The following is a 72,089-nucleotide window of genomic DNA, read 5'->3' on the forward strand; positions in this document are numbered from 1 at the left end:
ATAAGGAAATGCAGATCTAAAGCTAAAAACGGAAACTAAAATATAAATGGGAGGAGGAAGAAGGAATACAAGCTTCCTTCTTCCTCCTCTAAACGAATCTAAAAAGTGAAAGTGTCAGTAGTAGTAGTAGCGGAAATGACCGGATCTGAAATAAAGAGAAGAGAGGAAACAAAGAAAAGAGAGGAAAAAGTGACTCTGTTTTTCTAATAAAATAAAATATTAACTAATTTTTACTTTACTGTATAATTTAATTAATAAAAAATATTATTTTCAATACAATTACTATACATATATTAAATTTGTCGTTAACTATTCAAATAAAACATTATAAAAAGTTATTTTTTTTAAATAATATTTTTTGCAAATAATATATAATTAAAAAAATATTCAAATGTTAGATCTATTTCTCTTTTTCAGATCTGTCTTCTCTCTCTCAGATCTGTTGTCATGGTGAAGAATTTTTATGAAGATTGAGAGTTTTGAGATCTATCTCTTCTCTTTTAGATCTTTCTCTCTCTTTTAGATCTATCTTCTCTTTTTCAGATCTGTCTTCTCTCTCTCAGATCTGTTGTCATGGTGAAGAATTTTTATGAAGATGGAGAATTTTGAGATCTATTTCTCTCTTTTAGATCTTTTTTCTCTCTTTTAGATCTATCTTCTCTCTTTTAGATCTTTTTCTCTCTTTTAGATCTTTTTCTCTCTTTTAGATCTATCTCCTCTCTCTATCTCTCTCTCTCTCTCGGCTAGGGTTCATGGTAAAGCGTGTTAGGGATAGATCTAGGGAGAGGGGGGCTGTGGCCGGCAAGGGGGGTCGGATCTGGAGGGGATTTGCGGCAAGGAAGGGGGCGGCGGCCTGGTGGTTTGGGGCGAGAAGGGTGAGGCAGGTTTTGTTGGTGGCGAGCGTGCGCCTAGTGTGGATCGGGGCGGGGCACTTGGCGGGGTGGAGGCAGGGGAATCCAGGGACGTCGGTAGGGATCTCGTGGGCATGGATGGTGCGTCGTCAGGGTTCTCGCGGGCACCGCCCGTGCAACTGGGGACGGATCTTTGCGATCCACAGGCGGCAGATTCGGCAAGGATGTCACGGCTGGGTGCGGATCAATGGGAGATACGGGCGACTGGGTTTTCTGATGCCGGGGGTAAGGCTCCCCCAATCTCGGGGGGAGAAGTGGGGCGGGGGGTGCCTGGCGTAGGGCTATCCGCCGATAGTGTCGGGCACTGCCCAGGCGCTGCCGGCTCCTCGGCCGGGCAGTGGGCTGGGGCTGTCGGCGCAGTGCCTTGCGCGGGATCCTCTCCTCCGGGCTGTGAGGGGCAGGCAGGAGCTACGATGGGGAGGCAGGCTGCCTCGGGTCTGGATGTTTCTAATAATTCGGGAAGGGTGGGTGTTGTAGGAGTAGCTCATGGGAAGACGGTCTCCCCCAGACCTAGGGTTCAGATGAGCGAGATTGGTAAAAACTCTTGGAAGGACACGGTCATGGGGGTGGCTGAGGAAGAGCCGGTTTTAGAGGAAGTTTTAATGGTGGGAGATTCTGATGATATGTTCTCGGATTCTGATGAGGAAGATAATGGCCAGGAGGATCCTCTCTGTCCGATCATTAGACTTTCCGCTGCAGAGAAGCGTGAGCTTAGAGAGAAGTGGAAGGTGTCTTTGATTGTTACTGTCCTGGGTAAGCAAATTAGTTTTAACTATTTTGCCCAAAGAATACAAGCGCAGTGGGCAAGGAAAGGTAAAGTCAGTATTACTGACCTGGAAAATGACTACTATGTCATTAAATTTACCAGGGTTGAGGATTATAATTCGGTTATCAAGGGAGGCCCATATATCATTTCCAATCATGTTTTGGCCTTAAGGCCTTGGGTTCCTAATTTTAATCCTCACGACTGTTCGGTTAACAGAATCTTGACTTGGGTAAGATTCCCGGGCCTTCCCATTGAGTACTACAGTGAAAACTTTCTAAGTAAAATAGGAGGTTTGGTTGGTAAGGTCCACCATGTGGACAAGACTACAATTGGGGCCATTAGGGGTAAGTTTGCTAGGGTATGTATAGATGTTGATCTGGCTAAACCTTTACTTTCAAAGTTCTGTGTTCAGGATAAAGTGTTCTTTATTGAGTATGAAGGTTTACATAACATCTGTTATGATTGTGGCATGTATGGTCATTCTCAGGAGGGTTGCCCTAAAAGGGAGAGGGTTGTTATAGAGAGGGTTGAGAGTAGTGTGCGGATTACTGGAGGGAACCATGGGTATGAAGGGAACTTTGGTCCCTGGATGGTGGCAAAGAAGCCCGCTAGACGTAGGAATCAACCTGCAGTGGTTCACAATCGTCCTCCTGATATCAACACAAATTCTAAGTCCCTTTCTCCTAAAGCTACTATTATTCCAAATGTCAAGGAGAAGCTTGTCCTCAAAGCTAGAAAGGAGGCTGGGGTTTCTTCAGTAGCCTTGCCTGGGTCCAGATTTGGGGCCCTGATGATTGAGGAAGTTCAAGAGTCGGACTAAGATGAGAATCATATGGATCAGAGTATTCCAGGATTGGAGTCTGTAGATCCAGTCGAGAAGGTGGTTGAATCTGTGAACCCACTTTTTGTCTCTAAGGATGAAGCCCAGGGGGGGACCCTGACCCTTGCAGCTAGAAGGATGAAGAAATCAAATGAGGTTAGTATTCCTGTTCCTGGTATTGATCCTGGGATTGGGAAATCTATGGGAGTTAACAAAACTAATATGAAAAAGCTTAAAGGAAAACAAAAAAGTGGCCTTAACACTTTGGCGTTTCCAGATAAGAGGGGGCCTGGGGGTACCTCGGTAAGGCTCTCAGGAGCCCCTAGTAAATACCTGGCTTAGGGTAGGGGTGTGGTCAGTTGTCCTCCTTTCTATGGATTTGTTATTTTGGAATGTTAGGGGTGCGACTAGCAAGGCTACCCGTATCCATATTAATGATCTTATTAAGCAGTTTAATCCATCTTGTTTTACTCTTTTGGAAACTAAGATTAGTGGTGAGAAAGCAGATGAGGTGGTTAAGAAGTTTAAGAACTGGCACTGTGTTAAATCGGAGGCAACTGGCCGGACTGGGGGGATTTGGCTTTTTTGGAGGCCAGATCGGATTCATTTTGATATTCTTAGCATGGATAAGCATTTCATTCATTGTAAAGTGAGTATTTCCGGCAATACTCCCTTTTTTATTACCCTTGTGTATGCTGACCCTATCTTGTCTAATCGAAAACGGCTCTGGGAGGTTCTCTATTCTATGAGTGTCAGCATTTCGGAGCCCTGGTTTGTGGCGGGTGACTTTAATGATATCGCCTTTATGAGTGATCAGAGAGGGGGATCCAATCATTATGTTAATCGCTGTCTGCATCACAATAATAGTATGGATTTATGTGGGCTTTTCGATCTGGGGGCTTCTGGTCATAAATTCACTTGGAAGCGTAATAATACTTTTGTTCGATTAGACAAAGTCTACGCTAATGTTTTAGCTCTAACTTCCTTCCCCGAGTGCTCTGTGTTGAACCTCCCGTTCCGTCATTCGGATCATTGTCCTATTTTGTTTAGACTTTTGAGAGGTAAGCATCCTAGGAATAAGAGACCGTTCCGGTATCAGTTGGCTTGGGAGTCCCATCCTAAGTTTAAAGAGTTCGTTCATGAGAGTTGGAGACCTCATTCGTATGTACTGCAAGCTGCTGAAGGGTTCAGGAATAAGGTGCAGGGGTGGAATAGGAATGTGTTTGGGCATATTATCAAAAGGAAGAACAAGTTATTAAAGAGGATGGAGGGCATTCAACGCAGGTTGGAGGGGAGGTTTGATCATAGCCTTGAGGGCCTCCTCAGAACCCTTCAGAAGGAGCTGGAGGCTGTGCTTAGGCAGGAGGAGTTCCTTTGGTTCCAGAAGTCTCGGAAGTCCTGGATTAGAGATGGGGATCGTAATACCAAATACTTCCATCTCTCTACCCTGATCAGAAGGCATAGAAATAGAATTGAGGCCATTAAGGATTCTAATGGTGATTGGGTTTATGAAGATGAGGTTATTCGGAACTTAGCCCTGGATTTCTACAGAGAGCTGTTCAAAGAGGAACCTGTTTTTTTGGAGAGGGCTCACTCTATTGCTACATTTCCTTTAATCAGTGAGGATTGTAGTCAGGAGGCCTTTCAACCTATTTCCCAAAAAGAGATTGACCAAGCTATCTTCAGCATTGGGGCTTCTAAAGCTCCTGGGATTGATGGTCTTCCGGCGGGCTTTTACCATAAGCGTTGGGATGTCGTGAAGGAAGGCATCTATAATTTTGTCTTGGGGGTGTTCAGTGGTTCGAAGGATATTGAGCTGGTTAATAGAACCCTCCTGGTTCTGATTCCTAAGATTGATAAGCCTTCTTCCTTTTTGCATATGAGACCTATCAGTCTTTGTAATGTTCTTTACAAAACTGTTACAAAGATTGTGGCTAATAGAATCTGTGGCATTCTTCCTGCGATCATTTGTCAGAATCAGGGTAGCTTTGTGCCTGGTAGACAAATGATGGATAATGTGGTGATCGCCCAAGAGATGGTCCACACGATGAAGATTAGGAAGGGGAGGAAAGGCATTGTGGCTCTGAAGCTGGATTTAGAGAAGGCCTATGATCGAATTAATTGGGATTTCTTGATGGAGAGCCTTGAGAGAGCTAGAATCCCGGACAGCTGGAGAAGTTTAATTAAGGTATGTATTTCTTCTCCTGTGTTTCAAGTTATGGTCAATGGGGATATGTCGGAGGAATTTTCCCCGGACAGAGGAATCCGTCAGGGGGATCCTATGAGCCCTTTCCTTTTTGTTATTGCTATGGAGAGACTCTCTCACCTGATTCAGGATGCGATTGATAATGGGAGTTTCCACCCTGTGGCGATCAACAGCTTCTGTCCCCAAGTGACTCACTTATTCTTTGCAGATGATGTCCTTATCTTTCTTGAGGGTAATGAGGAGCAGTTGAGAGTCATTATGGATATTCTGGATTGTTTTTGTTCGGCCTCTGGGCAGAAGCTTAATATCCAGAAATCTAGGATGATGTGCTCTAAGAATATGAATCAGAGAGTCTGTAAGAGATTAAGTGATCTCTCAAGTATTCCTCTTACTGATTATCTTGGGAAGTATCTGGGCGTTCCCCTCCACAGTGAGCGTGTGTCTAAAGGCTCCTTCAAAGAGACTTTGGATAAAGCTAATTCGAAGTGTGCCACTTGGAAAGCCAAGACTTTGTCTCTCGCTGGCCGCCTCACGTTAATTCAATCTGTTAATTGTGCTGCTCCCAATCACATCATGCAGGCTTGTAAGCTTCCGGATCCTGTGCTTAATGATCTTGACAAGATTAACCGTAGGTTCCTGTGGGGGGAAGCTGCGGAAGGCAGGAAGATCCATCTTGTGCCTTGGAGTGAGGTTTGCCAGCCTAAAGATTCTGGGGGTCTGGGTATTAGGAAAGCAAAGGACAATAATAAAGTTTTATTAATGAAACTCCTTTGGCGTATGTGGCAAAACCCCTCCTCTCTTTGGGTTCGCCTCCTTTGTGGTAAGTATCGAAAAGACAAAATCTTCGGGGGCCCGAAAGAGAGAGTTGCTAATTGTTCCTTCCTCTGGAAAGGACTTAGTGCTGTGTTTGATGAGTTCTGCTCGGGAGTTGGCCTGGAGGTGGGGAATGGTAAGTCCATTAGTTTCTGGTTTGATAACTGGATTGGGGATAAATCGTTAATTGAGGTGTGTTCTTCCCCCCCGCCTAGTGATATACGCAACTGGAGGATTGCCGATGTGGTTGACTCGGAAGGGGACTGGATCTGGTCAAAGTTTGATACTTTCTTTAGCCTTGAGACTCTTCTTAGAATGCGGGGAGTGAAGGTGAGTAATCAAGAGGAAGACTTGGATAGGCACTGCTGGGCGCTGACTAACAATGGAGTTTATTCTTGCAAATCGGCCTTTGAAGCCTTCTCTCTCTTTAGATCTGATCCTCCCTCGGATCTGTGGAAGTCGATTTGGACCCTTAAAGTTCCTTTCCGTATTAGGAGTTTCCTGTGGCTGGGCGTTAAGGACAGGCTTCTTACTAATTCGGATAGGCACAGAAGGCACTTGGCTGATTCTGGAGCTTGCAGTAGATGCAGAGGCCATGTTGAGACTTTGTGCCATGCTCTTAGAGATTGCTCTAATAGTAAAGAGGTTTGGAGGAAAATTCTCCCACACCATATTTTCTCTTCCTTCATGGCACATTCTGAGGTCGACTGGTTCTCTGATGGTGTTAGAGGAAAGTTGCTTCCATACATGGAGCATGGTGACATTTTCTTTGCTATTATCTGTCACCAAGTTTGGAAATGGAGAAACGAGGAGATTTTTGGAGATAAAACTTTTTTTTATGACAAACTTAGCTGATTTCTTCTCGAAAAAACTTTTCTCTATTATCGATAGTTTCAAAGGAGAGTCCCTTGCCAGAGCCTCTCAGTGTTGTGATGTCCATCTCGTGGGATGGAGCAGGCCAAGAGAGGGGGTTGTGAAGCTGAATACTGATGGTTCCTGCCTCAGTAACGGTAAGATTGCGGCTGGAGGTGTGCTTAGAGATCCAGGGGGCGCCTGACTTTCTGGGTTCTCCCAGAATTTAGGGTTGGGTTCTTCCTTTTCTGCGGAGCTCTGTGCTATTCTTACTGGAATCAATCTTGCTAAAAGGCTGGGTGTTAAGAGGCTCTCTGTGGAGTCTGATAATTTGGAAGCAATCAAAATGATTTCTGAGAATCATTCTATAACGTAAAATTCATTAATATTTATATCACGAAATGAAATTTAGATATCATAATATTATTAAATATAATTTAGGAATCATGGATATATGTTACCCTGTATATTTGTACGAAACGATTAATAATTGAGAAAAGTTAAAAAAAAATGATTTCATTAATTTGCAAGTAGATAAATATGGGTTTTTTTTAAGAGATGACGTTCCATTATTTCACATTATCAAAGTCAATATATTAACATGTCATTTTAATCAAGTTAATATGACACATCATCAACACATAACACTACACGTTAGTGAGATTATATTTTTACTATGTAAAGATTTTTTGGCAAAAAAAAAAAAAACACATACTTTTATTTGCCAAATTTGCAAAATGCAAATAGATGAAATTATAAAGAGTAAATTACACCTATGGCCACTGAACTTTATCATTTTAACGTTATAGATACTGAACTTCAATTCTTAATATTATGGTCCCTGATTTTACATTTTTTTAACAGTGATGACCACTGTAACTGATGACCAGCATTTCTTACATTTGACTCCTTTTTATACATGTTCTCTCTCCTTTTCCTCCATCTTATGTTTATATATATTTTACCCTTGAGTTGCACTATATATACTCTCTTCATCCAGCATTACATATACCCATTTCTCTCTTCATCTCTTTCTTTCACTCTCTCTTTCTTTCTATTTATTTATCCTTTATTTTCTTATGGAAAAAATATCTAAAAATATTAGAAATTGAAATTTTTCTAAAAAATATATTTTCAATATTTATAAGAAAATTCAATTTAAATTATTTTAATTATAAAGTTAAAAGGATCATCTTTTTATTTTTTTATTTAATAAGACATAAATATTAAAAATATTGGGTTCTCGCATCCTCTCCTCTTCTACAGCCAACGCTGGCCAGATCCTCTCCTTTTCTAAAGCCAACACCGGCCAGTAGTCTTCCTGGTTAGCATCAGCTTCTTCCGCTAGAGCTTTCTCTTCTTCTCCCTCTACTATTACAGCCACTCTCTTTTTCGGCGATGGTATTGGTCCTGAGATCGTTGAGTCTGGCAAACAGATCTCTATTCTTCCTCCTTTATTTAAATTCCAATTGAATCTGTGTTATTCTAATTTTATATCCTTTTTGCTCTTGATTTGAACTTTTTTGTTTATAGTGGAGATAAAGCGATAGCGAGTGAAAGTGTAACGATCTGGTCCGGAGTGGGTGGCGTCGGGATAGAAGGCCTGAGTAAGGAGCGAATCTAAGGGATGATGATGGGGGCAGGAATGAACTGAATCTCACATTGGAAATGGAGATGGAGTGATTGAGGCTTATTAGTAAGATGAGAATCTAGTACAAGCAGACGCGTTTAAAGCCGTGAGACCCAAGGTGTTGGATTTGGGGCAAAGCGGACAATATCTACATGGTATTGGACCAGGGTGTTACAATTGGTATCAGAGCCAGGTTCTCCATGTACGATGTGTGGTTCGGGGACGAACCAGATGGAAGCTGGTGGGTCTGTAACGACCAGGTCCGGAGTGGGTGCCGCCGGGGTAGAAGGCCTGAGCAAGGAGCGGCCCTAAAGGATGACGATGGGGGCAGGAATAAACTGAATCCCCACATCGGAAATGGAGAGGGAGTGATTGAGGCTTATTAGTAGGATGGGAATTCAATACATGCAGACACATTTTAAAGCCATGAGGCCTAAGGTGTTGGATTTGGGCCAAAGCGGACAATATGTACATGGTATTAGACCAGGATGTTACAAACCAAATTGATAGGGTGATGGTTGTGGTACATCAATTAAATGATCTAGTTTTATATCCTTCTGTTTCTCCCTTCATTGTATCACAGAAAAGGCTTTGTTCGAGCTAGGATAAAGATCAGAGAAAAGGATTTAATTGCACACATGTTCATGCTCATCATTGATTCCTAATAAATACTGTAATAGTTGGTTTTCATCAAAAAACTTATGTATTACACCTTTAGCTCTTCCACACTCGAAAGAAGGAACATACCTAAGTGATAACATTTCATCCCACACAAGTTCGAGCTTGGTGAAATAGAACGTAATTGAAAAATGATCCTTGCGCAGTCGCACTTAATTCCCTATTGTCATGAAAAAAACATAACTATGTTATGCTCATCCAAATGTTGCTGAATTTATTTCCAAAGCTCTCTTGATGAAGAAACATATTGAAATCCTTTAGCGTGTTCCTTAGGTACGAAATTGATGTTGGGATATCTCCTCAAATACCACATTAGTTAAAAATGTTGTAAAGGGATGTGTGAATCCCACATTGCTTAAAAATAAGGAAGTCAAGGGGGGAGTTCCCTTATAAATAGGCTTTAGGCCTTTAGTTGATGTATTCCACATTCTTAAGGCTAGTTAACTAGGAGGTGTAACTTAGGCTTTGAGTTTGTGTGAGAGAGCGAGGGTTTTTTGTTACAGCTTTGTCCGTCCAAAAATTGTAATCCTTTGATTGTGGAGATTTAAGAGGCCTACGGGTCCCTTGGTTTTTTATCTCTTGTTGAAGAGGTTTCCACGCTAAAATTGGTGTGTGCCTTTATTGCTTTTCTCTATTATTTCTTTGTGTGGGCATGTGTTTGTTAGTTTGGCACCAACAAAGTGGTATCAGAGCCGAGGTTCGGCCTAGGGAGGGTATATAATAGAGGAAGAGCATAAGCCGAGTTGTAGAGAAGATGTCGTCTACAACGTTCAAGTATGAGATTCTACTCTTTGATGGAAAGAGTAATTTCACGTTGTGGCAAAGTACGATTCAAGACTATTTGGTGCAGTATGGTCTTGACATCGCGTTAGAGAAGAAGCCCGATAGTATGAAAGATACTGAATGGAATACGATTCTGAGGAAGGCTGTCAGCACTATCAGGTTAGCCCTTGCTCCCCAAATTAAGATGACTGTGTTGACGGAGACATCTCCGAAAGAGTTATGGAAGAAGTTGGAGAGCACTTATTTGTCAAAGTCATTAGCTAGCCGGTTATGCCTGAAGATGGATCTGTACACACTCAGAATGGAACATTGATGCGCCTCACAGCAATCGCACCGCAAGGCTCACTAAGGGATAAGTGTACCCCGTCGTTATCAAGTAATAAAATCTGGACAAGTTCAGGTATCGAATCCACAGGATTTATTCCTGCAAGTATCGAGCTACTTGGTCTTAGGTGTTATCTAGGCTATGGGTGGTTTGAATTGGTTTTGATTAAATTAACCTACTCCTAATTAAGTTACTTCTACTCCTATCTAAGTTATTCTACTCCTAGGTGATCTTTTACCAATGTAATTACCCAAAGGGACATGAGGTGATACGATAATAATGAAAATAGATTATTTAGACAACGGAATTAAAACCTAATCTAAGTCACTTGTGTCCGAGGCGATTAACCCTACCTATCCTCCTGAGGTACCTAGTTCGTGATTCCCTTGTAAGGCCGAAACTAGCTCTAAGGCTCAGCAATTTGGGCTTAATAGTAAAGAGGTTTGGAGGAAAATTCTCCCACACCATATTTTCTCTTCCTTCATGGCACATTCTGAGGTCGACTGGTTCTCTGATGGTGTTAGAGGAAAGTTGCTTCCATACATGGAGCATGGTGACATTTTCTTTGCTATTATCTGTCACCAAGTTTGGAAATGGAGAAACGAGGAGATTTTTGGAGATAAAACTTTTTTTTATGACAAACTTAGCTGATTTCTTCTCGAAAAAACTTTTCTCTATTATCGATAGTTTCAAAGGAGAGTCCCTTGCCAGAGCCTCTCAGTGTTGTGATGTCCATCTCGTGGGATGGAGCAGGCCAAGAGAGGGGGTTGTGAAGCTGAATACTGATGGTTCCTGCCTCAGTAATGGTAAGATTGCGGCTGGAGGTGTGCTTAGAGATCCAGGGGGCGCCTGACTTTCTGGGTTCTCCCAGAATTTAGGGTTGGGTTCTTCCTTTTCTGCGGAGCTCTGGGCTATTCTTACTGGAATCAATCTTGCTAAAAGGCTGGGTGTTAAGAGGCTCTCTGTGGAGTCTGATAATTTGGAAGCAATCAAAATGATTTCTGAGAATCATTCTATGGGTCTTAACAGTCGCAACCTCATCAAAGCTATTAAAAGGCTTTGCTCCTCCTTTGAGTTCGTAGAGTTCAGACACATTTTTAGAGAGAAGAATCGTGTTGCTGATCGCTTGGCGGCGGCAGGCCATGAAGGGACGTTAGGCGTTACTACCCTTCCTGTTTCCCCTAGTTTCATCTCTCCTCTTCTCTTAGAAGATAGAATTGGGGTTAGCTTCCCTAGGGACGTTAGACGTTAGGCGTTACTACCCTTCCTGTTTCCCCTAGTTTCATCTCTCCTCTTCTCTTAGAAGATAGAAATGGGTAGTTTGTTGTTGTTCGTTTTTCTTTTCCTTTTCTACCAAAAAAAAAATGTATATAAAAATTTAATCGATCCGCTTACTAGTTAAATTTAAAACACTTGTGTTTCAAAACAACACATAAAAATTTCAAACAAAATGCGTTTTCATAATTTCCTCAATTTATTTCCAGGATAAATTACACTCATGGCCATTGAACTTTACCCATTTTCACATTATGATCGTTAAACTTTACACTTTTTAATACCAGTGGCCACTTAACATCTCAAAACGACTATTGACAGCTAAAAATAAAAAATCCAAAGCCTTAATGATATTTTAAGGAACTTTAATTCTTGAAAATTTTCGTTTTGAGGTCATTCAAGTGTTGTTTGGTTAGGAGAGAGAAATTGAATTTTTAGAAAGAGAAAGCTCCAAAAAATGTGATTTTCAAAAATAAAAAATGTAGTTTTATGGTAAATATCGCTCTGAATAACTTTAATTATTGAATATTTTCATTTTGAGGTCGTTAACGATCATTAACGGTCATTTTGAGAAGTTAGTTAAAATTGAATGACCACCGATGTTAAAAAATGTAAAGTTCAGTAACCATACCAGAAAGAAATGAAGTATGTAGCCGTAATGTGAAAATGGGTAAAGTTTAGTGGCCATGGGTGTAATTTACCCTTTATTTCCTTTATTCTGCATAAAGATTGTCGAGAGACGGAAGAACAAAACCCTAATCATCCTGTTTTAAATTTTCAAGTACCTCCTTTGCTAAGGACTCAACAAAACACCCAAGAAAAATCATGGGGAAGAGGAGACAGAAACAAAGACAGAAACAAAACCCTAATGTTGCTGAAGCTACTCGTATTCGAATTTCTCAAATACTTCAGCATTTTCGTGATGCTGATGATCAAGGTATTCTTTTCCAATTTTCAATTTTTCTTGGATCGGTTTGGTTACTTCTCTTCCCTTTCAATTGATTGGGGCATTTTCCTTCGTGGGACTTGTTATTCAAAGAGCAAGAATGACTAAACAGTTCGTAAATAGCTCTTTAGATTGATTATCAGTTGTGCTAAATGTTATTGCATTATGTCAGGTAGGTTTGGGTCCGTTCTTATTTCCTTCCCTTTTAGCTAACTAAGAACAGCACAATAACAACTAGATACTAGCAAAATAGAAAGTTTTATTTCAAGTTTTATATTTCCTTATGTTAGGCTACCGGGTGATTGAATTGTATAAATTGGTGATATTATTGAAGTGTAGTAGATATATCAGGAGTGGTAATGAATGTAAAATGAAGGATGCTTATTTGTTTCTTATGCTTGGTCATAATTTTACTTTCTTCTGAACAATCACTTATTAATGTTTGAGGGCTTCATGCAGCTTATACGTTTGAAGCTAACATGTCAAACCACGAACGGGCTGTGGTACATGAAGTTTGCCGTAAAATGGGTATGACATCCAAAAGCTCTGGGTGAGTGCTGAGGTGTCTATATTTTTATTTTTAATTAAGAAGTGAGATTATCGAATGAGTAAGTAATTAATTGAACTTTCCAAAAAGAGTGAGATGTTTGAAATGATAGTTCCTTTGATGCACACACTTACAGGCCTTTTTTTTAATATATATATACATATATATTTATGATTACGAACTTCTATGTAGCCGTGGGAATGAGAGACGGGTATCTGTTTACAAGAGTAAAAAGAAAGCAGACAATATGAAGGCACATGATAGGGTTACATATTTGACATTTTCAGAAGAAGCAAGAATAGTGTTACAAGATTTATTTGCAAACTACCCACCTGAAGATGGAGAGCTTGGTGAAAAAATGTCGGGAATTCATAATGGAAGGAATAGTAAAAGACAAGGGAAAAGAGATGATATGTTTAGTATGCCTTCAATGACCAAAGAAGATATAGCAAAAAAAGTGGAAGCACTAAATTCTAGAATTGAGAAGACTGCAAAATTTAGACAGGTTCTACAACATCTCTGAATCTCTGTTATTTTCCTTGGGATAAATAATTTATTAGTCCCCACATTCTTCGGTAATACACTGTTTCGTCTCCTATTTTGGAAAACACATTATAAGGTCCCTATCTTTTGTCACCGTTAACCCGTTGGTCATTTTTTCTATTTTTTTTAGATTTTTAACCAAACATAACTTAGCTTAGTGAGAAACAAACTGACCATGTTACTCTGCTATTTTATGTCTGCTTGTTTATATTTTTTTTTTGGTAGGAAATGAAAGAAAAACAAACAAACAAAGAATGTCTGCTTGTTTATATTGAATATAACAGTTAAAAATCTAAAAAAAAATAGACAGAAGGACCCAAAGGTTAACCTTATAACGTGTTTTTCAAAATAGGCAGACGAAACAGTGTGTTAGGTAAAAAGGAGAGGACTAATAAATTATTTACCCTTTTCCTTGTTAGATATCATAGCATAAATTCATTTCAGTCCTTTTGCTATGAGAGTTTACACTAAGAACCTATGCATTTCAGTGCTGGCCATTGGGAAAGCTCTGTTCTGTCCATCTCCTTGGAAAGATCTTGTAGTTTCTGCAAGTAAGTAGTCTGATTGTGAGACATTATTGAGATTTTATTACTTGTGCAGATTGTTGAAGATAGATCTAAGCTCCCTATTGCATCCTTTAGGGATGTCATTACATCCACTATTGATTCTCACCAGGTAACACGGTAGTTTCTTCCTCAAATGAGATAATTTAGATTTGAGAATTGGTTGCTTGGTGTACGTAAAGCGTTATCAGATTACACCTATATTCAATTTTGATAATTCGTTATGTTAGTTTTATGTATACATATTCTCATTTAGTTAGAAAGCTTTCTTCTATTATCTTTTTTATCATGCACAATTCGCCAGACTGAGCTGCAATTGGATTGGAGTATCTGGTTGATATTATGAAACTTATCTTTCAATCAATGTCTTCAGGTTGTTCTTATATCTGGTGAGACAGGCTGTGGAAAGACTACACAGGTACCATTTTTATTCATCATTTCATGTCTCAAGAACTAAATTCAATAAAGCCTTTTCTTCTTCGGGAAACCTTTTGATTTTTCAACTTATAGAATATGGTAAATTCAAAATACATGATATGCAGTACACCTTTTATATAATGCGCATTGCGTTAATCAATAGTTATTAAGTTGTAGACATTGATGGCCTCACTAGTTTGTGTATATATGCCAACTAGTTTTTGGCCCGTGTGATGCACGGATTCATCTTGACATATAAGTATTAAAAAAATTTGTAATTTAATAATTAAAATTAATGACATAAAGGTGTTATCTAAATTAAATTTTATTATTTTATTTTTGTAATTACTTTAAATAACTATAGATAAATATAATAATATAATTAATATTATATATTATAGGGTAAATAATTATAAGGTCCCTGTGTTTTTACCTAATACACTAGTCAGTCCCTCTGTTTATACAAATAATTATATAGTCCCCCAGTTTTTATTTTCGCCAACTCCTTAGTCCTTGTGTTTGAGTCAATGGTCAAACTATACAACAACAACAACAAACAACAACAACAAAGCCTTAGTTTCGAAATGATTCGGGGTCGGCTAACATGAACCATCATATAAAACCGTGAAATCAAGTCGTGTCAGCGACACAAATTCGCTCCCTCCACTCCGTCCTATCCACTACCATATTTTCCTCAATTCCCAGTAAACTCATATCACTCTCGATCACCCTCCTCCAAGTTTGCTTAGGTCTTCCCCTACCCCTCACCACTACATCCCTTTGCCACTCTTCGGTTCTCCTAACCGGCGCATCAAGCGCTCTACGTCTCAATGGTCAAACTATACTAAAAAAAATTTAAAATACCAAAATTACCCTTTAATCTATGTTTTAATAATAAACATATTATATTTTTCCTATTTTATGTTCTTTTTCTCTTTTTTCTACATAATCATAATCTCTCCCATATTAAGTAATTAATTTATTAAGTTTTAATATAATTATAGAACTTTAATTTAATAACGTAAAATTTATTGACTAAAAAAATAAATGAAAAATATTTCAAAAATTATTAAAGTAGAAGTAAAACTATACAAAATTATAAAAAGTAATCTTTATTTATCTCTAATAAATTTTATGAATCAATTTGGGTGTATATATTTCAAAAACATTATTAAAACTATTTAGATTAAATTTAAAACTAAAAGATAAGTTTTTTTTATATATATAACTAGGGACAATTTTGTACTTTCATCTAAAAAACAAATAGAAGGACTAAAGAGTTGATTAAAACAACACTTAGGGACCTTATAATAATATGATGGACTTACTAGTTTGTTATGTAAAAATACGAGGACTTTATAATTATTTACCCTATATTATATTATATTTTTTATCATTAAAAAAGGAGGAAGTGACATCTCAGCTCTATTGTTACTGTTTTATATTATATAGATATGCAGAGAATTAGAGAGATTTTAGGATAGAATTTATGGATTAATTTAAATTCTGTAGAACTCTTAGATATAATACGAATAAAATAATCTTTTTATAGATAAATATAATAATTTAATTAAAATTAATATATTATATTATATTTTTTTATCAGTGACACCTCAGCTCCATCGTTACTGGTTTATATTATATATAGGTTCTCACTTCTTGGTTGGCTAGGTTGTTCGGTTGCTTTTCCTCTGTACCTAATAAAGCTGATGCTGTAGCTTCTGCACTTCTTTCTCTATCTTTGTATGAGTACAGGGTAGAAGCTTTTCTGTGCTTGTTTTTCTTCATGGCTTTGCCTCTTCCTAAATTTTTGGGTTGATGATCATCTGTGCCAAAGAGTCTCAATTCTAAGTGTCTCCCGATAGAGTACATTATTTTCAATTTCCTCAAACTTCCTAAATCTGTTAGACATCCTAATATAACCTAAATCAGGAAAAAAACATCAAGCTATGCTATTCATGAACTTTTACGCCCCTTTCTCTAAAAGGCAATGTCTATGCACAGAAAGCCATTTTCTCCTTCAAGCAGTGCTGTCTTGGAAGTCCATAGGCACTGAAGGTGATTTGCGTCTAACCTTTTGCTTAGGCTGGAGCCTTCTCTCATTTGACTTTGCTGGAATGAATCCGGATCGAATAAAAAATGATGAACTTCATATTAAGTTATTAACAAACAAATTTAAATTCTTTTACTTCACATGATAAATTTAATAATTTATATTCACTAGAATTTCTTTTAACTAATGCTTTATGAATTACATATGATAGTTGTTAATTAAATCATTTAAACATTATGATATTTTAATGTTACCCAGTTGCTAGATTAAAGTCAATCATGTTTTATTATATTCAGGAAAAAATATGTGAACCATGCTATGTGAAATAAATAAATAAATAACAACATAAATCATTTTCTTTGTATTATCATTTGATGTTAATCCAAATTAGAAATCCAAATATGTAAGTCGTTTGAGAAGTGTAACCACACAAGGGTTATTTGAAAGTGTATTTTCTTATTATGGCTAAAGGTATTACAAGTATATATATATATATACAAACAACCATAAATACCCAACTACTTACTTCCCAACTACTTACTTAAATGCCAGCTACTAACTATATCTACTTAATATTGTAACACTCCCCCTCAAGCTGGAGCATAGATATTTATCATGCCCAGCTTGTTACAAATATAATTGACTCGAGTTCCTGGTAAAGCCTTGGTGAACACATCTGCTAATTGACTTCCGGTTCTGACATGTGGAGTTGTGATTGTACCATCCTCCAACTTCTCTCGAGTAAAATGACAGTCAACTTCTATATGCTTTGTTCTTTCATTAAACACACAGTTCTTTGCAATATAGATAGCTGCTTTATTGTCACAATATAACTTCATTGGTTTTATCTGGTCAAACCCACGTAACCACACAAGTTCACACGTAGTTTGTGCCATAGCTCGGTATTCAGATTCGGCACTGGATCTAGAAACTACACTTTGCTTCTTACTCTTCCATGAAACTAGATTTCCCCCAACAAATACACAGTACCCAGTAGTAGAGCGTCTGTCTGACAAATCTCCAGCATAGTCTGCATCGGTGAAGCCTTCTGCGATGTGATGTCCATGATTTTGATATAACAAGCCTCGTCCAGGAGCTCCCTTTAGATACCTCAGGATGCGAGTAACAGCATCCCAATGCGTTGTCCTAGGTGAGGACATGAATTGACTTACCACACTCACAGGAAATGAAATGTCAGGACGAGTAATTGTGAGATAATTCAGTTTGCCTACAATTCTCCTGTATTTCTCAGGTTCTTTGATTAAGTCACCATCATCAGACTTCAACTTCACATTGGGCACCATCGGAGCATCACAAGTCTTTCCCTCAATTAGACCTGCATCTTTCAACATATCTAAACAGTATTTTCTCTGATTTAAACAAATTCCTTTCCTACTGTGAGATACCTCTATTCCCAAGAAGTATTTCAAAGGACCAAGATCCTTTGTCTGGAAGCAAGTACCAAGGAACTTCTTCAACTCCTTAATCCGATCAACAACACTTCCTGTAATTATGATATCATCAACATACACAACCAATAGAATGCATCCAGAGCTAGAACTGAAATAGAAAACAGAGGGATCATATGCACTTCTGTGTAAGCCGAATTCTATTACAGCGGCACTGAATTTACCAAACCATGCACGAGGAGATTGCTTCAAACCATACAGAGACTTTCTTAATCTGCACACCTTTCCAGACTCCCCCCCTGAGCAACAAAGCCAGGAGGTTGCTCCATATAAACCTCTTCATTCAGGTCACCGTGCAAGAAAGCATTTTTAACGTCCAGTTGATGAAGCTCCCAATTGTAAGTGGCAGCTAAAGAAATGAACAGACGGACAGACGTGATTTTGGCAACAGGAGAGAAAGTATCGAAATAATCAAGACCATAAGTCTGAGCATAGCCTTTAGCAACCAGGCGAGCTTTCACTCGAGCAACAGTACCATCAGGATTCATTTTAACAGTCCAAATCCACCGACTACCAATTTTCTTCCGATCTTTTGGTAAGTCCACAAGGTCCCAAGTGTGATTTTGTTCGAGTGCCTTCAGTTCTTCTTTCATTGCCTCTAGCCAATCATGATGATCCATAGCCTCTGAAATGGATTTTGGAACTGCAATGGAATCTAAGGTAGCTACAAAACACTTGGAAGGGGGTGATAAGGCATTATAAGAAACAAAGGAGGAGATAGGGTAAGTGCAAGACCTTGTACCTTTCCGAAGAGCAATAGGGAGATCAAGACTGGGTTCAGATGAAGGTGTAGGATCTGGAGCCGAAACAGATGAGGTATCATTGGTGACTAGTCCTGGAGCAGGTGTCGTAACCGCAGGCTGCACACGCCTAGAATAAACGTGACGAATAGGAGGACGGGGGACAACCTGTTCACTTACAGTATAGATCAAAAAATCATCATCAGATGGGAAAAGAGGGTGAAGGGGAAGATGGACGAAAGAAAGATGTATTCTCAAAGAACGTGACATCGGCCGACACAAGATAGCGCCCCAAGGATGGAGAGTAACAACGGTACCCTTTTTGACTTCGAGAATATCCCAAAAAGACACACTTGAGAGATTTGGGGTCAAGTTTGGAGACTTGAGGACGAATATCGTGTACAAAACAAGTACACCCAAAAATACGAGGGGCAAGAGAAGATAAAGATTGAGAAGGAACCAGCATACGATTGATGAGGTAACAGGCAGTGGAAACAGCATCTGCCCAAAACACTTTCGGGACTTGCATTTGGAACATGATCGCCCGAGTGACTTCAAGTAAATGGCGATTCTTCCTTTCAACTACACCATTCTGTTGTGGTGTAACAACACATGACGTTTGATGAATAATACCATGTTGTAGAAGGTATGACTGAAAAGTACTGGATACATATTCTTTGGCATTGTCACTTCGCAAAATACAAATATTTTTATTAAATTGAGTTTTAATCTCAGCATGAAAAGCACAAAAAACAGTAAATAAATCAGAACGGTGCTTCAAATGATAAAGCCATGTAACTCGAGAAAAATCATCCACAAAAGTCACAAAATAACGATAACCAAGTTTAGAAACAATAGGACAAGGGCCCCATACATCAGTGTGAACTAAATCAAAGACAGACTCAACACGTTTATTTATTCGAGGAGAATACGGGACTCGATGGTGCTTAGCAAACTGACATGCTTCACACTCCAAAATAGAGTTCCTTGGAAGACTCGGACACATTTTCTGCAAGACAGGAAGAGATGGATGACCAAACTGACAATGAAGCTGCAACAAAGAGGAGCTTGTACAAGCAATTGGTCTTGGCACCGCTTCAGTGGAGTCAAGAACATACAACCCATTCACCAGTTTCCCTCTACCAATATTCTGTTTCGTCCCAAGATCCTGAAAAAGGCAATAATTTGGGAAGAAAACAACACAACAATTAAGGGTTTTAGTGAGTTGACTAACAGATAACAGATTAAAAGGAAATTGAGGAAGACATAAAACAGAGGATAAAGAGATTTTTGAGGTAGGCTGAGCAGTTCCATGACCATTTACAGGAGCGGTGGCTCCATTAGCTAAAGTAACATATGGCAGATTGGCATTAGAATCAAAAGAAGAAAGAATACGTGTGTTACCAGTCATGTGATTGGTAGCACCAGAATCAATAACCCAACTACGGGATGAGGTGGAGAGACAAGCAGCCCGATTACCTGTATCAGCCAAAGCAGTAGTAGTGGACTGGGAGGCACCATGATCAAGAGACAGCTGCTGAAGTCGAGCATATTCATCAACAGAGATAGTGACAGTAGGAGTAGAAGATGAAGATTGAGGGGATGGTAGGATACCATCACCAGCAGCAATGTGAGCAAACTTCCGATTGTTACTTTTCTGAGGCCGACCATGAAGCTTCCAACAATTCTTCTTAATGTGTCCTTCTTTGCCGCAATGATGGCATACTTGAGAACCACTTTGAGAGATACGGTGAGTAGTGGAATTCTGACCACTTTGAACTCCATGAGTCGCATTGCTCACCAGAGCCATTGTCTCTTGAGACACCACATCAGACGTCTTTTCAATATCCCTACACACGGGAAGAAGTCGGCCATAGAGGTCAGCAAAGGAGGGAAGTGTCCCACTGGTTAATATCTGGCTGTGTGCTATCTCAAATTCAGGACCAAGACCCTCCAGAAATCCAAGAACAAATATACGATCATCATCCTCTTGCATCTGCTTAACATCGGCTGTCATAGGAAAACGAGTTCGCTTCTCCTCACAAATCTGCTTACATTCATTATAATACTGAAAGAAGGTGCGACCCTTTCTCTGAGGACGATAATATGAAGACAGCAAGTTATGAATATGAGTCAAGTCTTGTTTACTAGCATACATAGACTCTAAGTATTCCCACATTTCTTTGACAATATCACAATGAGTCACAATGTCATCAATAGTAGAGTCCAAAGTATTCTGAATTAGATTAAAAAGTTTATAGTCTACCATCATCCATTTCTTCCTACTTCCCTGCTCATCTCTAAGTGGAGGATTATTACTCAAATGATCCCCCAAATCGACACTATTAATGTACCGAGTAATAGTACGTTTCCACTGAGTGTAATCCTTAACTCCAGTCAATTTTCTCCGTAATTCGAGTGGTACCAACAGTAATTTCAGTTATGACTTTCTTATTATTTTCCTCAGTCATTGTCAATCCAAGCAAATGACAATTACCACAAAAATTCAATTAACAGTAAATGCACTACTGATATTTTAACCAAAAACCAAGGTAAAGATAAAATAGCCCAAAGGGAATCAGAATATTGTCAACTTCAATTGAAAAGACAAACCAAATCAGAAAAATAGGTCAAACCGAACACAAGCCGGAGTAACCACAAAGAAGAAGGCTGACCGGAATTATCACCAAGGGAAACCGACCACACAGAAGGGCCGGAAAAGAAGAGGCGAGACCGGCAGAAGAAGAACGACGCCGAACGGAGCTTCCACGCGTTCTCACGCGTCGGCGAGTGGGTGGCGCGTCGGGTAAGGCGGTGGCGCGTGGGGCCAACTCGCGGCGATTCAGGCGACCGGAAACACGCGACCTGATAGATCGGCGGCAGAGGAGTCCGATGGAGGGGGCGGTGAGATGAACGGAGGAGTTGAAAAAATCGACTTCCAACCCGGGACCGCCGTTAACAGTTCAAACTCCGAGAACTAATTTCCTAGACCAAAAATGTTTGGCTCTGATACCATGTAACCACACAAGGGTTATTTGAAAGTGTATTTTCTTATTATGGCTAAAGGTATTACAAGTATATATATATATACAAACAACCATAAATACCCAACTACTTACTTCCCAACTACTTACTTAAATGCCAGCTACTAACTATATCTACTTAATATTGTAACAAGAAGTAACTTTCAGAAAAAATTATGATAGTATATTGATAGAAATTTTGCAATTGGTTTTAATATTAAAAATCCCATTAACCATGAAAATTTAAATTTACCTTTTTTATCCATACTTTAATTTTTGTTTTAGAAATTCAAAATCTTTGGTGTCTATGGTGGCTAAGTTATATCATAAATTTAAACTTAAAAAGAGTTGAAAGGAGAAAAAAGAAAAGGAAAAAGAGTTGAAATCTGTGCTAAGTAACAGATTAGGACTGTTGGTTTCATTTTAAAAAACCTTAACATTGAAAATAATAATAATAATAATAGAAAAAGTCACTATCCGGACTGAAGTGTAAAAATGTACTAACTTTTAGAAGTTAAAAAATCATTGTCAGTTTTGTTTACTATGTGTATGAAGCACCATTCACAAGCTAATTAAGCATTTTAATACATTGATCTTACATTGTGCGAATTGGGATGGACAATGATATAGGTTCCTCAGTTTCTTTTGGACCATATGTGGGGACGAGGTGAGGCATGCAAAATAGTCTGCACACAACCTCGTCGTATCTCGGCAACATCAGGTTTGCATTGCATTTCAAGCATGCAATCAAAAAATGGTTTTCATATTTAGTGGTGTTGCTATACTAGTATGTTGTTTATGTGACTTGACATTGTATTAATTGTTATGCTTTTTGGTTTCTCTATAGTTGCTGAGAGGATAGCTTATGAAAGAGGAGAAAATGTTGGAGATGATATTGGATACAAGGTGTGTTTTATACTTATACTATTGCCCTGCAAAGTGGACAATGGGAGTGGAAATTATGAAACAGAATAACTTACAGAAAATGTAGGTCATTAGTAGCAAAAAATTTGAAGCACTCTATAAGCAGTGAGCATGAATATTTTATTTTTGGATTATCCATCAATATCTATGACGCACCGATACTTCTGAGAGGTTGACGTATGCATATTATGCATATCAGATACTCCGGGGATACGGATACACCCGGGGTACGGAAGAACAAGTATCCCTTTTTCCATTTTCTTTTAATTACGGGGATATGTGGGGATACTTCAGGGATACTTCGGGGATATGTTTCATAGTTAATTAGGTAAAATTTAGGATTTTTTTTAAATAACTTCACAAAAATAAGGATTAATATATATATAAAAGTTAAATATAAATCCCTAATATAAATAATTAACTAAGCCAGCCCGCACCTGCCTTTTCATTTGCAAAAAACTAAAAGCTAATCAGTATTAAATGTTTGTAGATGAAGATCATGAAACTGATTCTAAGGACTTATAAATGTGATATGTGGTTTATAATTACTTAAGAATGTTATTTATGGCTATATATATATATATATATAAAATTTGGCGTAGACCCGCCTTACCTGTATCTCATATTTTCCAAAATTGCCGTTTGCCGTACGCATACCCATATCGGTGCTTCATAGGTCATTTTTTAGGTTTTAGCTTCTATTTATAATCTCGCCAACTTCTATTGATATGCAACAGCATCTCTGATGGATCAAATTAAATAGCTGCAAATATATCTTAGATAATTTAGCATCTGCAGGAATTGCTAATTCAAAAATAGGCTTTCTAGAAATGGATGTCAGGCAATTAGATAATTTGTTGATCAGACTTCCATGCAGGTTTCTAAATGAAAGTTATCAACAAGTTTCATTCTGTGTTTTTATCTATTTGCAAGTCTTATTTTACATTCTGATCAAATTAGCGCTTGTAGTTCTACACATGGATCCTGTGCACTTTTGTGCTTTATTGCTTCTAACTTCTGACTCTGATGCTAGATTCGGTTAGAAAGTAAAGGTGGAAGAAACTCTTCAATTGTATTCTGTACAAATGGAGTTCTTCTGAGGGTGCTTGTTTCCAAGGGCACAACTAGGTCAAAGAGAAAAACTTCTAGTAAAACTGCCAAGGATGACCTTTCCAGCATTACTCACATTCTTGTGGTATTTAACTTCTCTATCATTCACATATACACATTATTAAATGTTTTCTCTATTACCATGATGTAATTGGTTGGTATGATTTTCCATTTTGAATGTAATTGGGTTCGCTATCATGCCAATTATTCTAGCCTACTGCAGTTAGTTTACTCTGTGAAATTAGGCATGAAAGTCTTTTTGCTTTCGCTTGTATGGTTTGCTAAATATTGGGTAAGGGATGCCAACAACTTTTTACTCTATGAAATAAGATCATAGTACTATTATCTTTTTGCTTGCACTTTTATGTTTTTCGTTGAACTATTGATGGGTAAGGAATTCAACATGTCTCCTCTCCTTGCACCAGGGAATTACTTAATTGAGAGAGATTTATTTGTATTTACCCATAATCAAAACTTGTTCTTCTCTTATCCCATAAGAAACTGAAAAGTTCTATTAGTTTCTATGGGTTGCAAGAGAAATAATTTGTTCACAGCATTTCATCTTGATTTTCATAATAATCATGTTGAGTTCATAATAGCACTACTTATTGAAATCTTGCTTGGTGCTAGATGGCTTTGATTTTGTTCTCTTATGGACGCAGCACCTTGCATCTTGAAATAATTTTTAACTGTTTCTCATTGTCCTTCCCATTAGGCAGAAACACATGGTGTTCAGTAACCTTCAGAGTCCTAAAGCCAAGACATCCCTGTTGAATCTTCTTTTTCTCAGGCCTTAAATTTTTGATCATGTTTGTTTTGATTTGTACCATTGAGGATGATTGATTTGTCTCGGTTTTTGGAAAATGTCTTTACTATATGTAAGTTGTGATGATTTGAGGAATTTTTTTCATCCAACATGTATGCTACATTTATGTTTTGCAACTTTCCAAAAGCAGAATTTGGACGATCAATAAGGAATGCTCTTGTACAAGTTGTGTTTTTTATGGGATTTCAGTTGTCTTTCAAGAATCAAGTGAGGAATTTTAAATATTAAGTCCCTTTTTGGCAATGAAGGCCCTCTTTTGTCCCCCTTTTTTCCAATTATATAAACCATTCTTGTGGTAGCAAGATACCTGTAGGCTTGAGGACTTGCATACTAGACTGAGTAAGGTAAAGCAAAGGGGTAAGCTGAAGTAATCACACCTTGTTTATTTGTAGTAGAACACAGAGTATATAGAAAAAAGACGTATTAGCTTGGAAACTAAACCCTATAGCTTAGGAAAATAACATAAGACATAATTATATTGCAATTGTAGACAGAAAAACATTGTTATGATTTAGGTTTTAACCCTGAAATAGAAGAAGTCCTCAGAATATGAGGAATCCATAAACAAAAAAATTCACACATGTGATCTCTGAAGCACAGTTAATTTTTATTATTTAGAATGCCCTTAAAGGTTCCGCACTAGTGTTGGGAAGACTGAAGAGTTTCCTATTACGATTGGAGTGCATCAAGGTTCCGCACTAAGCCCATTTCTTTTTGCCATCGTTATGGATGAACTAACAAGTTCACTTCAAGATGGTATACCATGGTGCATGCTGTTTGCAGATGATATTGTGTTGGTTGAGGAGACGAAAGAAGGAGTGGAGATGAAGTTGCAACTATGGAGGCAAACTCTAGAATCTAGAGGCTTTAAGTTGAGTCGAAGTAAGACAGAATATTTGGAGTGTAAGTTTAGCGGCCGTAGGAGTAGGGAGGCAGGGACAATCATCCTAGATGGGAGAGTTGTTCAGGCCTCGGATTGCTTCCGGTATTTAGGATCTATTATCCAAACGGATGGAGAAGTAGATGGAGATGTTGCTCATAGGATTAAAGCTGGTTGGTCGAAGTGGAAGAGTGCTACGGGTTTCCTTTGTGATCCCGGCATGCCTAATAGATTGAAGGGAAAATTCTACCGGACGGCAATTAGACCAGCATTGTTATATGGTACGGAGTGTTGGGCAGTGAAACACTGCCACATCCATAAGATGTCGGTGGCGGAGATGCGTATGTTGAGATGGATGTGTGGTCACACGAGAAAGGACCGGGTGCGTAATGAAATAATTAGGACAAAAGTAGGGGTCACATCTATTGAGAATAAAATGAGAGAAAACCGACTAAGGTGGTTTGGCCATGTGAGACGTAGAGCGCTTGATGCGCCGGTTAGGAGAACCGAAGAGTGGCAAAGGGATGTAGTGGTGAGGGGTAGGGGAAGACCTAAGCAAACTTGGAGGAGGGTGATCGAGAGTGATATGAGTTTATTGGGAATTGAGGAAAATATGGTAGTGGATAGGACGGAGTGGAGGGAGCGAATCTGTGTCGCTGACACGACTTGATTTTCACGGTTTTATATGATGGTTCATGTTAGCCGACCCCGAATCATTTCGGGACTAAGGCTTTGTTGTTGTTGTTGTAGAATGCCCTTAAAGACCTTCTTAATGCTACTATTGCGTTGAAGATCTTCTTTAGGTGCATTAATTTTGTTTTATTTAGACTAAAGACCTGCTCTATTGTAAGATTTCCTACCTATGAAGGTTTCGTATTCTAGTACCATAGTATTTATTTAACTGAAATGTTTATTCTTTTACTTTTCATTTGACACAAATTTTAGTTTGTATATTATTAAGTGAGAAGTCACAAACTGCTTGGACATTAGGCTGTTTTTTTCTTTTAAGATTTTTCTTTTATATGTCTATTGTTATCATAGTTATTTTCTTTGAGACTTATAGTTGTTCTTTCCTTTACATGCATTTGTTAGAATCTGAATTCCTTTTCAACGCTTCATGCCTCTAACATGAAGTCATTTCATTGTTATGTTTAAAACAATTTGCTAGAATAAAATGTACTGTCCATCATTTCTTTAGAAATGGAAGCTCAAGGAGAACTTCTATTAGAAGACAAAATTTGATGAGCAATCAGCTTTTATCTGTTCATATGAAGGGCCTTCTAGCTGTTTCTTGCCATGTTAGAAATAGGGTCTGTAGTGTGTATTTGCAAGCAGCAGATTCTTCAAGAGGTTATTATCCTTGCAACATATTTATATGGTGAGAAAACCAAAATTAAAAACCTTAACGATTTAACTAATGCTTCGATGATTTGAACTTACGGAAGTGGACATATTTTGGCTGGTAGAAATTTGGCATGCTTAAAATGTTACCCTTCACTCATTTTGCATGATTCTTGTGGTCCCCAATATCATAATCTTGAAATCGTTAATTGCTGTTCTATTATTGTGGTAGCTTTCCCTTCCGACTTGTTCTTATTTGTAATGTAGGATGAAATTCATGAAAGGGATTGTTATGCTGATTTCACGTTGGCGATCATTAGGTACTTCATGCTTGATTTAAAATTTACTCTAATTCTAGTATTTTGTACAGCATTATTAAATTACTCTTTCTGATGTTTGTGACTTGCAGAGACATACTTCCTTTAAATCCTCATCTTCGACTGGTAAGTTGCAAATTGTTGGTCTTTTTTATGTGAATTAATTGCCTGAATTTAATTTTGTTGATGTATATATATGTCTAATTATGATATCACCTGATACAGATACTGATGAGTGCTACTCTTGATGCTGGACGATTTTCACAATATTTTGGTGGCTGCCCAGTTATTTGTGTTCCAGGGTTCACTTATCCCGTAATACTCTTTCCATGATCATTAGTAATGATTACTATCTGCAATTGAATTGCAGTGTAATATACTTGCTCTGTATTATTTAGGTCAAAAGTTTCTACTTGGAGGATGTACTCTCTGTTGTAAAGTCTGAAGATAATGATCATAGTAATTCGGCTGTGCAAACAAAGGAAATCTGTGAATTTACAGAAGATGATCGAGCTGCTTTAGATGAAGCAATCAATTTGGCTTGGACAGACGATGAATTTGATTCTCTACTGGATTTGGTTTCTTCTGAAGGAATCCCATATATTTACAATTACCAAGATTCTTTGACTGGAACTACTCCATTGATGGTCTTTGCTGGTAAGGGTAGAGTGCGTGATGTTTGTATGCTTCTCTCCTTTGGTGCAGACTGTCATTTACGGGACAAGGATGGATTAACAGCATTGGAGTGGGCTGAACGAGAAAACCAGCAAGAAGCTGCTGATACAATAAGGCGGCATGTTGAAAGTTCCATGAGTGACTCACTGAAGCAAAAGTTGCTTAATAAATATCTAGCAAACATTAACCCTGAACTGATAGATGCTGTTCTTATTGAACAGTTATTAAAGAAAATTTGTGCAGACTCAACTGCTGGTGCTATTCTTGTTTTTCTTCCTGGTTGGGATGATATAAATAGAACCCGGGAGAGATTACTTGCAAACCCATTTTTCAAAGATGCTTCCAAGTATATGATTATCTCTCTCCATTCCATGGTTCCACATATGGAGCAAAAGAATGTTTTCAAGCGCCCACCTCAGGGTTGTCGCAAAATCATTCTTTCAACTAATATTGCTGAAACTGCTATTACCATTGATGATGTTGTCTACGTCATAGATAGTGGTAGAATGAAGGAAAAAAGTTATGATCCTTATAACAATGTATCAACACTTCAATCTTCCTGGGTGTCCAAAGCAAGTTCAAAGCAACGAGAGGGACGTGCAGGCCGCTGTCAGCCTGGGATATGTTATCGTCTTTATTCAAAACTTCGAGCAGAATCTTTACCTGATTTTCGAGTTCCTGAAATCAAGAGAATGCCGATTGAAGAACTTTGTTTGCAAGTAATTGCCATTTTCTTTTTTCCATTTCTTTCTTTTTTTATCTTATTAGATGGAATGGATACATGTGAATGTGTTAATGGAATGGAAAAGGATCCACTGGTCATATTTCCCCTAGTATTCATTGAATAATAGGAGTATTCTTTTTTCTTATTATTTTGTCATGGAACTTTGGAGTCCTGAAGGTGAAAATAATTCTTGTTTGCTATTCTGATTTCCCTCCATCGTCTTGTTCAGGTGAAGCTGCTTGATCCCAATTGCAAGATAGGAGATTTTCTGCGTAAGACTCTGGATCCTCCAGTTCCAGAAACCATACATAACGCAATTGCTGTTCTGCAGGATATTGGGGCTTTATCTCATGATGAACAACTGACTGAACTAGGAGAGAAGTTAGGCCACCTTCCTGTTCATCCAACGACGAGCAAAATGCTTTTCTTTGCCATCTTGATGAACTGTCTTGACCCAGCTCTTACATTGGCTTGCGCTTCTGATTACAGAGATCCATTTACCTTGCCTATGCTGCCAGATGGAAAGATGAGAGCTGCTGCTGCTAAATTTGAACTTGCTTCACTCTATGGTGGGCATAGTGATCAGCTAGCTGTTATTGCAGCCTTTGAGTGCTGGAAGAATGCTAAAGAAAGGGGTCAAGAAGCATGGTTTTGTTCTCAATATTTCATCTCTTCGAGTACCATGCATATGCTGCATGGTATGCGTAAACAACTTCAGTCAGAACTAATGCGTAATGGGTTCATTCAGGAAGATGTCTCGTGTTGTAATCTAAATGCACATGACCCTGGAATTCTCAATGCCGTGCTAGTTGCTGGTTTGTATCCTATGGTGGGGAGAATAATGCCTAGAAATGGGAAGCGTATTGTTGTAGAAACTGCAAATGGTGCTAAAGTTCGGTTGCACCCTCATTCATTATATTATAAATTATCTTCTAAGAAATCCGATGATTGCCCGCTGATTATATATGATGAGATAACACGTGGCGACAGGGGTTTGCAAATAAGGAACTGTACGACTGTCGGGCCGCTCCCTTTGTTACTTCTTGCCACAGAAATTGTTGTTGCTCCCGGAACGGATGGTGTTGGTGATGGTGATGGTGAAGATGAAAATGATGATGAAGATGAAGATGAAGATGAAGATGAAGAGGATGAAGATGAAGAAGATGGTGATGCAGATGAGATGAAAATAGATGAGTTGGACGGACACAATGAAGAGAAGATAATGTCATCTCCTGATAATTCAGTTCAGGTGGTTATGGATCGGTGGCTGTATTTTGGAGCAAAAGCCCTTGATGTTGCTCAGATATACTGCTTAAGGGAGCGATTAACAGCAGCGATCTTGTTCAAAGTAATGATTGGATTTTTGCACTTCTGTGAACTTATTGGTTCATCTTTAACTGACAGTGATAAATGTTTTGTAGGTCACAGATCCTCGAAAAGAACTTCCTCCTATGCTTGGAGCCTCAATGCATGCAACAGCCTCTGTTCTTGCTCTCGATGGGCGATCCGGGATTTCATTATCTTCTGAATCTGTTGACTCATTAACCTCAATGGTCCATGCAACTGGGATTGATAACTCTGCTCAAGGCAGGAGAGGAATGAACCATAATTCAAATAGCTTTCTGAAATCGCTGATGAGCAATGATGTACAGCCCATGCTAACAAATCGTCGTAATCGCAAACCGCCCTGGGCATTGAAGGGGAAATCAAAGGGAAATGAACAAGCAAGCCAGGATTATAATTTATATGGTGGTATGGCAAATCAAAGAGCTCCAGTGCAAGGTTCGAGTTCAGTTGGCAACAATTCGGGATCGTCAGCTACTAAACGGCAGCGTGGAGATGCATCCAAGAAGTAATGTAACTTAGAGATCAAATTATATCAAGTGTACATAAAAATGCAGCTGCCCCTGTGACTGCAGAAAGACCTATTTGAGTTCATATGACTTCTGGTATCCTGAACTTCATCGTCATTGTTTTGATCACAGTAACAGGTTGCCTGAAACACTATAAATTTGATTGATTACTTGAGAGTCTAGAGAATGGTCGATATGGAACTGTTAAATTAGATTACAATTTTGGGAGAAAAAGACAGGTAGGTGCTAGTTTCTTTTTCAGTTTTTCTTTCTTTTACATTATAGAAATAGAATGCGTGTAGTTGTGCAAAATTTTGTATCATTTTCATGTATAAGATAAAAATGATATATTCAAGTTATAGGTAGGATGTATCAACTTTAGTAATTCAATTTGGGACGTGTCCAATCTGTTACTGATGTCTAAATTGATACATTTTTTAAATGTTAAGCCTATATTTGTGATATTTTGTACGTGGAGGATACAACAACAAAGCCTTAGTCCCGAAATGATTCGGGGTCGGCTAACATGAACCATCATATAAAACCGTGAAATCAAGTCGTGTCAGCGACACAAATTCGCTCCCTCCACTTCGTCCTATCCACTACCATATTTTCCTCAATTCCCAGTAAACTCATATCACTCTCGATCACCCTCCTCCAAGTTTGCTTAGGTCTTTCTCTACCCCTCACCACTACATCCTTTTGCCACTCTTCGTTTCTCCTAACCGGCGCATCAAGCGCTCTATGTCTCACATGGCCAAACCAAACCACCTTAGTTGGGTTTCTCTCATTTTATTCTCAATAGATGTGACCTCTACTTTTGTCCTAATTATTTCATTACTCACCCGATCCTTTCTCGTATGACCACACATCCATCTCAACATACGCATCTCCACCACCGACATCTTATGGATGTGGCAGTGTTTCACTGCCCAACACTCCGTACCATATAACAATGCTGGTCTAATTGTCGTCCTGTAGAATTTTCCCTTCAATCTATTAGGCATGCCGGGGTCACAAAGGAAACCCGTAGCACTCTTCCACTTCGACCAACCAGCTTTAATCCTATGAGCAACATCTCCATCTACTTCTCCATCCGTTTGGATAATAGATCCTAAATAATAAGGCTATTTATTTAGTACGTTTGGATATTTTGTACGTGGAGGATATTTCTCTAAAAACTATAAGTCTATTTTGATACCTTATCTTTTATTTTTCTATAACCTGAATTAGAAATAAGGCTTACTACATCATTTGCCCCCCTGAACTTTTAAAGTGCGCTCGAAACATATTCAACTTGTTTAAAATATTTTGATAGCCTCCTTAACTTGCTCTAAGTGTAATTAATTAGTCATTTGATTGTAAAATGATAAGTTGCATGCGAACGGTATGTAGCAAGCGCATTGAAATGTTATTACGTAATTCACAAAATAGATTAAACATATTCTCTCCGTTCTTTTTTTTTATGTCTTTTAAGGTTTTTTTTTATCAAAACCAATGCAGTATTAATGAGACTATTAAAATAACTAATTTACTCTTAGTACTTCTCTTATCAATCTTTACTTTCTATGAAAAACTTTTTTTTTTAATTTGGGATAAGGTGCAAAAATACTCTTAATGTTTATATTTATGAGTAATTTTACCCCCTAACGTCTAAAATGGTGCAATTTTATCCATAATTTTGGCAGCCAAGGGCAATTTTACTCCTAACATTGATAAGTTGAGTCAATTTCAGACATTATTATAAAACACATATATTTTTTTTTTTTTTATTCTGCACCAATTACATATGAGTTTGTTTTTTTTAAATCATATTTTCTGTGATTTAATAATAAAATTGAAGATTAATATTTATAAATTCGGTAAAATATTTTGAAATTCTTTTGTCCAACTCGTACAAAAGACATTATATTATTTTTATTTTTTAAAAAAATTTCACGTCTAATCATATATTTATGATCTGTTACTAATGAGTGATAAAATGACTCACATGTGAAGTGTAAATGACAAAATTTATGACTGAGAAGACATTTGATGAACTATTTTTCAAATTGATCAAACTTGACAACGTTAGAGGTAAAATTGCTCCTGACCGCCAACATTAGCAGTAAAATTAAACCATTTTAGACATTACGGGTAAAATTGTTCATGATTGTAAACGTTAAGGATATTTTTGCACCTTATTCCTTTCAATTTTTATGGATTATTTATATTAATAGTTATACCTCTCTCTTACCATAAATATGGCAAATTAGAGAAAACATTATCAAAAGTGTATTGGTAATACAAAAAGACATAAAATGAACAAATTAAAAAGTCTAAAACGTCATATAATAAAAAACAGAGGGAGTATTAAAAATGAAGTTCTTACTCAATTAACTTGTCATCTCTGATATTAGAATTTATATCCGATCTTGGTCGTTTTACTTTTTCAAGGCGTGTGCAACACTTTATTCGCATGCAGTTTACTTTTTTTTTTTTTTTTTTTTTGAAATCAGGTGATTAATTGATTACATTTTAAGTAAGTTGAGGGGCTATCATGATATTTTAAGTAAGTTCAGGAGACTAGTGATACACTTTGAAAGTTCAGCGGACTAATCAAACTTTTTAGATAAATTAAGAGGTCAATGTTGTATTAAGCCTAAAAAGAATGTTTGATCTTTATATGTAATATACGAATGTCTATATTGATTTCAGTATATAACTATACGCAAGGTTATAAAAAAGCTAGGCACTGTTCGTGCGGTCAGAACTCTTGAAATTAGTTGGAGATTAATCAAATTTATATTCTTGTATTTGTTAATTAATAAATTGTTATGTAAATTCAATTAAAATATGTATTATATTATCTAAAAATAATAATATAAAATTATTTAATATAGAAAAACAAATTTGTAACATATATTTTAAAAAATGTGCAAATACCAACATAATATCTCAACAACAATATTATTGAAACACCTCAAAAGTGAATTATAATAAAGTAAAAAATAAATTCATAATAAAAAATATTTTTTGTTTATCGTCGCTTGGGCGGCACCTAGGTGGCCCAAGCGGAGTCCAAACAGCTAAAAATCGTTTAAGGACAAAAAAACGTTTGGAGGGACTAATTAAAAAAAATTGCAGCGGATTTTCGATTTCAAGCATGTAGGCAGGACCTAAGAGATCCAGAAGGCTTTGGTTGAACAATGTGTATACCCATGAGCAAATTGACAATTTTTTTTTTTGAATAATTGCTTAAAACGGTTATTTTTAAACAAAATTACAACACTAGGGGTTATTTTCTATTTTATTTTCAAAACTATCTCAATGATTTTCAGTAATTATATATTTAAACTTGAACTTAAATAAACTTTCAGCTTAGTCCTGGGATAGACAAAAACAATTAATTAATGTGTAAACTAGAGGATAGTTTTAGCTTTAATAATCCATCTAGGTTGACTTTATTTAATGCTCTGCGTGATGGAAAAATTTCAAGCAAAAAGAATTGCGAGAGATCCACCAGACCAAAGACAAGTATTCGCTAGTAAACGAAAGACTCAATGCAGTGGAACGAGAAAAAAAGTTTAAAAGAGTTGCAGAGTTTTAATAAATCAAACTCTGAAAAAGACATTTTAAAATTAAGGCAGGATAAAATAGTGCTCTATACTTTAGATCCTCAGAAAAAAGCAGTCAATATCGGTAAAGGAAATTTGATTCAAAACCTTAAAAAATCTATAGGTTTAGGAGAGAAAGCTCTATTGCATATAGATAATAGAATATTTAATGAGCTTTAACTACGAAAATGACAATGTACAAACCTAATCACTCATATAGGATAAAGCTTAAATTTATACTCAGGGATAACCTGTAATTAGCACTGCATCTTTTCTCAATTTAGATTGTGAGAAGCACCCATCTGGAAGGATTGTACAATCTCAATCTTATGCATTCATAACATTTAGACACATGAATTTAGAAATAATTTGACATCTTACATGTCATTCACCCCATGATAGATTCAAATAGATAGTAAAATCGGGATAATGTGTACATGTAGAAAATAAAGGTAAATGTGTCTTCAAAACACATAAACTAGATGCGTAGTTAATAAATACACAATTAGAATGATAATTGATTAACTATAATATTAAGTAATACTAATAAGAAGTGTAACAATGAAAGGGGATGTAGTTGGAAATACGGAAAAGTGATTTGGACAAATTTGTAAAATGGTAACCTAGATGGATAAACATAAAAATAAACAAAAAAATTACTTTAAAAACAAAGGATAAAGTTCAGATTTCTCCAGAACTTTTTGGATAAAAACTCCTTAAAGAACGAAAAGAGAAAAAGGAAGAGAAGAAGAAGGATAAGAAGAAGAGGTAGAAGAAGGTATGTTGTTCAATTGTTTTGTACACTCAATTTTGTGCCTTTAGAGTCTGATTTTGAGAAGCTTAAAGAAGATAAAGTTGTAAGTTTATGTCTTAGTTAAATTTCAAAATTTGTTTCATGCTATTTGGGTAAGTATACTAGGAGATATGATAGTATCAATCAGACTAGGTCTAATCTGCAATCTGTACTTGATTTGTTTCTTTTTGTATAGTTTGGGACATCTTAGGGTCCGAATTTGAGGAAGGTATAAAAATGAAAGTTGATCCTTTATGTGTTGAGTAAGACCCTGTAAAGTTTGGTTAAGATTGGATAAGTAAGTAGTGAGAAAATCACTAAGGAAGTGTAGGTGTGCTGTGTTGCATAGATGCTGAAACATGGTCAGCTTGTAAATTTTCCTGGCACTTATGTAGAGCTCCTAAAATTCTGATATTTGGATATGTTGAGATATAGAATAAATATTGTATAGTACTTATACGGCTAGGGTGTTACAAGGATAGATGAGTGGATTACCATGATAATATTTACAATTTAATTTCAGACTTACAGTCTTGATATCGTTTACGAGTTGTGCAAAATAACTATTGTTGCCAGTGCCCAAAAATGAAAAGTTTAGCAAGGATTATTACCAAATGGTGTTAGTCATAGCGGTAGATGTGTTAAAAAGAGAATTTTGTATTACCATAGAGACATTAGAAAAAGAACAATCTATAATGGTTTTAATGAAACTGCAAATTTGTGACGTGTATTTTGATAATTTTGCATGTGAGTTTTAGAGATATTATTATAATCTAAGATATGATATCTCAAAAGTACATGTCAGATTTTTTTTTTTTTTGCTAACTTTTAGAACCCTAGGTGAAGTAGCTAAAACGGCATTTAACCTCCTTTTAAATAAACAAAAAATGGTTTAGGAGAAAGAATTAAAGTAATAAGTTAAGTATGAGAATGGAATGAGCTCCAAGTAAGATAAGACGTAAAACATCTTCCTTATTTAAACAAGAGTTGTTGTTCTCAAATTGAGTTGTTCCACAAAAAAGATTGAGATGTCCTTATGGGACATAAGAAAAACCGAGAAGCGTAATATTGATCTATAAGAAAAAATTTAAAGGATACCAAAAAAGAAGAATACCTAGAAAAGAGAGGGAAGAAAAGAAACTATTCAATAGATCTCATAATTATTAAAAGAAAGACTAACTTTAAAGATAAAGATACAATCAATGACTTCAAGAATAGATATGGTCGAGAACCTAAATTTGCCAAAAGGAAAACCTCTAAGTAATTGTTCATGGGTCTGTGGCTCCAAGAGTCATAAAATTGATATTTGTTCTCATAAGGACAAAAGAAGAGAAAATCTTTGAATACTATTCTTTAAGAATGAGAATCTAAAATATGAACCATTTCACGAACATGAAATATTTGATGTAAATTCCATATATGAAGTAGCTTCTAATATGAGACGGGAATAGATGAACCTGATATTTAGACACAGTAATTGTTTATGATAGATGAGTCTGCCCTAAATGAAGAGTTAATCACATTGAATAATAATCTTGTACGAGGCAAGGATGTAAACTTTTGGGGATCATATTTCTCATCCATGTTCCTCCATCTATCGGGGATTCACTGTCACCTTCCTAAAATCTAAATATGGTCAATTTTGTCCTTATCCCTATCCTGTGGGGAATCTTTGTTGGGAATAACGCGGAAAATTATTCCGTAAAATAAATATTGACGGAAAAAATAATCAATAAAAATGACACCGATAATTTTAACGTAGTTCGCCCTTACAGACTCCGTCCACGAACAAGCTCGAGAGTAAATTCTTCCACTATAAAATAGTAGGCTTACAAAGAGGGTGTTCTCTAGAAACTTTATAGAGTTACAAAGAGATAAAACCAAAATAGTAGCACTCATGTGTTTCCCAAAAACACCACAAAATAATTATCTTACTATTTTCTCTCCCCAAAAATAATCAGACTACCCTCAAATCACTCTAACTCTCAATAACTTGCTCCCCCCTCGACAAATAAACTTTGCTCTCACTAAGCTCCCGTTTTATGTGTTGGAACCATCAATACATGGTCTAATAGAGCCATATTGATGAAGATTTTTTCAACTAATTAGTTGAAGAAGGACATCATTATTTGTGCCATGATTGATGGCACAGCACAACTAGTCTGACTTTCTTTCTTTCTTCATTTTTTTAATAACATAAGACAAAAAATGAATTAAATGGATGTGTCCCCTTATTAATTGGGACAACATCTAACAATTCTCCCCCTCCCAATTATATGGGGGCTTTGTTACCCCTGCAACTATTCGACAGTATTCCAACTTCTCCCTCGGTAAGACCTTCGTTAACATGTTTGATCCATTTTCATCGGTATGGATCTTCTCTAACTGTAGTAGCTTCATCTCCAACACATCCCTGATCCAATGATATCTTACATCGATCTGCTTTGATCTAGAATGGAAAGAGGAATTCTTTCCAAGGTGAATAGCACTCCGACTGTCACAAAATAACTGATATTTTTCCTGATGGAAGCCAAGTTTGTTGAAGAACTTCTTCATCCATAATAGCACTTTACACGCTTCCGTTGCTGCAACAAATTTTGCTTTGGTTGTGGAAAGTGCAACACACTTCTGTAGTCTTGACTGCCATGAAACAACTCCCCCTGCAAATGTAATCAGGTACCCTGATGTAGACTTCTTTGTGTCAGCATCACCAGCCATATCCGCATCTGTGTAGCCAGCTAGCACCGGTTCGGTATCTCCAAAACATAAACACATTTTTGAAGTACAACAGAGATACCTGAATATCCATTTAACAGCTTCCCAATGTTCCTTTCTTGGATTAGAAAGGAATCTACTCACGACACCAACTACATGTGAAATATCTGGTCGTGTGCATACCATGGCGTACATTAGACTTCCAACTACCGAAGCATACGGAACTCTACTCATTTCTTCCTTCTCTTTATCAGTAGAAGGGCTCTGCTTGGAACTGAGTTTAAAATGATTAGCAAGAGGACAACTAACCATTTTAGCTTTATCCATCTTAAACCTTTGAAGTAATTTCTCAATGTACTTCTCCTGCGACAACCATAATTTCTTAGCGCCCATGTCTCGAATAATTCTCATGACAAGAATTTGTTTTGCTGGCCCCAAGTCTTTCATGATAAAAGACCTGCTCAACTGCTTCTTCAGATTGTTAATTCTGGAGATGTTCCTGCCAACAATCAACATATCATCCACATAGAGCAATAAAATAATGAAATCATCATCAGAGAATTTTTGAACAAAAATGCAGTGATATGAAGTAGTCTTCTTGTAGCCTTGCTCCCCCATAACTGACTCAAACTTCTTGTACCACTGCTTTGGTGCCTGCTTTAAGCCGTAGAGACTCTTCTTTAGCTTGCAAACATAAACCTCTTTTCCTTTCTTCTTGAAACCCTCTAGCTGCTCCTTGTATATTTCTTCTTCCAAATCGCCATGTAGGAAGGCAGTCTTCACATCCATTTGCTCAACCTCCAAGTTCTGACTTGCTGCTAACCCTAGCACAGTATGAATGGATGTCATCTTCACCACCGATGAGAAAATCTCATCAAAGTCGATGCCTTTTCTTTGACTGTATCCCTTCATAACCAATCTGGCTTTGAATCTTAGTTATGAACTAGCCTCTTCGTTCTTGATTCTAAACACCCATTTGTTCTTCAAAGCCTTCTTGCATGGCCTCGAACCATTTTTGCTTGTGTTCATCATTCATGGCTTCTTTAAAGCTTTCTGGAACTCCCCCATCAGTTACTAGGACATAATCGTTTGGAGAATAGTTAGTAGAACGTTGAATAGCTCTAGCGGATCTTATTAGAACTGGAGAACGTTCTGCAACTGGTGGTTGATGGTGGACTTCTTCATCAGCGTCAACTGGTTCATTATGAATGGGAGCGTCTTGAGCAACTATCTCTGGTTGATCAATATGAATTTCTTCTCCAACCTGTCTTGGCACCGTTGTTGGAGGCACTAACTGTAGGCTTGGTGAGCTGGTTTCAGGTCCGGAATCATCTTTTCCAGACTTCTCAATGTCTTCAATTGTCTGGTCTTCCATAACGACTGCATCACGGCTTCTGATTAACTTCTTATGGGCTGGATCAAATAACTTATAGCCAAATTCATCTTGGCCATAACCAATAAATACACACTCTTTGGTTTTGACATCAAGCTTGGATCTTTCATCCCTGGGAATGTGGATAAAAGCTTTACAACCAAACACTCGCAGATGTTTGTAGGAACAGTCTTTTCCAGACCACACCTTTTCTGGAACATCGTAATCCAGCGGGACACATGGTGAAAGATTCAGAATATAAGCTGTTGTGACTAGAGCTTCACCCCAGAACTCCTTTGGCAACTTTGAATGTGAAAGCGAGCATCTGACTCTCTCCATTAAAGTTCTCTTCATCCTTTCAGCCAACCCGTTCAACTGCGGTGTTTTTGGAGGGGTTTGTTGATTTCGAATACCATGCTCCTTGCAGTACACATTAAATGGACCAGTGTACTCTCCACCGTTGTCTGCCCGAATGCACTTCAGCTTCTTGCCAGTTTGTCTCTCAACCTGGGCTATAAAATGCTTGAAAACATATAAGACTTGATCTTGTGATTTTAGAGTGTATACCCATGTTTTTCTAGAGTGGTCATCTATGAAAGTCACAAAATAATGAGCGCCACCAAGTGACTTTGGAAATGGCCCACAAAGACCCAAGTGTACCAGACCTAATATATTTTCCACTCTAGAAGGAGAGGAACTCTTGAAAGCAACTCTGTTTTGTTTTCCATCCAGATAGTTAGCACATTTATTTAAATTAACATGATCCAATCCAGTCAGAATATTTTTCTTCGCCAACTGTGTCATACCTTTCTTAGGCATGTGCGCAAGGCATCTATGCCACAATTCGATTGTGTTTTCATTCTCCGCTGCATTGGCCGCTTCCTATGAGAGCTTTGTTTGTATTAAATACATCCTTGAGTACTTTTTACCTCTTGCAACCACCATTGACCCTTTGGTGAGCTTCTATTGGCCATTGCGGAAGCTATTACAGAAGCCTTCTTCATCAAGCTTGTCTATGGAGATCAGATTCGGGCGCATATCTAGAACATGCCTGACATCTTTCAATACTGACTTCATGCCAATCTCAGCTTCGAGGTGAACGTCACCTTTTCCCACAACTTTGGAGAAGTTGTCATTTCCCATCCTTACAACATCGAAATATCCTGGTGTGTAAGATGAGAAAATTTCCCTTCGAGGCGTGGCATGAATAGTAGCACCACTATCAATCACCCAACTAGTCTCCTGGGTTACAAAATTAATAATATCAGCATCGTAGACAATATTGAACTCAACATCAACGTTTGCTCGTTCGTCATCGGTACTGTCATCTCTCTTTTCTTCCTTGCTTTTGCTTTTCTCTTGCTTGAGCTTCCTGCAAAATCTTCTGATGTGGCCTTTTTTCTTGCAGTGATGGCACTCAACATTGGCATACTTGTTGGATTTTCCTCTGCTCTTGCCTCTGTCTTTGGATCCTCTAACTTCGCTCCTTCCTCTGGATTTTACAACCAGAACATCTGATTGTGGTGTAGAGGCTCATTGCATCCTGCGACGCATCTTTTCATTTAAAATTCCACTTTTGATAAACTCTATGGTAATTTTACCATCTGGTGCTGAATTTGAAAGTGAAATTCTTAGAGTCTCCCACGACTCCAGTAAGGAAGCCAGTGTTAGTAAAGCAGTGAGCGCATTTTCAATTTTAAGCCCCATACTGGAAAGTTGATCTACGATCCCTTAGAACTCGTTCAAGTGATCTGCGAGAGAAGTACCATCTCGATATTTTAGTTGAACCAATTTGGTCAAATAAAATAACTTGTTGTTGCCGGTCTTTGAGGCGTACAAATCTTTGAGCTTATTCCACAACGTTCGTGCATGAGTTTCGCCAGCAATGTGATTATACACATTATCGTCAACAAACTGTCGGATAAAGCCGCAGACTTGCTCATGCTCGAAACCTCTGTGTCCATCCGACTTGCCGTCGGGTTTATTTGTCCCGAACACCGGTAGATGCATCTTCATCACATATAAGAGATCCTTCATTTAGTTTCTCCATATGTGGTAGTTTGAGCCATTTAGACTGACCATTTTGCTTGTCAATTTTGCCTTCATGTTGACTAGGCTCTGATACCAGTTGTTGGGAATAGCACGGAAAATTATTCCGTAAAATAAATATTGACGAGCAAAATAATCAATAAAAATGACACCGATAATTTTAACGTGGTTCACCCTTACAGACTACGTCCACGAACAAGCTCGAGAGTAAATTATTCCACTATAAAATAGTAGGCTTACAAAGAGGGTGTTCTCTAGAAACTTTCTAGAATTACAATGAGATAAAACCAAAATAGTAGCACTCATGTGTTTCCCGAAAATACCCCAAAATAATTATCTTGCTATTTTGTCTCTCCCCAAAAATAATCAGACTACCCTCAAATCACTCTAACTCTTAATAACTTGCTCTTCCCTCAACAAATAAACTTTGCTCTCACTAAGCTCTCGTTTTATGTGTTGGAACCATCAATACATGGCCTTATATAGCCATATTGATGAAGATTTTTTCAACTAATTAGTTGAAGAAGGACATCATTATTTGTGCCATGATTGATGGCACAACACAACTAGTCTGACTTTCTTTCTTTCTTTCTTCATTTTCATTTTTTAATAACATAAGACAAAAAATGAATTAAATGGATGTGTCCCCTCATTAATTGGGACAACATCTAACAATCCTGTTGTCTTAAGGATCCCAATTCCCCATTTCAATATATATATATATATAGAACTTTTATTCCATTTTTTTCTCCATAATGCAAAAGTCTGTAATAATCGTTGTAAGTTGTTTTAGATCTAATCATTAGCTCAAACAAAGGAGTAATTGTAAAAAGAGAACAAAAAATTAGAGTAAGAAATAAAAGATTCCCTGCAATTTAAAGTAATAAAACAATATCAACAACAAACTTGAAAGCTTACAATGAGAGAAGATGTGAGAAGCAGAAGCAGACCCAAGGGAAGAAGAAAGACAGAGAAAGTGAGGGACTGAAGGACGTAAGGGAAGAAGAAAGTTAGAGAAAGTGAGGAACTGAGGGAGAGCAGTGCAAAGGAAGAAGAAAGATAGAGAAAGTGTGGGGCTGAGGGAGAGCGACACAAGGGAAGAACATGTTTGAGTTTGAGTTAAGAGTGAAAGGAAGAATAAGATGGACCTAATCTAATAACTCTAAAAATAATAACATAAAAATATATACATAAAAACAAATGTTAAATGAGGAATTAATATGGAATCCACGTGCGGCATATCGGCGAAGGCTACATGATTCCAGTACACTACGCCAAAACTCCTTCAGACGACGGTTAAAGACCGTCGTCCCGTGAGATATAAATCTGTCACGGGGCTCGCTACCGTCTGTTACCCCTTCAGACGATGGTTAGGTTCTGTCATGTGACGATACGACACATGACATTATCCTATATGCGTACTGTCATATTAATCTTTGTTACGATGCAGCTTATTTATTATTACCGTCACCTTTAATGTCATCACATGACATACTAATAATTAAAACCGTCAAGTTTGCGTATGGGAAATTGGCATATTGAATTTGCGATGACAGTTCGTATAATAATTTCTACCGTCATAGCTTGTTTTAGATGGCATAGGTCTTAATCAATCATGCCAAAGGATTTATTTTCATATGACAGATTCGTTTATTTTAATGTCTTTTTATCTTGGATGATAATAAGTCCTCTGGATGATAACTTCTTCAAATGGTCGATCAGAATAAAAGGCCCATAGTACACCCCATATGAAAGGGGTGTATTTGAAATCAGAATCAGCTACCCTCCATATTTTCCAAACAGACCTCCAACAGTAATATTAACTTATCTCCTTAAGATATATGAACCTACATGACATTATATACACATACACTAATCAATGTCTCTTCTTATTCTCAGTTTCGCTTCCGGAATAAGATTTATCATCTTAACATGGCTCCTTAGGGGATGATTCATCTTCCCCGTCTCCTTACTCGCCCTCCCTTTTCCACTGCCATGGTATAGACATGCCACCATTTATCTATTTCATTTGATAAACACTCAATCATATTTGTGATCTAATTATTCTATGCATTTTGTAGTTGTTGTGGCACATATATGATCTACTACTACAGCCCCATATTGAGGCACCATTTCCTAGGCAAGAAGCAGTTGCTGAGCAATACCTCAACAACAGGGAAGTGTATGATGTGCTCGCCTGGAGATGGACTGAGGAGTATGCAAGGTGGATATGAAGGTGTCCAAATCTCCTAAACTATCTTGACTAAGTGAAAGGAGAATCAAAAGGCAATGTGAGCTCCAAATGTGGTTCTCATTCGAATTCTAAATTTCCTTTCTCTTAGTCAAGATAGTAAAGGAGCTTTGGAACTTCAATTACAACCGAAAGGCAACACTCATCCCCCCTTTTGTAATATAGCGTAGAGCTTGCTATTCTATTCGTATGTATATATATATTCAAGTCATATCAAAAGACATCTTATCGTTTGCAAGGCATATCAGAATATGCAAGTAGCCTAAATTGACCCTTTTATAATGTTCCTCCCACTTGGATTGTACTCGTTGAACAATGAACTTGGTAATGAGGTTTATGATGATGTCACCACAAGGGACTCTCTTTGTGCTGAATGCATCATAAACCTATCACCATGCTGAATGCTTTTTTTGTACGTTAACAAGCCAAGTGAAAAGGAACATTATAAGAGTATTCCTATATCACAATGAACATTCATATTGTTAGACTATGCCTAATGAGCTACATGCCCAATGAACATTTATACACATACTCAATCAGTCTAGCTTCCTAAACAGAACATAAAACAATCCAACATGTGCTTCATACACATACAAATACACATACTCAATCAGTTCTAGCAGTATAGCTCGTAGGTATAAGAGAATTCCCATGAGTTCTAGCTTCCTAAACAGTTCTATAGCAATGCACATACCAATAACTTCATAGCAATATAACTCACATACCAATCACTTCATGCATGGTTAAGGTATTCAAGCAAGTAGTTAATAACAATGCACATACATAACCATTTACAATATACTTGGCACTTGGATTGTACTCGTTGAAAAGTGAGCACAGTGATGAAGTTTGCGATGCTATAACCACAAGTTCATAACTTATGCTGGTAGCATCGAAAACTCATCACCATTCTGAATGGTTTCAATCAGATAACAAGCCAAGTGGAAGGTATATTGTAAACCTGTTTCAGTAGCATCACCCACAACAACATCATACATATAACTAATCGGTTACATGCCCAATGAACATTCACACACATACTCAATCAGTTCTAGCTTCCTAAACAGAACATAAAACATAAACATGCTTCATACATATACACATACACATACACATACACATACACATACTCAATTAGTTCTAGCAGTATAGCTCGTAGGTATAAGAGTATTCCCATATCACAATGAACATTCATAACTTTAAACCCTTTATAGTATACTTGCCACTTGGATTGTAATCGTTGAAAAGTGAGCACAGTGATGAAGTTTGCGATGCTATAACCACAAGTTCATAACTTATGCTGATAGCATCGAAAACTCATCACCATTCTTAATGGTTTCAATCAGATAACAAGCCAAGTGGAAGGTATACTATAAACATATCTCAGCAGCATAACTCATGTTCAAATAAAAAGGAATCAGGTGAGTTTATAACATTTTCAGCTTTAGGCTATGCCTAATTAGCTAAATGCCCAATGAACATTCATACACAAACATTGAACATTCATACACAAACTCAATCAATTCTAGCTTCCTAAAAAGAATATAAAACAAGCCAACATGCTTCATACACATACACAATGAGTTCTAGCAGTATAACTATAGGAGTATTGCCAATCACAATGAACATTCAAAGCTTAAGAGTATGCCTAATCAGTCACATGCTCAATGAACATTCATACACAAACTCAATCAGTTCTAGCTTACTAAACAGAACATAAAACAAGCCAACATGCTTCATACATATACACAATCAGTTCTAGCAGTATAACTATACACATACACCAATCACAATGAACATTCAAAGCTTAAGAGTATGCCTAATCAGCCACATGCTCAATGAACGTTCATACACAAACTCAATCAGTTCTAGCTTCCTAAACAGAACATAAAACAAGCCAACATGCTTCATATATATACACAATCAGTTCTAGCAGTATAACTATACACATACACCAATCAGAATGAACATTCAAAGCTTAAGAGTATGCCTAATGAGCCATATGCGTAATGATCATTCATACACAAACTCAATGAGTTCTAGCTTCCTAAACAGTTCTATCTAACTCAATGAGTTCTAGCTTCCTAAATAGTTCATACCAATCATTTCATAGCAATATAACTCACATTCATACCAATCACTTCATGCATGGTTAAGGTATTCAAGCAAGCAGTTAATAGCAATGCACATACATAACCATTTACAATATACTTGCCACTTGGATTGTACTTGTTGAAAAGTGAGCACGGTGATGAAGTTTTCGATGCTCTAACCACAAGTGCATAACTTATGTTGATAGCATCGAAAACCCATCACCATTCTAGATGGTTTCAATCAGATAACATGCCAAGTGGAAGATATATAGTAAACTTATTTCAGCATCACCCACAACATCATACATATACTCAATGAGTTCTAGTTTCCTAAACAGAACATCAAGCATAAACATGTTTCATACACATACTCAATCAGTTCTAGATTCCTAAACAGAACATCAAGTATAAACAAGCCAATATGCTTCATACACATACACACAGGGGCGGAGACAGGGGGCCTGGGGGGCCCGGCCCCTCCGGCCGCTGGAACCACCCTGAGTAGGGGTGGTTCCGCCCCCCCTGTCTCTATTGATTTAGGTTGGGGGTGCTGAATTAGCACCCCCAAACTTGAGGCAGCGCAGCTTTGGGCTGCCTCAAGTCACCCGTATTTGGCCCAGAATGGGCCTAAACTTAGGCCCATCCTGGGCCAACTTTTTTTTGTCTGTTAAGGACCAAAACGACGTCGTTTTGGTCCTTAACATGCCAAAAAAAATTAATGCGGTGGTCCACCCACCAATTAATTAAAATCCTTATGTTTTCTCTCCTTCACTTTCACTTTTCCCTTTTGTCTTCTTCGTGGTCCTCCTCCTCTGCTGCTGCGCATCTTCACTTCTGATCCTTTTCTTTCTTTTCTTTTTCAACTCTCCACTCATCATCTCTCAAGATTCTTGAGGTTAGAATTTTCTTTGTCCTTTTCTTTCCTTATATATTATTTGTTTGTTTGTCTCATTTAATTAATTATGCTAAATACTTATTTATTTTGTTATTTGTTTTTTTTTTTGACCTAGAATTTAAATTAAGCAAAGTATTATTTTTATTTAGTTATATTTTAAGTGAATTGATTATTTGATTGTGTGTATTATTTGTAGTTTTTCTTGTTGATATTGATAGTTACAATTAATTGAAATTTTGGTAGTTAAATTTTGATTAGGTCAATTGATAAATTGAGGCTTTTATAAATTGGTCCCCAATTTTTCAATTTTCTATATAATATACTTTATTTGATTAAATATAATCCTTTTACATGTTAGGAGTCTTAAATATGAAGAAATATTTTTCTACGTTAGTACCGAATAAAAATCTGATTGGGGCATCCTCTTCCAATATTAATTTGAGACCAATTGAGCAAGAAAGTGATAAAAGAGCACGTATTGAAGTTGAAGTTAGCAATGAAGATATAATTGGTGATCCGGAATTGCGTAAACCAATTGATACTTATCATAGTGACATTAGAGATACATTGAGGAGACGGTATGTGGCTAAAGGCCCTTGTCAACCATTTGAGCATAATTTTCCATTTACTCTCATTGGTGGACATAATAGGAAATTTCAAAGTAAATGGTTTGAAAAATATCAGTGGCTAGAGTATAGTGTGTCTAAGGATGCTGCATATTGCTTATGTTGTTATTTTTTACCACTGGTAATAAATATAGGGATACTGCCTTTACACAGACAGGTTATACTAATTGGAAAAAAGCTTTAGAAAATTTTATTGGCCACGAAGGAGGTCAGAACAGTGCACACGGTTATACTAAACAAAAGTGGTTGCAATATCAAAATCAAAGGGAGAATGTTGATTATGTGTTATCATCGAAATGTTCTGCAATTGAGGTTGATTATCGTACTCGATTAACAGTAGTTGTATGTGCCATTAGACATCTTTTGGAAGAAGGTTTGCCTTTTCGGGGTCATGATGAGTCTCCAAACTCAATACGTCAGGGTCACTTTCTTGAACTTCTCAAGTATACTAGTGACCTTAGTGAAGAGGTAAGGAAGGTAGTGGATTTAAATGCTCCGGGAAATAATCAATTGACTTCTCCCACAATTCAAAGGGAAATTATAGAAGCTTGTGCAAGTGAGATGAGAAAAGTTATTCTCAATGAGATTGGGGATAAATTCTTTGCTCTGTTGGTTGATGAGGCTCGTGATTGTTCAGTAAAGGAGCAAATGGCTGTGGTTTTGAGATATGTGAATAATCTGGGAGAGGTGATCGAACGTTTTATTGGGGAAGTACATGTTAGTGAAACTACTACAGAGTGTTTAAAACAAGCTATTAATGATTTCTTTGCGAAGAATGGATTATCACTATCAAGACTAAGAGGTCAAGGTTATGATGGGGCTGCTAATATGCGTGGCGAGCTTCATGGTTTAAAGACACTCATTTTAAATGAAAACAAGCATGCATTTTATATTCATTGTTTTGCTCACCAACTTCAATTAGTTGTTGTGGCTGCTGCAGCACAAAACGGAGCAGTGAGTACCTGTTTTTATTATATTCCTATGATTGTGAATATTGTTGGAGCTTCTTGTAAAAGGAAGGATTCTCTTCTGAAACTACATCATGAGAAGGTAGTAAACAAAATACAGAACCATGAAATTTATACAGGAAAGGGCAATAATCAAGAAATCAATTTATCTCGACCATGTGATACACGTTGAGGTTCCCATTATAAAACATTAGTCCGTCTTTTTGACATGTGGGATTCAATAGAAGAAGTACTTAAAACTATACATGTGAATGGATATGATGAGAAAAGTCGAGGGGGTGCTTGCAAAAATGGTGACATTTGAATTTGTGTTTGTTACAAAACTGATGTTGAATATTTTGGGAGTGACAAATGAATTATCACAAATTCTACAAGTAAAGGATCAAAATTTAGAAAATGATATCCGTATGATTGAATTGGTGAAAAATAACTTGGAAGCATATAGGGAAGACGATTGGGATAATTTGTTGAAAGAAGTCACTGATTTTTATAATGCACGAAAAATAGACGTACCTAATACGGATGATGTCATTAAATGTCGTGCTGGACGTCTTATTGATGGAGTATAAAAGACGTATCGCCACCATTTTCGTGCGGACACTTTTTTGAAGGTATTTGATCATTATATAAATTATAATGAAATAATAATATAAATGACATATTTAATCATTTCATGAACTATTTAATTCTAGGTAATTGATGATATTTCTGGAGCATTAGACAAACGTTTTACCGAGGGAAGTTCAGAGCTACTTAGGTGCATAACATGTCTCGATCCTTCTGATTCTTTTGCTACTTTTGATCATGAAAGACTGCTTTTATTTTGCTGGGTTGTATTCGGAAGATTTTTCCTCCCCTGAGTTGATTGAGCTTCACCATCAGCTTAAAAACTATATTACTGATGTAAGATTGAATGAAGCATTCTATGGTCTTCGTGATATTGGTGAGCTTGCAAAGAAGTTGGTGAAAAATAAATATCACACCACTTATCGTTTGGTGTATCGACTTATCGAGTTAGCATTGGTCTTACTTGTTGCAACAACTACAGTTGAAAGATGTTTTTCTGCAATGAACATTATCAAGACCGATTTGCGCAACCGAATGGGAGATGATTTGCTTGGAGATTGCTTGATGTGTTATATTGAGAAAAAAAAATTCATTAATATTGATCATGAGTTGATTTTGCAAAATTTTCAGAATATGAAATCTCGAAGAATATTCTTGCCACCTATTGGTAGTTCTAAAGTTGTTAGTAGGTCGTTGCCTTCTACTCATAGGAACTAATTAACGGTGTATTTTTTTAACTATCATTTATTGGAATTATTGGTATAGCTACTACTTTTTATATCGTTGCTTTTTTTACGTTTTCGCTTGGTGTAAAATTGCTCCGCTCGACTTGGTGTTAAATTGCCCCCCCCCCCCAGCCGAGCAATTCTGTATTCGCCACTGCATACACATACTCAATCAGATAGCAAGCCAAGTGGAAGATATATTGTAAACCTATCTCAGCAGCACCACCCACAACAACATCATACATGCAACCAATCAGTTCAAACCAACATAACAATAATATATACTCAATAAGTTAAAGAAGTCTTCCCATATACTAAACGCAAGAGCTGATTGACAATCTCTTCAGTCAGCCTTTCCCATGTAGCATTCTTATTATCCCTGCAAATATTATGTTCAAATAAAAAGGAATCAGAACATCTTCAGCATTAGGCACTGTATTGCCCTAGGTTAAAAAAGATAAAACCCAAGCTTTTCAGCAGTGAATATAACAATGAATGCAATAAAATTAGTGTATCTAAGCGAGAGATCTAACCCTTTCAATGATAGATCTAAAAATCAATAGATCCTTATTCCAGCTGCTGAAATCGACATACACAAAAGTAAATCGGATGAGGAAAAGATAGAGTAAGGAACAATGAAAATCAATAGATCCTTACCAGTACCGTGTTTCGAGCTCACTGATTGCATGTAGGAATCAACCATGGAGATAGAGAGGGATGAGAGGGATGAAGATTGCGTAACCTAAAATGGGGTTTTGGATGAGAGAAATGGTTTATATATGAGCTGAAATTTCATTTGCCGTTTTGTTTGTTTTCCTCATACAATGACAGTCATTTATTGCAGGTGTCATCTGATGAGCAAGTGAAATTTAACAAAAACACGTGTTTTCTTTGGATGACAGGATTCTGTCATCGGAACGCCACATATGAATCGAGCGCGTTTTTAATTACACTTTCAGATGACAGAAATTTAAAATACTGTCACGAAAAATATTCAGACGACACGAAAATAAATGGTTGTCATGTATCTTGTGTCATGTGAAAAGGAAAATGACATAGTGGTAGTGCGGGGATACCTATCATTGTCCCTGTCTTCTAGTGACAGAACAATCCTTATCCCTGCCCCACGTGATTCTAATCGGGGAATCCCAGTTCCCGCCTCCTTTGCAACCCTAGTTTAGAGAATCTGCCTTAAATTTGACATCAATCCTATTTGCAATCAATCAAGATTTATTTTTAAATCAATTGCAGGTGTCTCCCAGTCCATGTCAACAACTCAAGTTTCTAACACAAAATTAGAAACACTAAATGTGTCCTTAACTAGCCTATCAAGAAATAAAAGACATAGTTAACAGATCCAAAGGTGAGTGTAAATATATTCATGTAGGACTCGTTAAAAAAGGACTAATCTCGTTGTTCAATTTACCAGTAGATAGTCATGTGATAGCAGTAGTCGTAGACTTTTTATATGGACTTGGATCAGATTATCAATCTGTCACCTCTCAAATTTTGTCTAGTGCTGAAATTCCTGATGCAAATGAGGCACTCACTCGTGTTCTACGGAGTGACATTTCTTTTTCCACACCTTCAGATCCTATTGTGGCTCTTGTATCTAGCGCACTTTTTAGCAAGCAAACTGGGTCTGCTCGCCCTTATCCAGGAAAAGCTTCTGATGAAGGAAGAAAAGTTGTGTGCTATTATTGTCACGAACCTGGTCATACCAAATGTAATTGTTAGAAATTACAAAACAAGTCAAAGAGGAATCATTTTGCTCATGTTGCCACCACTGATGCCACATCCTCTTGCTCAGGTCCAACCTACACTTTTACTGCGGAAGAGTATGCCAAGTACCAAAAAACATTAGCTTCACAGCCTTCATCATCGCCTATTGCTGCAATTGCTGAGTCATGTAATACAAATACAAGCCTCCTTTCACCCTCTTCCAAATGGGTCATTTATTCTGGTGCCACAAATCACATGACAGATAATTCTCAAATTTTCTCGTCGTATTCTAATAATGTTCCTTCACATGTCACCCTAGCTGATGGAACAACTTCATTTGTAATTGGCACTGGCACTATTAAACCCACCCATACGCTTTCTCTTTCATCTGTCCTAAATATACATAGTTTTGATTTAACTTGATATCTGTGAGTAAACTTACTCGCTCGCTCAATTGTTCTATCTCATTTTTTTCCCGATCATTGTTTGTTTCATGATCTCCTAACGAAGCAGATTATTGGTAGTGGATGGGAATTTGGGGGTCTCTACGTGTTGTACTCATGTTAGAAGACCTATTGCTTGCTCTAGTGTATCCACTCCGTTTGATGAGCATTGTCGGTTAGGAAACCCATCTCTACCCTTTTTGAAGAAGTTGTGTCCCTAGTTTCAAAATTTATCTAGTTTAAATTGTGAGTCGTGTCAGTTTGCTAAACACCATCACGTGTCTTTCTCTCCAAAAGTCAATAAACGATCCAGTTTTCCTTTTGAATTAGTTCATTCTAATATTTGGGGACCATGTTCGGTTATGTCTAACTCTGGTTTCAAGTATTTTGTTACATTTGTGGATGAATTTTCACGTACTACGTGATTATATTTAATGAAAAATCGTTCCGAATTATTTACTCATTTTACTGCTTTCTGTGCTGAAATTCGATCTCAATTTAATGTTTCTGTGTATACATTAAGAAGTGACAACGCTAAAGAATACTTTTCTGGACAATTCCAAACTTTCATGTTTCATAATGGTATTCTCCACCAATCTTCCAGTGTTGATACACCGTCTCAGAATGGTGTTGCTGAACGCAAAAATCATCATCTTCTTGAAACAGCTCGAGCTCTTTTATTTCAAACACATGTTCCCAAACTCTTTTGGGCTGATGCAATTTTGACAGCCTGTTTCCTTATCAACTGAATGTTGTCAACCATTTTACAAGGTGAGACTCCTTGTGGTACTCTTTTTCCTAACAAACCGTTATTTCCTATCTCACCAAGGATTTTTGTAGGTACTTGCTTTGTTCGGGATGTTCGCCCACAAGTCACTAAACTCGACCCTAAATCCCTCAAATGTGTCTTTCTTGGCTATTCTCGTCTTTGGAAGGGATATCGATGCTTTTGTCCCTCTCTTAATAAGTATCTGATATCTTCCGATGTCACATTTATGGAACGTCTTTCCTTGTTTTCCACATCATCTGATATACATGCTACTACAGACGATGATACTGTGTTAGTCTATCAGGTCCACCAAACTCAACCGCATGTGCTTACACAGCTGCCTAAACCGCCCATTGCTCAGGTATATTCAAGACGTCAGAATCCTCATACTTCTGCTCTAGTACCAATATCTGTTTCGCCATCGGATCCACCATCTAACACAAGTCCCGATGACTTTGTTCTCCCTATTGCACTGTGCAAAGGTAAACGTTCATGCACTTACCCTATTTCGGCTTTTGTTTCTTATGATAAATTGTCCTCGACTTCACGTTGTCTTGTTGTTTCCATTGATTCTACTTCTGTTCCTAAGTCTGTTACGGAGGCCTTATCACATTCTGGTTGGCGTGGTGCTATGATAAAAGAAATGAATGCTTTGGATGCTAATGATACTTGGGATCTAGTAACTTTGCCCGTGAGGAAAAAGTGTGTTGGATGTCGATGGGTGTATGCTGTTAAAGTCAATTCTGATGGATCTGTGGATCGTTTAAAAGCTCGTCTTGTCGCAAAGGGGTATGCTCAGACCTATGGGGTCGATTACTCTGACACTTTTTCTCCAGTCGCTAACATGGCTTCTATTCGATTGTCTGTCTCACTAGCAGCCTGTTCTCAATGACCCTTACATTAGCTGGACATAAAAAATGCTTTCTTAAACGGGGACCTTTACGAAAAAAAAGTCTATATGGAGCAACCATCAGGTTTTGTTGCTCAATGGGAGTATAGCAAAGTTTGTCGTCTCTGTAAATCTCTATATGGTTTGAAACAGAGTCCTCGAGCATGGTTCGGGAAGTTTAGTCAAACAGTTGAGCAGTTTGGGATGAAGAAGTGTAAATGTGATCACTCTGTTTTCTATAAACATTTTGCATCGGGCATCATTCTCATTGTCGTCTATGTAGACGATATTGTTATTACAGGAAGTGATGTTTCAGGAATTTCATCACTAAAATCCTTTCTTCATGGTCAATTTATTATCAATGACCTATGTGCTCTAAAATACTTCTTAGGAATTGAAGTATCAAGGAGTAAGAAAGGAATCTTCATATCTCAAAGAAAATATGTTCTTGACTTGTTGTCAGAACAAGAAAATCTAGAGCTAAGCCATGTAGTGCACCTATGACTCCGAATTCGCATCTTACATCAGAAGGAGAGTTATTTGAAGATCCTGGGAGATATAGTCGTTTAGTGGGAAAACTGAACTATTTGACTGTAACTAAACCTGATATAGCTTATTCTGTTAGTGTCGTTAGCCAGTTTATGTCTTTTCCCACCTATTATCACTGGACTGCACTTGAATAGATCTTATGTTACTTAAAAGGGACTCCTAGACGAGGAATACTTTACAAGAATCATGGTCATACCCAAGTTGAATGCTTTTCTGATTCGTTCCTTGAGATTCAATGTTTCTCCACTGGGCAGGAGATAAGGACAATATAAGGTCCACTATAGGCTATTATGTTTTTGTTGGAGGAAATTCGGTCTCTTAGAAGAGCAAGAAGCAACAGGTTGTATCTCGCTCCAGTACAGAATCTGAATATCAAGCTATATCCCGATCAGTTTGTGAAATTATGTGGATTCGCCATCTTTTGTTTGAACTTGGATTCAAGGTCAATACTCCAGCTAAGCTATGGTGCGACAACCAGGTAGCACTTCATATTGCTTCTAACCCCGTGTTTCATGAACGTACCAAGCACATTGAAATAGACTGCCATTTTGTCCGAGAAAAGATAAAACAAAATATCATCTCTACGGCCCATGTCAGGACAAATGAGCAACTTGGAGATATATTCACTAGAGCTTTAAGTGGGGTTCGAGTAAACTATATTTGTAACAAGATGGGCATGATAAATATCTATGCTCTAGCTTGAGGGGGAATGTTACAAATTAAATAATAAGTCTCTAAGTCTGTATTTCATTATTGTTTGTTGAGTCTGTTATATTATTGAGTCTGTATGGGTCATGGGTCTCCTTATTAGTTATGGATCTCTTACTACACCCATACTTTCATCACTATATATATATATATATATATATATATATATATATATATATACTTATATATACTTTCATCATTTCAATAAATATATGAGCATATTGTATATGTTTATATATATATATATATATAAAGCTTACCTATCAAAATCATGAAGTAAGAAATACTTTCATCATTTCAATAAATATATGAGCATATTGTATATGTTTATATAACTAGTGATTGCCCTCACCCTGCGTGCTTCCATTTAGATCACGATGTTAGTCAGGATCCAGTAATAAAAAAAGATTAAATTCTATTATTGATCAACTTAATTCCCAGGAAAACTATTTCGAAACATATTCTAAAAAGTTTGAAGAATTGACTAAGACAGGGTGAGTTTGAGAATTGTTTTCTCAAGAACATAGCCCTGTTAAGCTTTGCTGCTAATTCAAGGTACTTGGACGAGTATAAAAAAAAAAACTGAAAGAAATTAGGAAGGATAGAGAAGGGACTTCACAAACTTCTCTAGATTCATGAGTATTTTATTTATTTATTTTATATTAACTTTGTAACTTTTATTTTTTTTATCCTCTTATAGTCATTGATTAGAACTCCGCCTGTGAGGGTCACTTGGTGGCATTTACAGTCGGTCCCAAACCCGGACAAAGGAGGAGTTGCGGTAGGTTTGTGGCGGCCAGCGTAAAACTTAGTCACATCTTATGACATGAACTATAATAGGAATATCGTGGGGGCGTTCCCTACTCAGCGACGCGCTGCACTTCTTAGACACGGGTGTAGTGAAAAATATACAAGGGTTGCTAGGTCGTCGCCCCGAAGCGGCGCGCCACCCCAGGACCCGGGGGTGGTGTCAAATATGCAAGGGTTGCGGGTAAATAAGCTAGTCAACGGTAATGGTAGGGAGGGGTAATAGGTTATGCTTTGGGACATGGAACATAGGCTCTTTGATAGGAAAATTAGCTGAAATTGTAGATTTTATGAAGAGGAGGAGAATAAATATAATGTGCCTACAAGAAACCAAGTGGGTTGGAGCCAAGGCTAGAGAGATAGCTCATTGGGGTTATAAATTGTGGTACTCAGGAAAGGATAGGGGTAGAAATGGAGTAGGTATTCTTATTGATAGGGAGTATATTGATGATGTAGTAGCGGTGTCTAGGAAGAGCGATAGAATTATGAGTGTTAAGCTTGTGATAGGAGATGAGGTTGTGAATGTCATAAGTGCATATGCGCCACAAATAGGATTAGATGTCCCTATAAGACAAGCTTTTTGGGAGGACTTGGAGGAAGTGGTGCAACAGGTTCCTAGCGATGAAAAGATGGTACTAGGTGGTGATCTCAATGGACACGTAGGTTCTAGGCGAGATGGGTTTGAGAGTATTCATGGAGGATATGGTTTTGGAGATTAAAATGAAGCAGGAAATGATATCTTGGAATTCGCATCAGCCTATGACTTGAGTATCATGAACACATGGTTTATGAAAAGAACATCCCACTTAGTGACTTATCGGAGTGGCGGTAATGCGAGTCAAATTGCCTTCTTCCTAGTAAGGAGTGCTTGGAGAAAGAGTTATATTGATTGTAAGGTGATCCCGGGTGAGAGTACGACAACCCAGCATAGAGTAGTGGTGCTTGATTTTCGAAGTAGGAGATGTATGAGAAAACGAACACCACAAGTGAAGACTAAGATTAAGTGGTGGAAACTTCAAGGGGAGAATCAACAAAAATTTGTGGATGAGATGGCCAAAAAAGATATTTGGACTTGCCATATGGATTTAGATATAGATTCAATATGGACTAAGATGGAGCATAGTATAAGGGAAGTAGCGAAGGAAGTTCTAGGAGAATCTAAAGGTAGCATGCCACCGGGTAAGGACACATCTTGGTGGACGGAAGAAGTACGACAAGCAGTAAAGAGTAAGCGAGAATCCTATAAAATATTAGGGAAGTGCAGGAGTGATGAGAATTACGAAAAGTACAAAGGGGCTAAAAGGGAAGTAAAGAAGGTCATACGAGATGCTAGAGCAAAGGTGAATCGGGATCTGTACACAAGATTGGATACGAAGGAAGGGGAAAGAGACGTATATAGGATTGCTCGGATGAGAGATAGGAAGACGCGAGATCTCGGAAAAGTTAAATGTGCGAAGGATGTAGACCAAAAAGTCCTAGTTGGAGATAAGGACATCAAGGAACGATGGAGGTCCTATTTTGATAACTTATTTAATGGAGATCGCGGACAAGAGGTTGGAGATATAAGTATCCCTCACGATATGATAAATCGTGAATGCATACGGAGAATTCAAAAGGGTGAAGTCAAAATCGCATTAAATAAGATGAGATTGAAGAAAGCAGTAGGACCTGATGACATCCCTATTGAGATTTGGAGATGTTTGGGGGAGAGATGAATCGAATGGTTGACGACGTTCTTCAACAAAATTTGGGAAAACAATACGATGCCATCCGAATGGAGGAAAAGTGTCATAATCCCGTTGTATAAGAACAAAGGCGATGTCCAAGATTGTGCCAACTATCGAAGAATCAAATTAATGAGTCACACTATGAAACTGTGGGAGCGAGTGATCGAACAAAGGCTAAGGAGGATGGTGAAGATCTCGGAAAACCAGTTTGGCTTTATGCCGGGAAGATCAACTATGGAAGTCATCCACCTAATGAGACAATTAATGGAGCACTATCGAAATAAGAAGAAAGACTTGCATATGGTTTTCATTGACTTGGAGAAGGCGTATGATAAGGTACCAAGGGAAGTACTTTGGTGGGCCCTAATAAGGAAAGGCATTTCGCGGAAATATGTTGACATCATAAAGGACATGTATGAGGGAGCATGCACGAGTGTATGCACCAGTGTCGGGAAGACTGAAGAGTTCCCTATTACGATTGGAGTGCATCAAGGTTCTGCACTAAGCCCATTTCTTTTTGCCATCGTTATGGATGAACTAACGAGTTCACTTCAAGATGGTATACCATGGTGCATGTTGTTTGCAGATGATATTGTGTTGGTTGATGAGACGAAAGAAGGCGTGGAGAGGAAGTTGGAACTATGGAGACAAACTTTAGAATCTAGAGGCTTTAAGTTAAGCCGAAGTAAGACAGAATATTTGGAGTGTAAGTTTAGCGGCGATAGGAGTAGAGAGGCAGGGACAATCACACTAGATGGGAGAGTTGTTCAGGCATCGGATAGCTTTCGGTATTTAGGATCTATTATCCAAACGGATGGAGAAGTAGATGGAGATGTTGCACATAGGATTAAATCTGGTTGGGCGAAGTGGAAGAGTGCTACGGGTTTCCTTTGTGACCCCGGCATGCCAAATAGATTGAAGGGAAAATTCTACCGCACGGCAATCAGACCAACACTGTTATATGGTAAGAAGTGTTGGGCAGTGAAACACTGTCACACTCATAAGATGTCGGTGGCGAAGATGCGTATGTTGAAATGGATGTGTGATCATACGAGAAAGGATCGGGTGATTAATGAAATAATTAGGACAAAAGTAGGGGTTACATCTATTGAGAATAAAATGAGGGAAAACCGACTATGGTGGTTTGGCCATGTAAGACGAAGAGCGGTTAATGCGCCGGTTAGGAGGACTGAAGAGTGGCATAGAGATGTAGTGGTGAGGGGTAGGGGAAGACCTAAGCAAACTTGGAGGAGGGTGATCGAGAGTGATATGAGTTTATTGGGGATTGAGGAAAATATGGTAGTGGATAGGAAAGAGTGGAGGGAGAGAATTTGTGTCGCTGACACGACTTGATTTCACGGTTTTATATGATGGTTCATGTTAGCCGACCCCGAATCATTTCGGGACTAAGGCTTTGTTGTTGTATAGTCATTGATTAGATAAATAATATGAGAGCCTTGTGAGGATATTGAACAATGAGTTATATAAATGAAACAATGTGTGGATATTTATGTATCCTAGATTGAACAGACATAAAAGAAATAACAGATTAAAGATAACATTTAATATCTACTGCTAAAGCAGAACTGAAAATCTGTTAGAAGTTGACGAAGAAGATATTGTATACTGACAAAAAGGAGTAAAGAGAAAAATTCAGATAATTAATCACATAATTGGTAAAATTAATGAGTTTGTCTCTGACAATAACGCTTAGTTATTCATCATGAAAGTTTATAGAACAAATATATAAATACAACTTTTGTTGAGGTAAGTCTTTTTGTGGAATTCTGTGTGTAACAGAGAAAAATGACTATAATGAGAATACTATTGAATGAGATATTATAATGGTTAGTCATCATGGGTTTCAAGTAGATATAAGAACTACTAAAGGGGTGGTGGAGTGATTGGTCACCTTTGGGACCTATCACCAGTCTTGCTACTACTACCATGGGATGAAGCATTATAAATGTATACTTAATTTTCATATATCAATAAGATCATCCGCGAATCATGCATTTCCGTATCCCTTACATCTTGCTTGTTATGATGTCTTGCCTTTATAATTATTATTTGCATGCTTAAAACTATATATTCACGATATATATCTTGCATCTAACCCATAAGTGTGATCCGCATGTGTGCATATTGCAGATACGGTGATTTAATTAGCAAGCTAATACCAATGCAATAATTCTCTTAGGAATACAAATTATAATCTACATTAGATGATTTTAACTTAAAATAAGTCTTGTTTCATCCAAAATCCATTAACAAATTTTCATCTAATTAACCAAGAGCATAAGAGGCAGAGGCCAAAATGTAGTGAGTTGAGTGAACTCTTTATCTGAATCAACAGATTTCCCTAATTTGTACATCAGCCTAACACATAATTAAAGACCAGCAAATGTACTTGATTTTAGCAAAGTTTCATGCACTAGCTCTGCCGGAGTCTTGTGAAAGTGAAGTAGGGGACCTTAGTGCATTCGTACCTGAAGCCGACCGATGAGATTTAATCAACGGGACAAGTGACTGCACAACATCTGCCATTAATGGTCTGTAATCTGCTTCTGGTTGCACACACATTGCAGCAATTGCTGCCACCTGAATTACTTCTTTCATTGAGTATTGACCCTCCAGTGCTGGATCCATTATTTCTGTCACCTTTTCTCTATCTGTCAACCTGGGCAGTACCTACTTCACAAATAATATATATGAATCCAATTAAATTCAATAACGATTTTGCTCCTAAAGTTTTTGGGAAGAACAATTTAATCCCTAACATTAAAACGGCGCAAGATTCACCCCATGGTAGAGATCCTAACCGAACTTTTCTCCCCTTTCTAACGAAAAAGTGGATGTCATTAATTAACAATGAAAATTTTCTGACTGAATCCCTCGGAAAAGGGAAAACATTGAGTTAGAGTTTCTACTGTTGAGTGAAGATTGCACCATTTTTAAGGATAATCCCAAAATCTAATAATTTACAGCTGATCTTCAAGCCTCAAGTACAGGATGCTTTGTAGCATCATCAATTTTTGTAAATAGACAAAGAGTATACAAGATTCTCACCCACGAAACGAGAACTGCTTCTCCAGGAGGTCTCTTCATATCAACTGGCACTCTGCCCGTAAGTAATTCTAACAGAACAACCCCGTAACTGTAGACGTCTGATTTCGTTGTCAAATGGCCAGTTAATGCATACCTGTGCCACACAAGCATGAAAAAGTACAAATGACTATACATTTCAATGGAGGTTTGAAAATCGGGATATTTGAATTTGACATAAAATCTTTGTCATCTGTTTGATCTGTGAACCCAGGTTAGGCTTATGAATTTGGAAGAACTTTTTGTTTGACAATAAAGTTCTAACTTCAAACCACCTATGCAAGTTATCAACTTTATGAATTTAATCAATTGTGAATGGGTTAACTTTTCTTCAGGCAACTTTTTACATTTTTTACACATTGAACTCTTAATCTTTTGGTTTGATGCATTGAGCCCTAGATCTTTTATGTATTACTTATTAAGCCCTTACGATTGAGTGTTTCAACCAAGGAATCAATGTGTAAATCTATATGATTAAGGGCTCATGTGTCAAAATAAAACAGTAGGAGCTTAATGGGTAAAAACTGCGAAGTTCAGGGGCCTCCAGGCTTTAATCCTTTATAATTCTATCCAATTAGAGATTTAAAGGCCAAAGGAAAAGGTTCGATTGATGCCATACTCAGGGGCAACATATCCCTGGGTGCCAAGCACGCGAGTTGAAACATGTGCACCAGCTTTGTCAGGTCCAAGCTTGGCCAATCCAAAATCAGAAACTCTGGCATGGAAATTTTTGTCCAAAAGGATGTTGCTGCTCTTGAAATCTCTATGAATCACTGGAGGACTGACATGTTCATGCAAATACTCCAAACCCTTGGCTGCTTCAAGGGCAATTCTTAACCGTGTTTCCCAGTCCAGTCTTAAGTGAAAAGCATTGTGACCTGTGCAATTTAAACCCAACCACAAAAAATCAACTACTCAAATTCGCAGGGAAATTTATGGAAAACAGAAATAGTTATTCAATTCATTTTCTCTGAGTATGATTAATTGTTGCTTCATCATTTCTCTTTATGCTATCTTTGCAGTATCTGTTGATGACTTGATAATAAAATTCCTGTGTTACAGGAAATCATTTTTCTTTCACCATATGTTGAAAGACAACCTGTTCAGATTATTCAGACCCTTTCTACTTTATTACTTCAAGTTTTTTTTTTTAAGTAAAGCAAGTACTGAAAATGGTTGTCGTGTGACCAAAAGGTCACGGGTTCGAGTCTTAGGAGCGGCCTCTTGCCAAATAAATTGGCAGGGGAAGGCTTGCCCCCCAGTACACCCTTGTGGTGGGACCCCTCCCCGGACCCTCGCTCAGCGGGGACGCGTAGTGCGACCGGGCCGCCCTAAAGCAAGTACTGAAAATGAACTTATTGTCGAAAAGCCGAACAAAAAACGCTGGAAACTCCAAAAAAAAGTGTCCATTATCATAGCTTACCACTTAATGGATACAAATGTTCTTGTAGTCCACCATTTGCCATAAACTCATAAACAAGCAATTTATGATTATTATCTGAACAGTGCCCAACCAATGCCAATAAATATGGAGAATGCAGGCGGCTCAGCAATTCCACCTACAAATGTTTGAGATGCTTTATTGCAGTCCATAACACATAGTGAAGGCAGATAAAGAGCTTTAAGGAGAGATGACAGTGGAAAATTTGAGTCACGCACACATCTCAAACTTGGCAAAGGACTCACAAAATCTTGAATTTACAAGGATGCAATTTCATTCACTATGGAAAAAAAAAATTCTTGACGACAAATACATTGAGATCTAACCTCCACTTTAAATTCTTCTTCTCCCTGCTTCCCTGCTTGATCCATCACTTTAACTGCAACTTTTCTACCATCAGTGAGCACTCCACGGTATACTGATCCAAACCCACCATGACCAACTACATTTGACTTGCTGAAACCACCAGTGGCTGAATGTAGTTGTTTGAACGTAAACACCTGAAGTCCTTTCTCAGCAGCAACTTGCGGATTCTCAAAGTTACCTTTTTCTTCGTAATTATATCCTTCAAAGACAATTAATCGAGTCAACAAGCATGTTTTAAGTTGATTTTCCACTAAATGAATTTGCATTCTTTGGAATAATAGTTTGACTTATCTATGTAGAAATTTTGAATAATATAAAAAATGGTTGTCATCCTCCAACTCCTCATCAATTTATTTCAACATCATTCATAAATAATTTATGAGTTTTTTCCTTAAAAACATATTCCTCAAAATACATGAACTAACCACAAGCATAACTAGAAGACATTGCTATCAGGCTGGTTGATATAACTTTTGAGCCTTTATATATTAGGCATATTTAGGTTTCAGGCCTGATAAACACTGAAAGGTTACATGCAGAAAAGAGTTGATTTTACTGAATTCATAACTCATGTTTTTAACTTTTAACAACCACATCATATAGCTGAATAAAATCAAATTACAGGACACCAAACTGATGCCCCAGTTCAATTTCTTACTCAATTTTAACTGGAATAGTTTACATTTTTAAGCTCCATAATACACAATTTTGGAAATAAAATTAAGATCTAGAAAAAATTTCCCTTTAATCCAGTCCAGAAACTACTGGCCGGACTATTCCTCGACAACAAATTTCAGACTAGACGGGTTGGGTCTCTTACCTCTGTGGAAGAGCAGACTTGTTGTGTCCCCACTGACCTAGCCAATGTTCATGTTTTTATTCTTAATGTATTGCGCATCTTGTTTCAAAAAAAAAAAGTATTCAAAAGTATGTGCTTTTGACGAAAATTCAAAACCTTTCATCATTATACTTCTATCAGGATTTTCCATATATAAATTCAACAAACCCTTGGATGCTATATTACAATTACAAAATCAGTTGCAAAGGAAGAGGAAGCAGGCGAAATAATCATTATACTTGACAAATGGGATTTCTCTGTTCTTCTGATTGTACGACCCCAAAGAAAAAACAACATTAGCCATAACTACTAAGCTTGACTCAAAGCAAGCAAAAACGTAACAAACATAAACTGCTGGATAATGGATCGTAAAGAGGTACTTGTAGAAGGGAAAACAAGGTAACAAACAACACTGACTTCTTCCTTTATTTTCTTAACTCTGAAACTAATAAATAAATTTCAATTGAATGCCAAAATACTTGTTCTTCCTTTCTGCGGTTTCTCTCCATGAGATATTGTAGGCAACTATAACAAACTATTTTTTTTTAAATAAAAAAAAAAAAAATCACTGGGCTACTACCGGTTGACTGCTCTCCAGTGTAGAAGATATCATGGATTGGAACTTTGGGACACCGCATCATACTCCCCTGAACTTATATTTCTAAAGCCAAAAAACGTACTTGAAGATTAAGATTCTAGGAAACCAAAACAACAAATTTCTTTCTACTCCCTCTACATTTCAACAACAGCAGCAAGAAAGAGAGAAATGTGTCTTACTTTTGAGCAATTGGAGGCGTTTGGAGAGCTTGTTGCGTATATAACAGTAATAGCTAAAAGCAACCAGTAGGCAAGCCACGGCCAGAGCTGCAACCACAACAATGGCCACTAATGCTAATCGCTCCTTCCTCCTATACAAATCATCCTGGCGTTCCATTCTGTTTGGTTTGGAGAAGAATAAACCCTAACCCCAAGCTCATTCAATGATTGTAAGGTTATTGGATTTTGAGATCTTTGCGAGGGTTTGTCTGGTTTGGCGCCCAGAAATAGTAGCCAATGGTGGTGTGACTGTTACAACTTACAAGTGTTCTTACTTTAAATTTGAGTTGTTCAATTACTCTAACAAGAAACTTCTTTTTTCACATCAAAATTTATTTTATATACGTATAATTTATTTTAATTATAAATATAGTTAACTAGACCTCGGTATGGGCCGGGCTGGGTCAGACCTGTCGGGCTTTTGATAAAACCTGATAAGCTCAAGCCCAGTCCAAGCTCACACTAATTAGAGTCGGTCTCGGGCTCGGGTCTAAAAAAGGAATCCCAAACCCGCCCGTTCAAGCTCACATCTATATTAAAAAAAATCAATTAAAATGAAATACTAACTTTTTTAATAAAAAATAATAAACATAATAATTAATATGAGGCATTTAAATAAATATTAAATTTATAAATGTATATATAGATAACGGGCCGGGCCAAGCCTGACAGGTATTTATATAGCCTAAGCCCGTCCATTTTCTAAGCGGGCTTATTCGGACTTGAACCGGGCCGGACACTAATTTTATGTGTCCAGATCCGGCTAAATGGGCCTGGGCTCGAGCCGGGCGGGCGGGCTCATCGGCCCATGGTGAGGCCTATTGTTAACCGACAGCGAAAGAAAGACTCATAAAAAAATGTGCATCAATAGTAATTAAATAAATCATTTTTTTATATTAATGATTGAGAGCTTACCTATGCTTTCGAAAGTCATGGGTTCGAATCACATCCGGGTCTGGTGGGATTTTTCTTTCTTCTTTAATGTAAGCGCATTGTGCGCAAATTTTTTTTTTTAAAAAAAAAAGTAAATCATTTTTTTATATTAAAAAAACATTTAGCAACCTTAAAGCAAAATTACCAAAATATGGTAACCTTGCTTCACACCATGGTTGTCGGAACCGGACCGGTCACAGAACCAGAAAAGGTAAAAGGTGAAGGGTTAAAGATTCAATCGGCATTCAACCGAGATTTAACCAGAGTTTATAAAATCATGTAAAATACTATATTTTTATTCACATTTAACCTTATAATATAGTAAAATATTTTTTTTTTTTAAACTAGTAAAATATTAACATTATTATAAAATGTATGCTAATAAAAATATTTCTTTAATATCAATAATAATTTTTAGAGATATCAAATTTATAAATTAAAAATATATATTTCTTAAACTAAATAGTTATTATTATTATTATTTGATATAACTAAATAGTTATTATTATTAATATGTAAATAAATATAATAAAATAGTAGAGTGCTTATTTTATAATTCAACTTAAATTATATAATTTAATAGATTTTTAAATTTTATTTTATATAAATATATAAAGTTTAAAAACTTTATTAATATTAGAAAAATAAAATAATTTTTGTATAACAATAATCAAACATAAAATAGAAAAACTAGTATTAAATAATATTTCAAATATTTAAGTTGTAAATATGATTATATATCTATTAATGGTTGATGAATCATAAGTTGTATAATAGGTATCTTTATAAGGTACCCGGATGTATCAAAGGGATATGTTCCAGTGGGAGAGGACGGAGACTGAAGAGTGACAGAGTTTGAATCACGAGATGTTGTCTTATTGGAGAACGAGTTTCCAAAGTTACGTGATGTTGATCATGAAAACACTCTGTACGAGGAACTAGATTATGATGGATCTCTCCATTCAAGTTGGAGAATTTTTTAGGAATTTGAAAATGTTCAAGTATCTCAATATTTTGAGGAACAAGATAATGTTCCAATACCTCAAAATGTTAGCAATGATACAGACTCAAGTTCCAGTAAGAGTGTTATTCCTAACTGCAATGAGTATATGGAACTTAGTCCAAGTGCACAAATTCAGAATCTAGATGAATACATGAAATTTTTCTATTAAGATTCAGAGTCGTGTCGTACTAAAAGATAAAAATTCAAACAATGTCGATTCAGTATCAAAGGCTCGACTCTTTTAGTAACTCCTCAAGATTACGTGAAGCATAAAAATATCAATGAGGCTCTCTCATATCTTGAAAAAGGATAAATGGACTAACTCAATGGAAAACGAAATGAATTCCATAGAAGTCAACCATGTTTGGAAACTAGTTGATTTATAGAGGGTAGAAGGGCTATTGGGAACAAGTGAGCTCTTAAAATAAAACGAAAGGTCGATGGCAGTATCAAAAGGTACAAAGCTCGTATTTTTGCTAAGGGCTATACACAACAGGAAAGGATAGACTTCAAAGAGACCTTCTCGCCTGTTGTGAGATTTACGTCTATAAGGCTCATACTAGCCATTGTGGCAAGTTTAGACTTGAAGCTACATCAAATGGATGTAAAGACTACTTTTCTCAATGGAGAATTAGACGAGGAAATCTACATAGAAGGACTATTCGGTTTCATAAAACAAGGATGTGAACAAAAGGTTTACAAATTGATTAAATCGATCTATAGCTTTAAATAGTCTTCAGGTAAATGGTATATCCGATTTTATAATGAGATGATATCGAACAACTTCAAATATAATTGAAGAAGACCACAATGTCTATACAAAGAGCTCTAGAATTAAGTTTATCATTTTGTCATTGTATGTTGTTGATATCCTCATAGTGAGAAATGACATGACTTACGTAAATCAAATCAAAGGTTGGCTCGACTCAAGTTTTAAGATGAAAGATATGGGTGAAGCTGTATATAACCGTGGAGTCAATATCACAAGAGATCATTCCAAGAAATTGTTGGTCTTGTCTCATGAGAGATTTATATCAACAAAGTTCTTAAGCGATTCAATATGCGAAACTATAAACCTATTGATAGCCCAATGAGCAAGGATTTCAACATTAGCTCTGAGATGTGTCCACAAACACACACAAAAAAATTAAACAGATGAAAAATGTTCCTTATGCTAATGTTGTAGGTAGTCTTCTGTATGTTATGTTAGGAAATAGAAGAACGTAGACACAACAGAAAATAAAATAAAAAAATCTATATCATTTAACCCTAGGATCCGTTAATCGTTATTTCATATCAAAGTGATTAAATGTGTTTAATCGATGAACTATCTACCACTGCAAATGAAGTTCCCACTTAGATTTATCAATCTTCTCAATGAACCTTGATCAACCCAAGTCACTAACGTGCTTGATCAACCTTTAATAGCAATCACGAGTAGATTGCCTCTAACATAATCCACACGAACTAAGAAGCGAATAGGTGAAACTTAGATAATTGAAGTGTATAGTTGAGAGAAAATTTCCCCCAATTTTGCATATGCTGGCCGAAAATCATAGTGTAGTATATATAGGGATTTGTTTTCTAACCCTAATTCAATTAGGTTTAATTTAACTAGTTAATATTCTAATCACATTAGGTTAACTAATTAAATAATGGAAGATAATTATTAATCTTATCTTATCTAATACAAATACAATTAATAATTCTAATTCTAATCTCATTAGAATTCTTAATTCCTTCTAGGATAATTACTTAATTTATCAAGTATTATAATCACATTATAATTATTTAATTAAATAGAAACATTATCATAATTATATCCATATATATCTTAATATACATCCTATATAATTAATAACTTATTATCTCTTTACAATTATCCTTAGTTTAATTATTTTCATCCATAATCATGATCTAATTTATATTATAAATCAATCCAACAATCCATTTACCTTATATACATATTTTGGTCCACTCAACATATCCCAAATAAATTACCATTACGCCTTTTAATCTTAATTCTTGTGTGTGATCCATTAGGTTCTTACCACAACTAGTTGTATCCGTTTATTGCACTTAACTTAAAAAAAAAATCAATTCAATCAAACATATAACAGAATGAGTGCGCAAACTATTTTTACTAAGATCGTCACATTCTCCTAGAGCCATAAGAAGTCAGGTTGATTCTGACGTTTACCTTTCCGTATTATATGCAGTATAATTTTGATCATTCATCAACTATATCCTTAAACGAATCTGTAATTATGGAACCTGTCAAGTTGCATATAATGAGACATTTATTTTACTTATCCAGGTAGAATTAACTCTAAATAGACAAGTTAAGTAAAATCTTCATTTCAACTCTTAACCCTATCACCTTGCAATGATTTCAAGTTAATTCTCCACAAGAGGCCATGGATATTTCTCTTATCTATCAGGAATGATGAATGCTCGATCTATCATTAACTATCCTATAATTACTTTATGTGATACCTAACACCCACCTAAGACACGCCCCAGGTATCAGTCATGTATCGATCGTGTTAGCATATAGTCAAAGCATCACACTCCATAATCTAGAATCGCTAATTAATGGTTGTTTGAGTCTGAGGATTACTTATACCTACTAATACATTTGAAATAAGACAGGTGACATTATATCTTCCGTACCGATCCTTTGACCCTCTCTATAAAAAAAACCAGGTAAAAGTTGAAGACAAAAGCATGAAAAGTATCCAGAAAGCACAATAGATCCATCCATCATGTTATCTCAAATCAGATCCCCAACCCAAATGAACTTTTTCACCGGATCCATACAACTATCTAGATATCCGAATACCTAAAGCTTGTGAGATCAGCTTTTTGTTAATAGAAGGCATTGTTACATGCAAGTCTCTACGGTATTATGTTAACCCCTTAAACATAATACTTGGCAATTTAAGTTTATGAATTAATTATCATAAAGTATAGTCTCACTTTATGCTTGTATGAACACTTTATGATCACTTCTATAAATTTGGGATTTCTTTCATTTAACTTGTTTAGTTGTGATAAAAAGATAAATGTCTTTATATAGTTAAACTTACTATATCAAATAAATCAAATGACTTAATAATGAACAATTTATTTATTAATACATTATATCCTAAAACAATTCAGTTATAATCTTACACCACTTATGCTATCATACTATTTTAAGGAACCATTTAAAGTAAAAGCTTAAGCTGATAGTTAAAGCCCTATAATAGCTTTTATATTAATCTATCACAAGAAGCAAGACAAACCTTGGCTACTTTTATCTCTACACTCGCATTGTCAAGCCCATCCAAATGGAGGAATCCTTCCTAACAAGAGAAACATGGAGAAAGCATGTTGATTCAATCATGTTAAAATATAGGACCCATAAAAACTCTTAAAAGATGACATAAATACCATGATTGATGTTAGTTTTCCTTCTAGATCAAATAAACCTATAGGAAATGCAGCTGCAGACATCTGCAAATTCGCATCTTGTAAATGATGTATGCAAATCAATTCATACAAATTTAGATTAGAAAAAACCCTCCACAATGGTAGAAAAACAACCCAAGATATAAATAATAGTAAATGATATATGACCAACAACAGCTTTCCACCACAATGCGCATTAAGAAATAAACAATAAATTATAATAATTAGATGTTCCCTTTTATTGAATTACAAAATTAAAGATGAATTTCCAAAAATCGGACGCGAAAACCTTAAAAGAACTAAAAATGTTGGAAAAGGTATACATGTCTATATAAAAGGATGAGAATATACGATAAGGAAATTCTTTGATCTTTCCCAATTGAATCTCTTTATGGTCGCCAGATATAAAGTCATTTGCAAGAGTATCAACATATGGTGCTCTTAGTCTATCCCATTGTATGACATCTTCTATCATTCGCCTCCTATAAGGAGAGTATACGCTATACAACCATCACAACACTGTTGAAACACCTTTCCACATGATTTTGATTTGACAAAATCATTTAAGTTAATCCATGATTAAGGGACAATTAAATTTAAGTGCTTTGATTTAATTGTACTAATATGTTTGTTCAATGTTGAGTATAAATATAAATACAAAAAGAAATAAAAAGTAAGACAGGACGAAGTCAGCATAAGATCACAGCATGAGCTGAGTAGAGTGGAACTCAGCGTGAAAGAAGATAAGTTATCTTCAGAACAGAAGCTTAACGATCAAGCTAATCAACGATGCTGAGTGGAACGAAACTCAGTATCAAAGGTAGAAAAGTCTTCTTGAGAACTATGTCTTGCAGAACGAAGCTGACCATGGAAGCTGAGTAAAAGAGAACTCAGTATATGCATTAGCAAACAATCACAAACAACGGCTATCAAAGACAAGCTGAGTGATCTTCAAGACATCATGAATGATCCGTTTGCTAAAAGACAAGCTCCGACAACTGTCTGCACCAATAATAGAAACCTTGGAATTACGCAAAAGCCAATTTCGAGATGCATGGGTCAAACTGTTCTTTTGCTAAACGACAAACTGGCATAAGAAGACGAAATCTGCGAGAAGAAGACAAATCTGACGACTGAAAATTTAGACGACAGGATTGGCCTGCAAAACTGAAGCTGACCAGAACTTGTCTCAAAAAGGAGCCGTTTGGATCAACGGACAAATCCAACGTTCAAACCATTTCTGCTTCAGACCTCAACTATAAAAGGACATGATCATTCTTGGATCATAAGTCGATCACAACAAGAACAAAAAGAGTATACATACAAAGCACACAAAAGCCAAAAGAGATCTTACACCAAATTTCTATTCTTGTGTAAAAGCTAGATTGATTTTCTGTAATCATCTAAAGTGTTCTTCATTCGAAAAGAACAATTTGTATCAATTGTAAAATTGAGAGTGTTATGCTGAGTACTCGGTGTTTAGTGCTTAGTGGTAGAGAAATCTAGGTGTTTGGTTATACCACTTAGTAGGAGTTGAGTAGACGAATAGAGGAAGGTACTCTTGCATATTCAACTGCCTTGTAAACGGTTTGTGCTCTACCTTTAAAGAGCTCAGTATTGGATTTAAAAAGCCCGGAGGGATTCTGGGGACTAGACGTAGGCGGAGAGGCCGAACCAGGATAGGTCGTGCTGAGTAATCTCTAAACTCTCTCAATATATATATATATATATATATATATATATATATATATATATATATATATCTGTATGTGTTGTGTGTTATATTTACTCGGAATATAAATTGTTTAAGTTGACTCTGAGTAAATAAGAGTGCTGAGTTGGAAGCTGACCACATAAGTGTCAAATCCCAACTCACATGTAAAATAGTTATAGTCAACAGCTGACTAAAGCTATCTTATGATACAATCGCCCGTGCTGACTAAAGCTGAGTTAACTAACTCAAGAAAATATATTAAGTCAGCTTAATTAAATTCGAAAAAGTTATATTAGTTCCTACCCCCCCCCCCCCCCCCTTGGAACTATTCACACGGGACCAACAAGTGGTATCAGAGCCTAATAGCTCACTACTCAAAGATATAACTATCTTAAGCTGATCCCGATAAATGGCTGAGAACAGCACTCGTTTCCTTCCAGGGAACCAAACAACACAGATACTCCCTGAGGGATTATCAATTAGTCGGCCTCCCCTATTCTTTGGATCTAATTATACGTTCTGGAAGAATAGGATGAAGAACTTCATTCAAGCCACAAACATGAGTGCATGGCTTGCAATAGTTCAAGGCCCATATGTGCCATATAAAACTGTTGACAATGAGAAAATTGTTAAGAGTGAAACTGAGTGGTCAGAAGATGACCTTAAAAAATTACAAAACAATGCTTCTGCTATCAATATGCTTCACTGTGCGTTAGATGCTGCAGAATACAATAAGATTTCAGGTTGCGAGTCAGCACAGGAGATTTGGAAAAAGCTTGAAGTAACCTACGAAGGTACAAGCAAGGTCAAGGAGTCAAAGGTGAACGAACATATGAGACTATACGAGCTGTTCGAGATGAACGACAATGAGGACATCTCTGGAATGAACGCTAGATTCACCAACATCATAAATGAGCTAAAGAGGCTCGGCAAGAACTTCACTGGAGAAGAGCAGGTGAAGAAAATCCTGAGAAGCTTACCCAAGAGCTGGCAAGCTAAGAAAACTACTGTGGAGGAAGCTCAAGACCTGACCACATATAAATACGACGAGCTGATCGGATCTCTGCTGACTCATGAGATCTCTATGAAAATTTTTGAAGCAAAAGAAAAGTCAGAAGACAAGAAACAAAAATCACTTGTCATGAAAGCTGACTCAACCGAAGCTGACTCATCGGATGATGAGGAAATGGCCATGTTCACAAGGAAGATGAAGAAGCTATTCAGAAAGAATGAAAAGAACAGCAAGAGGCAATTCAGAAGAGGTGATAGGTACAAAGCTGAGTCCAGTGACAAATACAAAAAGGATAGCTCCAAGCATGTCACGTGCTTTGAGTGCCATCAAACTGGGCACATTAAGTCAAGCTACCCTAATCTAAAGAAAGACAAGAAGGGAAGCAAAAAGGCAATGGTGGCCACATGGAGTGACAGCGACGACTCAACATCATCAGAAGTAGACCTGGCAAAGCGACACACGATCCGATGACACGACACGAACACGACATGCTTTTTTAGTGTTAGTGTTTAGCGTTTTATGACACGACACGAAATGACACGTTAATTTTCGTGTCATTTTTGTGTCAACCCGAAAACACGAAACTGACCCGAAATTTAATTTAAAAAATTAAAAATTATAATAAACTAGGTTAACAATAGACATGACTTTCTTATTTATTAGAGTATAAATATAAAGAGTATAAAAAAAAGCATGTCAGGTCAAGTCGTGTCGTGTTAGTATGTTAGGTCGTGTTAGCAGGTCAGATCGTGTCAATTTAATTGGTTGTGTAAAAAATTCGTGTCGTGTCGTGTTTACCGTGTCAAGAGCAGGTCGTGTTTGTGTTCTGATTTTGTGACACGAAAATTTTTCGTGTCGTGTTTGTGTTACAGGTTTTGACACGAACCCGAAATCTGACACGACACGAACATGACACGAACACGGAAATTGCCAGGTCTAATCAGAAGTTGATGCCACCGAGTCAGCAAACATATGCTTCATGGCCGATGACGCTGCTGACCACACTCGATCTGAGCAAGCTGACCTCTCTGAAGAATCTGAACAGGAGGAATACTCAAATGAGGTAACATCCTTACACTTGCTTAGAAATGAAATGATTAACGCCCTGAGTGACTTATATACACTGACTAAAAA

General features: G+C 37.0%; 2 protein-coding genes and 1 long non-coding RNA gene across 4 annotated transcripts; 2 read left to right on the forward strand and 1 right to left on the reverse strand.

Annotated features, from left to right (window-relative positions):
* The first annotated feature begins 11,821 nt into the window (after window positions 1-11,821).
* Window positions 11,822-30,418, forward strand: LOC136203766 (DExH-box ATP-dependent RNA helicase DExH6). Of its 2 annotated transcripts, XM_065994992.1 has the most exons (14): window positions 11,822-11,996; window positions 12,465-12,555; window positions 12,745-13,057; window positions 13,696-13,770; window positions 14,032-14,076; window positions 21,991-22,081; window positions 22,208-22,266; window positions 23,318-23,479; window positions 26,709-26,761; window positions 26,851-26,884; window positions 26,984-27,073; window positions 27,157-28,152; window positions 28,387-29,505; window positions 29,579-30,418. In XM_065994992.1, exons 1-14 carry the CDS (start codon window positions 11,885-11,887, stop codon window positions 30,011-30,013), a joined length of 3,675 nt encoding a protein of 1,224 aa, XP_065851064.1. In that variant the 5' UTR covers window positions 11,822-11,884; the 3' UTR covers window positions 30,014-30,418. The 2 variants fall into 2 exon arrangements, with proteins under 2 accessions (XP_065851064.1, XP_065851072.1); XM_065995000.1 differs by lacking the exons at window positions 11,822-11,996; window positions 12,465-12,555 and having other exon boundaries at window positions 12,920-13,057; window positions 13,584-13,770.
* A 3,894-nt stretch (window positions 30,419-34,312) lies between these two features.
* LOC136210847 (uncharacterized) lies at window positions 34,313-42,932 on the forward strand. The gene is made up of 3 exons (XR_010678238.1): window positions 34,313-34,384; window positions 42,435-42,533; window positions 42,617-42,932. It is a non-coding gene; the product is annotated as an uncharacterized lncRNA (long non-coding RNA).
* A 15,609-nt stretch (window positions 42,933-58,541) lies between these two features.
* Window positions 58,542-63,109, reverse strand: LOC136203780 (probable serine/threonine-protein kinase PBL23). The gene is made up of 6 exons (XM_065995012.1): window positions 62,802-63,109; window positions 61,147-61,385; window positions 60,803-60,938; window positions 59,999-60,257; window positions 59,344-59,476; window positions 58,542-58,965 (listed from the first exon to the last, which is right to left on the reverse strand). Exons 1-6 carry the CDS (start codon window positions 62,956-62,958, stop codon window positions 58,702-58,704), a joined length of 1,188 nt encoding a protein of 395 aa, XP_065851084.1. The 5' UTR covers window positions 62,959-63,109; the 3' UTR covers window positions 58,542-58,701.
* Between the last annotated feature and the right edge of the window lie 8,980 nt (window positions 63,110-72,089).

Source organism: Euphorbia lathyris, chromosome 1 (genome assembly GCF_963576675.1).
Source record: "Euphorbia lathyris chromosome 1, ddEupLath1.1, whole genome shotgun sequence".
NCBI classification, from domain to species: Eukaryota; Viridiplantae; Streptophyta; class Magnoliopsida; order Malpighiales; family Euphorbiaceae; genus Euphorbia; species Euphorbia lathyris.

What these genes read in the sequence shown, in the direction of transcription:
- LOC136203780 (XM_065995012.1), bottom strand. Translation starts at nt 62,958, where the DNA reads ATGGAACGCCAGGATGATTTGTATAGGAGGAAGGAGCGATTAGCATTA. An exon ending in ACGCCTCCAATTGCTCAAAA is followed by an intron (nt 61,386 to 62,801) that starts GTAAGACACATT and finishes TTGTCTTTGAAG; the next exon opens with GATATAATTACGAAGAAAAA. An exon ending in ACATTTGTATCCATTAAGTG is followed by an intron (nt 60,258 to 60,802) that starts GTAAGCTATGAT and finishes TAAATTGCACAG; the next exon opens with GTCACAATGCTTTTCACTTA.
- LOC136203766 (XM_065994992.1), top strand. Translation starts at nt 11,885, where the DNA reads ATGGGGAAGAGGAGACAGAAACAAAGACAGAAACAAAACCCTAATGTT. An exon ending in GCATTACTCACATTCTTGTG is followed by an intron (nt 23,480 to 26,708) that starts GTATTTAACTTC and finishes TTTGTAATGTAG; the next exon opens with GATGAAATTCATGAAAGGGA. An exon ending in TTCACGTTGGCGATCATTAG is followed by an intron (nt 26,762 to 26,850) that starts GTACTTCATGCT and finishes TGTGACTTGCAG; the next exon opens with AGACATACTTCCTTTAAATC.